General features: G+C 46.5%; 2 protein-coding genes across 2 annotated transcripts; one reads left to right on the plus strand and one right to left on the minus strand.

Annotated features, from left to right (window-relative positions):
• Nucleotides 1–42,463: 42,463 nt before the first annotated feature.
• LOC125546664 (pyruvate decarboxylase 2-like) lies at nucleotides 42,464–53,192 on the plus strand. Its single transcript, XM_048710837.1, has 11 exons — nucleotides 42,464–42,701; nucleotides 43,104–43,192; nucleotides 43,271–43,507; nucleotides 43,631–43,684; nucleotides 49,102–49,251; nucleotides 49,444–49,629; nucleotides 50,951–51,114; nucleotides 51,206–51,856; nucleotides 52,240–52,357; nucleotides 52,463–52,651; nucleotides 52,813–53,192. The coding sequence occupies exons 1-11, from the start codon at nucleotides 42,464–42,466 to the stop codon at nucleotides 52,981–52,983; spliced, it is 2,247 nt and encodes a 748-aa protein (XP_048566794.1). The 3' UTR covers nucleotides 52,984–53,192.
• A 146-nt stretch (nucleotides 53,193–53,338) lies between these two features.
• On the minus strand, nucleotides 53,339–56,787 carry LOC125542879 (GABA transporter 1-like). Its single transcript, XM_048706102.1, has 6 exons — nucleotides 56,370–56,787; nucleotides 56,126–56,248; nucleotides 55,602–55,889; nucleotides 55,376–55,506; nucleotides 55,076–55,291; nucleotides 53,339–54,987 (listed from the first exon to the last, which is right to left on the minus strand). Exons 1-6 carry the CDS (start codon nucleotides 56,560–56,562, stop codon nucleotides 54,604–54,606), a joined length of 1,335 nt encoding a protein of 444 aa, XP_048562059.1. The 5' UTR covers nucleotides 56,563–56,787; the 3' UTR covers nucleotides 53,339–54,603.
• Between the last annotated feature and the right edge of the window lie 4,161 nt (nucleotides 56,788–60,948).

A 60,948-nucleotide genomic window follows, 5' to 3' on the forward strand; every position in this document is an offset into this window, starting at 1 on the left:
TTGACCCCACCACAGCTGAAGACATTGATCATGAAGACAATGTTGAAGATGGTGAAGTCCTTCCTCAACTCGAGCATCAAGTGGTATCATCGCTTGTTCTTACAAACAGCGAACTCATCAGCATTGGTCGTCCATTGACGCCAATTGCTTAGGATGATTCATGAGCCGATCGCCCTCAACAAGACACCCCCATTCATGAAGACACACCCCGAACTCCAATACCTCAAGTCACCACTCCGGTGGTTGACGATGATACTTACATGGTACAAACCTCTCCATCACCACAGGCGTCGCCTGCTTTCCGCAGGCTTCGCAAAGGCCCCAGGCCACAGGTCATCATGTCGAGCATTCCAGAAGGGGAAGTGCAACACAGCTCAGTAGCATGTCAAGTGTTTCCTGAAGCCACCCCAACTGTGACTGTCTCCGAGTCTGAAGCCAAAGCTGCTAAAGACACTCCGGCTGCATCAGTCGATGAAGAAAAATAAGAACCAAGAGAAGAAGAAAGAGTTGCTACACCCCCTCCAACTGACCAAGTCATTCTCGAGGAGAATGAGTCTGTGCCCGACCCTCCTCTTGCTGAACAGACGGAGGTTGAAACTACTGAGGCTGCCACAAACAATAATGTTGAAGCCAATGACACTGTCATGGCTGAAGACAATATGGTGCCTGAAGCCAATGTGGAATCTGAAGCTAATGTGATGCCTGAAGCTCAAGTACAACTTGAATCCACTGTGTATGCCGAAGCCACTGTTCCAACTCCAAGGCCTCACACAATTGAACAAGCCTTTGATCATGGACAATTGGTCACTGTGAAATGGCCCGTCATGGTGCCTCCCACTGCTCTCGGACCTCAATATGACTATCATGTGGAGCAGAGGCCACAAGTTCAGAAGCCAAAGCCCAGACTGCCAAGGCTTCCAGGTGCTACCACATCCCCAGGATCGTTCAACGTGAACAGCTTCAGGGCACACAATACCTTCTTTGATAGCACCAAGAATCCATACTCGAAGCCAAAGATCTCATCTGATCGATTCTAGAGCTATCAGCAACGCAGCTACTACTCCTGCATTCTATATAATTAGGGGCGAATCTTTCAACACCTGCGCCTTGATTGTGAAGCCATTGCAGGGCTGCCCTGTCTTGAAGAAGCCCTTGACTGGTTCAGGGAAGTTAGTCTTCTGCCATTCGTTACGGGCAAGGAGCACTAGAATGAAGAACTGCTGCTACAATTCTATGCCATTCTTCACATTCGTGGCTACAACAGGGATCCGAAGACATGGGCCCTTGAGTGGATGTCAGGAGATGTGCATCATGAAGCCAAATCTCAAGACATCATCGAGCTTATATCCCTGCCCACTCCAGGCGAATTCTATGAGCCTAGTTGTTAGCGTCATCGCGATGAACTTCAGAGTGTCTTCCAGAGGCCTCAACCCAATACGAGTCAGATGCTCAGTATGATGAAGCCATTGCCTCAAGATGCTGAATATCCCAAGGAATTCTTTGTCAAGGACCTCGAGTACTTGCCCCGCACAATTTATCATATTTTGAGGCCTACTCTATGGCCAATCAAAGGATATACTGCTCAAGCTAAACTTGAAGGAGCCATGAAGACCTTGGTGTTTTACATCATCAATGGCATCAGATTCAACAACCAGGATTTCATCATCACACAACTTGCTGCATCCAGGATTGATCTGTTTGGCCTGAAGTTTTATGCTCCATGGGTGATGCGCCTGATCAAGCTCCACTCTTCTGTTGACAATCAGCCCTCAGCGTGCAACCATCTTGTCTTTCTGCCTGAGGTTGATCTGTCCGTCAAAGTGATAACCCACAAGTATAGGGGATCGAAACAGTTTTCGAGGATAGAGTATTCAACCCAAATTTATTGATTCGACACAAGGGGAGCTAAAGAATATTCTCAAGTATTAGCAGCTGATTTGTCAATTCAACCACACCTGGAAACTTAATATCTGCAGCAAGGTATTTAGTAGCAAAGTAATATGATAGTAGTGGTAACGGTGGTAAAAGGTAACGGTAGCAAAAGTAATATTTTTGGGTTTTGTAGTGATTGTAACAGTAGCAACGGAAAAGTAAATAAGCAAAGAACAATATATGAAAAGCTCCTAGGCATTGGATCGGTGATGGAGAATTATGCCGGATGCGATCGATCATGTAACAGTCATAACCTAGGGTGACACAGAACTAGCTCCAGTTCATCAATGTAATGTAGGCATGTATTCCGAATATAGTCATAAGTGCTTATGGAAAAGAACTCGTATGGCATCTTTTGTCCTACCCTCCCGTAGCAGCGGGGTCCTGTTGGAAACTAAGGGATATTAAGGCCTCCTTTTAATAGAGTACCGGACCAAAGCATTAACACATAGTGAATACGTGAACTCCTCAAACTACGGTCATCACCGGTAAGTATCCCGATTATTGTCACTTCGGGGTTAACGGATCATACACATAATAGGTGACTATAGACTTGCAAGATAGGATCAAGAACTCTCATATATTGATGAAAACATAATAGGTTCAGATCTGAAATCATGGCACTCGGGCCCTAGTGACAAGCATTAAGCATAGCAAAGTCATAGCAACATCAATCTCAGAACATAGTGGATACTAGGGATCAAACCCTAACAAAACTAACTCGATTACATGATAAATCTCATCCAACCCAGCACCGTCCAACAAGCCTACGATGGAATTACTCACGCACGGAGGTGAGCATCATGAAATTGGTGATGGAGGAAGGTTGATGATGATGATGGCGATGGATTCCCCTCTCCGGAGCCCCAAATGGACTCCAGATCAGCCCTCCCAAGAGACTTTAGGGCTTGGCGGCGGCTCCGTATCGTAAACGCGATGAATCCTTCTCTCTAACTTTTTTCTCCCCGAAAGTGAATATATGGAGTCAAGGTTGAGGTCGGTGGAGCGTTAGGGGGCCCATGAGGCAGGGGCGCGCCTAGGGGGGTAGGGCATGCCCCCCACCCATGTGGATAGGGTGTGGGCCCCCTGACGTGGATCTTCCTTCCAGTATTTTTTATATATATTCCAAAATAATTCTTCGTTGATTTTCAGGTCATTCCGAGAACTTTTATTTCTGCACAAAAATAACACCATGGCAATTCTACTGAAAACAGCGTCAGTCCGGGTTAGTTCCATTCAAATCATGCAAGTTAGAAGACAAAACAAGGGCAAAAGTGTTTGGAAAAGTAGATACGACAGAGACATATCAACTCCCCCAAGCTTAAACCTTTGCTTGTCCTCAAGCAATTCAGTTGATAAACTGAAAGTGATAAAGAAAAACTTTTACAAACTCGGTTTGCTCTTGTTGTCGTAAATATGTAAAGCCAGCATTCAAGTTTTCAGCAAAGATTATGAACTAACCATAATCGCAATAACATTTAGGTCTCATGTTTACTCATATCAATGGCATAATCAACTAGCAAGCAATAATAATAAATCTCGGATGACAACACTTTCTCAAAACAATCATGATATGATATAACAAGATGGTATCTCGCTAGCCCTTTCTGAGACCGTAAAACATAAATGCAGAGCACCTTTGAAGATCAAGGACTGACTAGACATTGTAATTCATAGTAAAAGAGATCCAGTCAAGTCATACTCAATGTAAACTAACAGTAATGGATGCAAATGACAGCGGTGCTCTTCAACTGGTGCTTTTTAATAAGAGGATGATGACTCAACATAAAAGTAAATAGGTAGGCCCTTCGCAGAGGGAAGCAGGGATTTGTAGAGGTGCCAGAGCTCGGTTTTTAAATAGATATGAATAATATTTTGAGAGGTATACTTTCATTGTCAACATAACAACCGAGAGATCTCAATATCTTCCATGCTACACACATTACAGGCGGTTCCCAAACAGAATGGTGAAGTTTATACTCCCCGTCCACCAACAAGCATCAATCCATGGCTTGCTCGAAACAACGAGTGCCTCCAACTAACAAGAGTCCCTGGGGAGTTTTGTTTGCAGTTATTTTGATTTGATTTGCATAAAGCATGGGACTGGGCATCCCGGTGACCAGCCATTTTCTCGTGAGTGAGGAGCGGAGTCCACTCCTCTTGAGAATAACCCGCCTAGCATGGAAGGTACAGACAACCCTAGTTGATACATGAGCTATTCGAGCATACAAAACAGAATGTTTATTTGAAGGTTTAGAGTTTGGCACATACAAATTTACTTGGAACGACAGATAGATACCGTATATAGGTAGGTATGGTGGACTCATATGGAACAACTTTGGGGTTTATGGAATTGGATGCACAAGCAGTATTCCCGCTTAGTACAAGTGAAGGCTAGAAAAAGACTGGGAAGCGACCAGATAGAGAGCGACAATAGTCATGAACATGCATTAAAATTAATCGACACCGAATGCAAGCATGAGTAGGATATAATGCACCATGAACATAAATATCGTAGAGGCTATGTTGATTTTGTTTCAACTACATGCGTGAACATGTGCCAAGTCAAGCCACTCGAATTGTTCAAAAGTGGATACCACCCTATCATACGACATCACAACCATTTTAATAGCATGTTGGCACGCAAGGTAAACCATTATAAGCTCCTAGATAATTAAGCACGTCATAAGCAACTACAATCTCTAATTGTCATTGCAAATATGTTTCTTTCATAATAGGCTGACCAGGAACGGCGAACTAATCATATTTACAAAAACAAGAGAGGGAGAGTTCATACCAGCTTTTCTCATCTCAATAAGTTCATCATATAATCATCATTATTGCCTTTCACTTGCATGAACGAATAGTGTGGATACTAATAATAGTGCACGTGCATTGGACTAAGCTAGAATCTGCAAGCATTCAAGTCTAGAGAGAAGACAAGATAATATGTGCTCTTTGTTAGATCAACACTAATGCATATGAGAGCCACTCAACATTTTCATTATGGTCTTCTCCTCTCGACCCCCAAAGAACAAGAAAATAAATAAAACTATATACACGGGAAAGCTCCCAACAAGCAAAAGAAGAACGAGAAATCTTTTTGGGTTTTCTTTTTAACTACTACTACATCATGAAAAGTAAACTAGCTAAAAGCTACAACTAATTTTTTGTTTTTTCTTAAGGTTTATCAAACACACAAGAAGAAAGAAATAAAAAGGAAAATAAACTAGCATGGATATTACAATGAAAAAGTATGAGCACCGACAACTAGCATGAGTGTGTGAGCAGGAATGTAATGTCGGTGAGAAATACGTACTCCCCCAAGCTTAGGCTTTTGGCCTAAGTTGCTCTATGGCCACAGCTGGCCTGGCGGATATCCAAAGTTATAGCTGGGGTCATACTGAGAAGGATCCCCCCGGTGCCACTGGTTGGCGATCTCTTCCGGATTCCACTGATAAACAGACTGCCGGTGAGGATCAAATTGTGGTTCCGGCTCTAGCTCTGTAGATGGTGTGGGGTTTCGGTAGGCGTGAATGGCCTCCGACGGAACAAGGTACTTGCCTGCAAATAAGTCAAACAAGGAAGGAGTAGGCAAAGTAATAGTCTCAGGGTGATTTTTTATCAAATATCAGCTTGTACTTAAGCATCTTTTCCTTGTTCTTAACGATAAAATCATGTGCTACCATACTCTTATAGTCTAGAAAAACAGGAGGCAGCAACTTCTCTTACTTCTCATAATGCCTAATAGGTATATTAAAATGTGCAACGAGGCGCGAGGAAAAGATACCTCCCAAGATGGGGCCCTTAGTATGGTTAAGATTTAACCGCTTTGCAACAATAGCGCCCATACTAAATGTGTCATCACGGAACAAGGCATGGCACAAAATAACAATGTTAGGGGCACTAAGGTTGCCACAGTTTCCGCGACCAATTAAGCATCTACTAGCAAATATTGCAAAGTATCATAAAACAGGAAAATGTATGCTAGTAATTCTTGCATCGGAAACCTTCCTCGTTTCCCCTACAGCAATTGTATCAACAAACCCTTCCACATCGTCATGATGTGGTTCCTCTACACTGCCCTCAAAAGGGATCAAACAAATCCGACAGAAATCACGAAGTGACATTTCCTTATGCTCATCATATAAATAAAATTCCACCAAAGGTGGTGAGCTCCTAGCATGGAAATGAAAGTTTTGCACAAAGATATTGGTGATTAAGAGATAATTTTCGTGTTAGTCGTGGAGGAAGGCAGTGAGGCCTGCATTCTCAGCCAATTCATAGAAATCGTCATAAATCTCGGCTGCTCTCAAGAAATTATCACAAGGCCATTCACACGGCCGGACCTCCGCGGTGCGAGGGAGATTATACTTAGGCTTCTTGTTCTCTTCACTTTGTTTATCCTTCGAGCTTCGGCTCGATGAGCCCCTCAAAAATCTCTTCATCTTTTTCTGAAATTTTTAGTAACTCAAAATAAAAGTGAACCAAACTCAACAAAATTGACAGCAACTACTCCTACAAGTGCCTAGAGGCAATATCATGCATTAAAACTACTTTTGGCCACATAAATTTGACATGCAAGCTCAAGAACAGGGTCACCTAAGAAGCAAAAAAATTGCAATAGATAAAGCACTAGAACAAAAACTAATTGGACCATTGGAGGAGTCACATACCAAAGAACAATCCACCAAAGCAGTTTTGTGAATGGAGCTTTGAGCTAGGAGATCGAAAATGGCAGCAAGATGAGCTTAAACTCAGGTTTGAGCTGGCTAGTGATTTTTTTGGGAGGAAGGAGTGTGTGGTAGCTGGAATAAGTGGAGGGGAGCCAGCATGGGCCCACGAGGCAGGGGGCGCGCCCTGGACCCTTGTGGCCAGGTGCTTGCTCCCCTTGCTGTGTTCTCAGTGCCAGATATTCTCAAATATTCTAGGAAAATCATATATAAATTTCAGGGCATTTGGAGAACTTTTATTTTTGGGGTATTTTTTATTGCATGGATAATTCAGAAAACAGATAGAAAAATAATATTTTTTCTTTATTTAATATAAATAACAGAAAGTAAAAAGAGGGTACAGAGAGTCGTGTTTTCTAAATACATCCATCTCATTCTCATCAAAAGGAATCCACTAACAAGGTTGATCAGGTCTTGTTAACAAACTCATCTCGAATAACATGAAACCAGAGAATTTTTGAATAACACTAGGTTACCTCAATGGGGATATGCACATCCCCAACTATAAGAATATCATATTTCTTCTTGACAGCAGGAAGAGGAAATTCAAAACCTCCAATAGTAATTGTTGAAATTTTTCCAATAAAATTGATACTGTGGACTTGAGGTTGTTATCCTCAGAAAGTGTACATGCTCATTACCTAACCATGATGAAAGCTATACCTGTAGGTCATGGATCGTCCAAGATACCCTCCCCAAGGACATCTCTAAAAGAACCAGAAGTTCGAAGAAAAATCATCATCCACTCGACCATGAAGCTATGTTCCACTCGACAGTCTCGAAGACACTCGACCGTATGGACAATCACTCGACTACCAGAAGATCTAGAGCCACTCCACTCTGCAACGGTCGGGAATTAAGTCATAGCTTTAATGGTCATTATGTATCTTTATTGCAGGCGTTACCAGTAACGTCTCCATCTTTATGTACCTTAAACCCTTTGTAACTGAGGGCGGGAGGGGTCTGGCGAACTCTATATAAGCCACCCCCTCCTCAGGGACAAGGGTTCGCACCCCCTGTAACACACACGCATATAATCCAGTCGACCGCCTCCGGGCTCCGAGACGTAGGGCTGTTACTTGAGAAGGGCCTGAACTCGTAAAACTCGTGTGTACAACTCCTCCATAGCTAGGATCTTGCCTCTACACTACCCCCCCATTCTACTGTCAGACTTAGAACCACGACAGTTGGCGCCCACCGTGGGGCAGGTGTCTTAGCGACTTGTTGGAGAAGTTGCGATTTTTCCGATCCCCATCAACATGGTTTCAGGCGGAGGTTTGGCCGAGGGCCGCGAGATCCGTCTCGGTGCACTCGTATTCGTCCGACGACTCCGCTTGGCTCCAAGAAGCGCCACTCGACGTCGAGGCGCTCCCCGTCCGCGGGGCAACGCACTTTCGCGCGTGCGTCCGTGGCGTCCTCCTACGCCAGCCGTCGACTCAATATCGGTCGGCTCCTGTGCTGACCTCCCTCCCTGCAGCCCTCCGGAGCATAACATTCCGGTCGATCGAGGCTTCAGGTGGGTGAGCATGCTGTGGCTCGCCATTCGCCACTCACCCCCAGTGGTTTTTTTTTGTTTTTTTTTTTTGTTCATTTTTTTATTTTTCGAATTTTTTTCTCTCTTTTTTGTACGTATAATAATCTCTCTGTATCTATCTCTCCGTAGAGACGGCATCCGAGTGCGACAGCAGTGACCCCACGGCGGAAGTTTTGATGGTCAATGGACCACGTAGTCCTCCTGGCTTCACCCGTGAGGACGGAGGCGATGGTGGCGGCAATCCGTCGCATGACCATGAAGAGTATCGACCCGAACCCCTCTCTTCACAAAGGAGAGAGGAACTTCGCCGCCGGAACATGGATGCACTGCACACTCCTATCGTTGGAGAAACCCCTGAGGCCCTGGCCTTGGAGGAGGCGCGCCTGGCCAACTTGGATAAGTGCACTCGACTAGAGAACCTCCAGCACGCACTTGATGAGCGTGCTCGGCAGCGTGCTCCCGAATCGAGTCGACGTCAACTTTTTCCACCTCCGACTCAAGTATACCGAACTCCAATCCAGAATCTCGCAGCTGCGGCTCGAATAGCAGAGTCAATCCAACCTTCCCAGTCGGAAGCTGGTCGAGGTTTGGTGCAGATCCGGGCTTTGCTCCGAGCCGCGGGTGAGGATAATACAGTAGTATCTCATTCACGGAATAGGATTCACAGCAGAACCGTGGTTGCAGACACAGTCCAGTCGGCTCACAGCCCAAGATCGCCCCCGAGGCGTGAGGGACATGGAGACCGACGAGATCAGTACAGAAACCATGAGCAGTATGATCACCGACTCAATCACGATGATCATCGTCGAGGGCCCACGCCTCCCCCAAGGAGTGGATCATACATGCCTCGGTAGCAGGATGACAGACGCCCTCACAGTGGTGGGCGAAGGATTCCAGTCGACCCCAGGGAACTGGGCTTTGATGCGAGATCTATTCTCGTTCAGGGTCTGGTCGACAGGAACAGAGCTCACAGAGAAGGCCCCGACAGAGATTTTCCAACTGGCAGCAGAGTGCATGTCTCAGGCCCAGAGTGCTTCAGCAGAGCCATCAGGTCTGCGGTGATTCCTCCCAACTTTAGATTGGCGACTGGAGTCAGTAAGTTCACTGGTGAGTCCAAGCCCGACACTTGCTTGAGGATTACCGAGTGGCTGTATAGATCGGTGGCGGCAATGATGAAGTGGCCATGAAGCACCTTCCTTTGATGTTAGAGGGCTCGGCGAGGGCATGGCTGAATCAGTTAGGTCCTGGTAGTATTTATACTTGGGAAGATCTTGCTCGAGTATTCATCAGAACATTTGAAGGTACTTGCAAGCGGCCAGCAGGGTTGACAGAATTACAGTGTTGCCGTTCAGAAACGACAGCTTAGGTTTCTTCCCATACCACAATTCATATGGTGTCGTCTCAACGGATTTCGACGGAGCCCTATTTAAAGTGAATGCGGCAGTCTCTATAGCATAAGCCCAAAATGATAGTGGTAGATCGGTAAGAGACATATATCGCACCATATCCAATAGAGTGCGATTACGATGTTCGGACACACCATTGCGCTGAGGTGTTCCAGGCGGCGTGAGTTGTGAAACAATTCCACATTTCCTTAAGTGTGTGTCAAATTCGTGACTCAAATATTCCCCTCCACGATCTGATCGTAAGAACTTTATTTTCCTGTCACGTTGATTCTCAACCTCACTCTGAAATTCCTTGAACTTTTCAAAGGTCTCAGACTTGTGTTTCATAAAGTAGACATACCCATATCTACTTAAGTCATCAGTGAGGGTGAGGACATAACGATAACCACCACGAGCCTCAACACTCATTGGACCGCACACGTCAGTATGTATGATTTCCAATAAGTTGGTTGCTCGCTCCATTGTTCTGGAGAACGGAGTCTTGGTCATTTTGCCCATGAGGCATGGTTCACAGGTGTCAAATGATTCATAATCAAGAGACTCCAAAAGTCCATCTGCATGGAGTTTCTTCATGCGTTTGTGTTGGAAATATGCCCTAGAGGCAATAATAAAATGATTATTATATTTCCTTGTTCATGATAATTGTCTATTATTCATGCTATAATTGTATTATCCGGAAATCATAATACATGTGTGAATACATAGACCACAATGTGTCCCTAGTGAGCCTCTAGTTGACTAGCTCGTTGATCAACAGATAGTCATGGTTTCCTGGCTATGGACATGGGGATGTCATTGATAACGGGATCACATCATTAGGATAATGATGTGATGGACAAGACCCAAACCTAAGCATAGCACAAAGATCGTGTAGTTCGTTTGCTGTAGCTTTTCTAGATGTCAAGTATCATTTCCTTAGACCATGAGATTGTGCAACTCCCGGATACCGTAGGAGTGCCTTGGGTGTGCCAAACATCACAACGTAACTGGGTGACTATAAAGGTACATTACAGGTATCTCCGAAAGTGTCTGTTGGGTTGGCACGAATCGAGACTGGGATTTGTCACTCCGTATGACAGAGAGGTATCTCTGGGCCCACTCGGTAATGCATCATCATAATGAGCTCAATGTGATCAAGTGGTTGATCACGGGATCATGCATTACGGTACGAGTAAAGTGACTTGCCGGTAACGAGACTGAACAAGGTATTGGGATACCGACGATCGAGTCTCGGGCAAGTAACGTACCGATTGACAAAGGGAATTGAGTACGGGATTGATTAGGTCCTTGACATCGTGGTTCATCCGATGAGATCATCGAGGAGCATGTGGGATCCAACATGGGTATCCAGATCCCGTTGTTGGTTATTGACCAGAGAGTCGTCTCGGTCATGTCTGCTTGTCTCCCGAACCCGTAGGGTCTACACACTTAAGGTTCGGTGACGCTAGGGTTGTATAGATATGAGTATGCAGTAATCCAAAAGTTGTTCGGAGTCTCGGATGAGATCCTGGACGTCACGAGGAGTTCCGGAATTGTCCGGAGGTGAATAATTATATATAGGAAGTGTAGTTTCGGCCATCGGGAAAGTTTCGGGTTCACCGGTATTGTACCGGGACCACCGGATGGGTCCCAGGGGTCCACCGGGTGGGGCCACCCACCCCGGAGGGCCCCATGGGCTGAAGTGGGGAGGGGAACCAGCCCATAGTGGGCTGGTGCGCCCCCCCTTGGGCCCCCCATGCGCCTAGGGTTGGGAACCCTAGGGGAGGGGGCGCCACCACTTGCCTTGGGGGGTACTCCACCCCCTTGGCCGCCGCCTCCCTAGGAGATCCCATCTCCTAGGGCCGGCGCACCCCCCTAGGGGGCCTATATAAAAAGGGGGGAGGGAGGGCAGCTACACCTCAAGTCTTGGCGCCTCCCTCTCCCCTGCTACACCTCTCCCTCTCGCAGAAGCTCGGCGAAGCCCTGCTGCGATCACTGCTGCATCCACCACCACGCCGTCGTGCTGCTGGATCTTCATCAACCTCTCCTTTCCCCTTGCTGGATCAATAAGGAGGAGACGTCATCCGCTCCGTACGTGTGTTGAACGCAGAGGTGCCGTCCGTTCGGCACTTGGTCATCGGTGATTTGGATCACGGCGAGTACGACTCCATCATCCCCGTTCTCTTGAACGCTTCCGCTCACGATCTACAAGGGTATGTAGATGCACTCTCCTCTCGTTGCTAGTTGACTCCATAGATTGATCTTGGTGAAACGTAGGAAATTTTTTTGTTTTCTGCAACGTTCCCCAACAGTGGCATCATGAGCTAGGTCTATGCGTAGTTACTATGCACGAGTAGAACACAAAGTAGTTGTGGGCGTCGATATTGTCAATTTGCTTGCCGTTACTAGTCTTATCTTGATTCGGCGGCATCGTGGGATGAAGCAGCCCGGACCAACCTTACACGTACGCTTACGTGAGACCGGTTCCACCGATTGACATGCACTAGTTGCATAAGGTGGCTGGCGGGTGTCTGTCTCTCCCACTTTAGTCGGATCGGATTCGATGAACAGGGTCCTTATGAAGGGTAAATAGAAATTGGCAATTCACGTTGTGGTTTTGGCGTAGGTAAGAAACGTTCTTGCTAGAAACCTATAGCAGCCACGTAAAAACTTGCAACAACAATTAGAGGATGTCTAACTTGTTTTTGCATCAAGTGTTTTGTGATGTGATATGGCCAAAAGTTGTGATGAATGATATATGTGATGTATGAGATTGATCATGTTCTTGTAATAGGGATCACGACTTGCATGTCGATGAGTATGACAACCGGCAGGAGCCATAGGAGTTGTCTTTATTTATTTATGACTTGTGTGTCAACATAAACGTCATGTAATTACTTTACTTTATTGCTAAAGCGTTAGCCATAGTAGTAGAAGTAATAGATGACGAGACAACTTCAAGAAGACACGATGATGGAGATCATGGTGTCATGCCGGTGACAAGATGATCATGGAGCCCCAAGATGGAGATAAAAGGAGCTATATGATATTGGCCATATCATGTCACTATTATTTGATTGCATGTGATGTTTATCATGTTTTTACATCTTGTTTACTTAGAACGACGGTAGTAAATAAGATGATCCCTCATAATAATTTCAAGAAAGTGTTCCCCCTAACTGTGCGCCGTTGCGACAGTTCATTGTTTCGAAGCACCACGTGATGATCGGGTGTGATAGATTCCAATGTTCACATACAACGGGTGTAAGACAGATTTACACATGCAATACACTTAGGTTGACTTGACGAGCCTAGCATGTACAGACATGGCCTCGGAACACAGAAGACCGAAAGGTCGAGCATGAGTCGTATAGAAGATACGATCAACATGAAGATGTTCACCGATGTTGACTAGTCCGTCTCATGTGATGATCGGACACGGCCTAGTCAACTCGGATCATGTTATACTCAGATGACTAGAGGGATGTCTATCTAAGTGGGAGTTCATTGAATAATTTGATTAGATGAACTTAATTATCATGAACTTAGTCTAAAATCTTTACAATATGTCTTGTAGATCAAATGGCCAACGTTGTCCTCAACTTCAACGCGTTCCTAGAGAAAACCAAGCTGAAAGACGATGGCAGCAACTATACGGACTGGGTCCGGAACCTGAGGATCATCCTCATAGCTGCCAAGAAAGATTATGTCCTAGAAGCACCGCTAGGTGACGCACCCTCCCACAGAACCAAGACGTTATGAACGCTTGGCGGACACGTGCTGATGATTACTCCCTCGTTCAGTGCGGCATGCTTTACAGCTTAGAACCGGGGCTCCAAAAGCGTTTTGAGCGACACGGAGCATATGAGATGTTCGAAGAGCTGAAAATGGTTTTTCAAGCTCATGCCCGGGTCGAGAGATATGAAGTCTCCGACAAATTCTTCAGCTGTAAGATGGAGGAAAAAATTTCTGTCAGTGAGCACATACTCACTATGTCTGGGTTGCATAACCGCTTGACTCAGCTGGGAGTTAATCTCCCGGATGACGCGGTCATTGACAGAATCCTTCAGTCGCTTCCACCGAGCTACAAGAGCTTTGTGATGAACTTCAATATGCAGGGGATGGAAAAAACCATTCCTGAAGTATTTGCTATGCTGAAATCAGCAGAGGTAGAAGTCAAAAAGGAACATCAAGTGTTGATGGTCAATAAAACCACTAAGTTCAAGAAGGGCAAAGAACTTCAAGAAGGACGGCAAGGGAGTTGCCGCGCCCGGCAAGCAAGCTGCCGGGAAGAAGCCAAAGGATGGACCCAAGCCCGAGACTGAGTGCTTTTATTGCAAGGGAAGTGGTCACTGGAAGCGGAACTGCCCCAAATACTTAGCAGACAAGAAGGCCGGCATCACAAAAGGTATATGTGATATACATGTAATTGATGTGTACCTTACCAGTACTCGTAGTAGCTCCTGGGTATTTGATACCGGTGCGGTTGCTCACATTTGTAACTCAAAGCAGGACCTGCGGAATAAGCGGAGACTGGCAAAGGACGAGGTGACGATGCGTGTCGGGAATGGTTCCAAGGTCGATGTGAACGCCGTCGGCACGCTACCTCTACATTTACCTACAGGATTAGTTTTAAACCTCAATAATTGTTATTTAGTGCCAGCTTTGAGCATGAACATTGTATCAGGATCTCGTTTAATACGAGATGGCTACTCATTTAAATCCGAGAATAATGGTTGTTCTATTTATATGAGAGATATGTTTTATGGTCATGCTCCGATGGTGAATGGTTTATTCTTAATGAATCTCGAGCGTAATGCTACACATATTCATAGTGTGAATACCAAAAGATGTAAGGTTGATAATGATAGTCCCACATACTTGTGGCACTGCCGCCTTGGTCACATAGGTGTCAAACGCATGAAGAAACTCCATGCAGATGGACTTTTAGAGTCTCTTGATTACGAATCATTTGACACGTGCGAACCATGCCTCATGGGTAAAATGACCAAGACTCCGTTCTCAGGAACAATGGAGCGAGCAACCAACTTATTGGAAATCATACATACTGATGTGTGTGGTCCAATGAGTGTTGAGGCTCGCGGTGGTTATCGTTATGTTCTCACCCTCACTAATGACTTCAGTAGATATGGGTATGTCTACTTAATGAAACACAAGTCTGAGACCTTTGAAAAGTTCAAGGAATTTCAGAGTGAGGTTGAGAATCAACGTGACAAGAAAATCAAGTTCTTGAGATCAGATCGTGGGGGAGAATACTTGAGTCACGAATTTGGCACACACTTAAGAAAATGTGGAATAGTTTCACAACTCACGCCGCCTGGAACACCTCAGCGTAATGGTGTGTCTGAATGTCGTAATCGCACTCTATTAGATATGGTGCGATCTATGATGTCTCTTACCGATTTACCGCTATCATTTTGGGGCTATGCTTTAGAGACTGCCGCATTCACTTTAAATAGGGCTCCGTCGAAATCCGTTGAGACGACACCGTATGAATTATGGTTTGGGAAGAAATCTAAGCTGTCGTTTCTAAAAGTTTGGGGATGTGATGCTTATGTCAAGAAACTTCAACCTGAAAAGCTCGAACCCAAGTCGGAAAAATGCGTCTTCATAGGATACCCTAAAGAAACTGTTGGGTATACCTTCTACCTCAGATCCGAAGGCAAGATCTTTGTTGCCAAGAATGGGTCCTTTCTAGAGAAGGAGTTTCTCTCGAAAGAAATAAGTGGGAGGAAGGTAGAACTTGATGAAGTATTACCTCTTGAACCGGTAAGTGGCGCAGCTCAAGAAAATGTTCCTGAGGTGCCTGCACCGACTAGAGAGGAAGTTGATGATGGTGATCATGAAACTTCAGATCAAGTTGCTACTGAACTTCGTAGGTCCACAAGGACACGTTCCGCACCAGAGTGGTACGGCAACCCTGTCTTGGAAATCATGTTGTTAGACAACGATGAACCTTCGAACTATGAAGAAGCGATGGCGGGCCCGGATTCCGACAAATGGCTGGAAGCCATGAAATCCGAGATAGGATCCATGTATGAAAACGAAGTATGGACTTTGACTGACTTGCCCGTTGATCGGCGAGCCATAGAAAATAAATGGATCTTTAAGAAGAAGACAGACGCGGGTGGTAATGTGACCATCTATAAGGCTCGGCTTATCGCTAAGGGTTATCGACAAGTTCAAGGGGTTGACTACGATGAGACTTTCTCACTCGTAGCGAAGCTGAAGTCCGTCCGAATCATGTTAGCAATTGCCGCATTCTATGATTATGAGATATGGCAAATGGACGTCAAAACGGCATTCCTTAATGGTTTCCTTAAGGAAGAATTGTATATGATGCAGCCGGAAGGTTTTGTCGATCCTAAGAATGCTGACAAGGTGTGCAAGCTCCAACGCTCGATTTATGGGTTGGTGCAAGCATCTCGGAGTTGGAACATTCGCTTTGATGAGATGATCAAAGCGTTTGGGTTTATGCAGACTTATGGAGAAGCCTGCATTTACAAGAAAGTGAGTGGGAGCTCTGTAGCATTTCTCATATTGTATGTGGATGACATACTGTTGATGGGAAATGATATAGAATTCTTGGAAAGCATAAAGGCCTATTTGAACAAGTGTTTTTCAATGAAGGACCTTGGAGAAGCTGCTTATATATTAGGCATCAAGATCTATAGAGATAGATCGAGACGCCTCATTGGTCTTTCACAGAGTACGTACCTTGACAAGATTTTGAAGAAGTTCAAAATGGATCAGTCAAAGAAGGGGTTCTTGCCTGTATTGCAAGGTACGAGATTGAGCTTGGCTCAATGCCCTACCACGGCAGAAGATAGAGAAAAGATGAGTGTCGTCCCCTATGCCTCGGCCATAGGGTCTATCATGTATGCTATGTTGTGTACCAGACCTGATGTAAACCTTGCCGTGAGTTTGGTAGGTAGGTACCAAAGTAATCCCGGCATGGAACACTGGACAGCGGTCAAAAATATCCTAAAGTACCCGAAAAGGACTAAGGAAATGTTTCTCGTTTATGGAGGTGACGAAGAGCTCGTCGTAAAGGGTTACGTCGATGCTAGCTTCGACACAGATATGGATGACTCTAAGTCACAAACCGGATACGTGTATATTTTGAATGGTGGGGCAGTAAGCTGGTGCAGTTGCAAGCAAAGCGTTGTGGCGGGATCTACATGTGAAGCGGAGTACATGGCAGCCTCAGAGGCAGCACACGAAGCAGTCTGGGTGAAGGAGTTCCTTACCGACCTAGGAGTCATACCCAATGCGTCGGGCCCGATGACTCTCTTCTGTGACAAAACTGGAGCTATTACCCTTGCCAAGGAGCCCAGGTTTCACAGGAAGACCAGGCATATCAAGCGTCGCTTCAACTCCATTCGTGAAAGTGTTCAAAATGGAGACATAGAGATTTGTAAAGTACATACGGACCTGAATGTAGCAGATCCGTTGACTAAACCTCTCCCTAGAGCAAAACATGATCAACACCAGAATTCCATGGGTGTTCGATTCATCACAATGTAACTAGATGGTTGACTCTAGTGCAAGTGGGAGACTGTTGGAAATATGCCCTAGAGGCAATAATAAAATGATTATTATATTTCCTTGTTCATGATAATTGTCTATTATTCATGCTATAATTGTATTATCCAGAAATCGTAATACATGTGTGAATACATAGACCACAATGTGTCCCTAGTGAGCCTCTAGTTGACTAGCTCGTTGATCAACAGATAGTCATGGTTTCCTGGCTATGGACATGGGGATGTCATTGATAACGGGATCACATCATTAGGAGAATGATGTGATGGACAAGACCCAAACCTAAGCATAGCACAAAGATCGTGTAATTCGTTTGTTGTAGCTTTTCTAGATGTCAAGTATCATTTCCTTAGACCATGAGATTGTGCAACTCCCGGATACCGTAGGAGTGCCTTGGGTGTGCCAAACGTCACAACGTAACTGGGTGACTATAAAGGTACATTACAGGTATCTCCGAAAGTGTCTGTTGGGTTGCCACGAATCGAGACTGGGATTTGTCACTCCGTATGACGGTGAGGTATCTCTGGGCCCACTCAGTAATGCATCATCATAATGAGCTCAATGTGATCAAGTGGTTGATCACGGGATCATGCATTATGGTACGAGTAAAGTGACTTGCCGGTAACGAGACTAAACAAGGTATTGGGATACCGACGATCGAGTCTCGGGCAAGTAACGTACCGATTGACAAAGGGATTTGAGTACGGGATTGATTAGGTCCTCGACATCGTGGTTCATCCGATGAGATCATCGAGGAGCATATGGGAGCCAACATGGGTAACCAGATCCCGCTGTTGGTTATTGACCAGAGAGTCGTCTCGGTCATGTCTGCTTGTCTCCCGAACCCGTAGGGTCTACACACTTAAGGTTCGGTGACGCTAGGGTTGTATAGATATGAGTATGCAGTAATCCGAAAGTTGTTCGGAGTCCCGGATGAGATCCTGGACGTCACGAGGAGTTCCGGAATTGTCCGGAGGTGAAGAATTATATATAGGAAGTGTAGTTTCGGCCATCGGGAAAGTTTCGGGTTCACCGGTATTGTACCGGGACCACCGGGTGGGGCCACCCATCCCGGAGGGCCCCATGGGCTGAAGTGGGGAGGGGAACCAGCCCATAGTGGGCTGGTGCATCCCCCCTTGGGCCCCCCATGCGCTTAGGGTTGGGAACCCTAGGGGAGGGGGCGCCTCCACTTGCCTTGGGAGGTACTCCACCCCCTTGGCCGCCGCCCCCCTAGGAGATCCCATCTCCTAGGGCCGGCGCACCCCCCTAGGGGGCCTATATAAAAAGGGGGGAGGGAGGGCAGCTACACCTCAAGTCTTGGCGCCTCCCTCTCCTTTCCCCTTGCTGGATCTTCATCAACCTCTCCTTTCCCCTTGCTGGATCAATAAGGAGGAGACGTCATCCGCTCCGTACGTGTGTTGAACGCGGAGGTGCCGTCCGTTCGGCACTTGGTCATTGGTGATTTGGATCACGGCGAGTACGACTCCATCATCCCCGTTCTCTTGAACGCTTCCGCTCGCGATCTACAAGGGTATGTAGATGCACTCTCCTCTCGTTGCTAGTTGACTCCATAGATTGATCTTAGTGAAACGTAGGAATTTTTTTTGTTTTCTGCAACGTTCCCCAACAGTTTGACACCAATGTGACCAAGGCGGCAGTGCCACAAGTATGTGGGACTATCATTATCAACCTTACATCTTTTGGCATTCACACTATGAATATGTGTAACATCACGCTCGAGATTAAATAAGAATAAACCATTAACCAGTGGGGCATGACCATAAAACATGCCTCTCATATAAATAGAACAACCATTATTCTTAGATTTAAATGGGTAGCCATCTCGCATTAAACGAGATCCACATACAATGTTCATGCTCAAAGCTGGTACTAAATAACAATTATTGAGGTTTAAAACTAATATCGTAGGTAAATGTAGAGGTAGCGTGCCGACGGCGATCACATCGACCTTGGAACCATTCCCGACGCGCATCGTCACCTCGTCCTTCGCCAGTCTCCGCTTATTCTGCAGCTCCTATTTTGAGTTACAAATATGAGCAACTACACCGGTATCAAATACCCAGGAGCTACTACGAGTGATGGTTAGGTACACATCAATAACATGTATATCACATATACCTTTGGTATTGCCGGCCTTCTTATCCGCTAAGTACTTGGGGCAGTTCCGCTTCCAGTGACCGTTTCCCTTGCAATAAAAGCACTTAGTCTCAGGCTTGGGTCCATGCTTTGGCTTCTTCCCGGCAACTGGCTTACCGGGCGCGGCAACTCCCTTGTCGTCCTTCTTGAAGTTCTTCTTACCCTTGCCTTTCTTGAACTTAGTGGTTTTATTCACCATCAACACTTGATGTTCCTTTTTAATCTCCACCTCCGCTGATTTCAGCATTGAATATACCTCAGGAATGGTCTTTTCCATCCCCTGCATATTGAAGTTCATCACAAAGCTCTTGTAGCTAGGTGGGAGCGACTGAAGGATTCTGTCAACGACCGCATCATCCAGGAGATTAACTCCCAGCTGAGATAAGCGGTTGTGCAACCCAGACATTTTGAGTATGTGCTTGCTGACAGAACTATTCTCCTCCATCTTACAATTGTAGAACTTGTCGGAGACTTCATATCTCTCGACCCGGGCATGAGCTTGGAAAACCATTTTCAGCTCTTGGAACATTTCATATGCTCTGTGCTGCTCAAAACGCTTTTGGAGCCCCGGTTTTAAGCTGTAAAGCATGTCGCACTGAACCAGGGAGTAATCATCACTACGCGACTGCCAGGCGTTCATAACGTCTTGAGTTGCTGGGAAAACAGGTGCATCACCTAGCGGTGCTTCAAGGACATATGCTTTCTTAGCAGCTATCTATCTATACTTATAATAATTATGGACTCCCCAGAAATTCCCATGTTAATTAGAATTTACGAGCCGTTTATCTGGTGAGACCGAATTATAACGGTGTAGATCTGTCCTATTTTTTATTCCTATTTTTTCTATATTCTATACTTACTTATAATAATTATGGACTCCCTAGAAATTCCCACGTTAATTAGAATTTACGAGCCGTTTATCTGGTGGGACCGAATTATAACGGTGTAGATCTGTCCTATTTTTTATTCCTATTTTTTCTATATTAATAAAGAAAATATAGAAAATGTAAAAAAAAAGTTCATCTGGTGGGACCAAATTATGATGGTTGAGATTATTCAGAAATAAAAAAGTTAACAAGGAAAATTACTCTCCCACGTATAATGTTTATAAAGATTCCTCACAAGGCAACCACGTGATTCCCCTTACAAAGTCCTAGCCTGTTCCTTTTGTATCCGTGAAGAGTTTTTTCCTATACATGAGCCAATCTGGACTCTGGACGCATATCTTTGAAGTAATTTTTTTAAATAAGTTAACAGCGAAGATTACCTCCACAGCAAAGAAAAGGCAGGATGTAAGAAAAATCAAAGAAAAGGCAATCACGTACGTTAAAGGGATTTCTCACAAAAAAGGCAATCACGTTAAAAAGGAATCCTGAAAAATCTTCTCCCCATTCGTTTTGTATTGTTCCGTCAAGCTGGACTCTTCGATGCATATCTGCTTACATTTTATAAGCATGGTGGAGGAAATCAAGTCGTAGAATAAAGCAGTACCCTGGCCGCTGCCGCAACACAACGACAAGGTGATCTCCGAAGAAGAAACATAGGTGATTTGGGATTAAGATTGTATTCAAAGCAGCGGCAGCATAGACCAACAGCACAATGAAGCATATATCAATATCGTTAATGAGATTGAGTCGCTTTCATATCTATCCTCAGCGCACCACCGAGAGTCATGCTGCGATGGAACTCTAGCTGGCGGGAATCTCCGTCCTGGCCACAATAGGCTTCGCTTCCAACGGAGGCCCGATCGTTCCTGCCGTACGTCTTGGCAGAAACAGGTGACGCTGCCCGATTCCTAATAGCTACGTCGAGGCCGGGACAGGAGCCGATGAAGCCACCAACACCCTTCCTTCACAAGTCATCAGAACCAGCCGTGCCACTGAACATGGGTTAAGCAGGAATCGCAGTTCCGTCCGCAGCGCGCGTTTGTCACAGCAAGATCGATGAAAGGCAATCCGAGTGTGTGGCATACTGGCATGTACTGTACGTGCGTATGGCTCTCTCATCTCCAGGTTCTACTCAGATGTGAGTTTCGGGAGATGATTGGAGCATGCATGCTAGGTGCTCATGATGAGGTGGAGTTGCTTCCATCTCTACCATGGCTCTTCAAACCCACACCCCCTGTTTTTTAGGGCAGCTATCACCAGTGAGCTGTGTTTGCATGCGTTAGGTTGAGAAAAGCTCATATAGTCGATGTGAGATGCTTGCCGATGTGTTGATATTTGACTGCACTCCTACCATGTATGTGTTCTTTGTCATAATACAGAACATCTACCAACTGACAAAAAAAGGATCTACCATCCAAGAGAGGATTAGTCACCCTTATTTTCTATCATATATGTGGATTGTAGGGTAAACATTATTTTTCAATCTAAATATCTAATTGTACAATGCAGGTCGTTTCGCTTTAACGTTTATAATTGTTCTCCTGCACTTTGAAAACTACTAATATTAATGTGAGAAATATCATGTCGCTTCGAATTTGATAGTGAACCTTGGATTCAATTAGATTTTTTTATATTTGCTGTTTGGATTTGGATTCCAACATCCAAGGGAAGCTAATATAGTGTTTTGTTGATGCAAAGGGTAGCAGGTTGAACAGACTTGCTGTCCTAATTCATTGAGCGCTTTGCATGTTTGAATCATTTTGCTCATTACTGTATGTTGTAAGATGGAATATCAAAGAACTGCCAACAACAAAATATGTGTTATCAAAGAGAGGATGTTGCCTCCGTTGTTGGCCTTCATATATAAAGGTTACAAGTGTACTTTGTTTTCTATCTAATTTTCTAATTGTACAATACAGATTGTTGCACTTTGAGGCTTGCCATATATATAATATATTCAATTGTTGTTGTACTCAACCTTTTCAATTCGATGAACCTAGCTAATCTTTCAGTGCAAATATTTACGGCGACCACGATCAATGATGACACCATGTATCTTACATGGGTTTTAGTCTAGAAGCTAATATTTCTAGGAGAAATTTCCGATTGCTTTGAATCTGATAATCCATTTCCACACATTTAGATAAAAGATATTGATGTTCAGATTTCCATTATGAGGGAAGCTAATATAGTTTGCGTTGGTGCAAATGATAATAAATTATACAGGGTTGCAATCCTGTTAGATTTCATGATTGCATACCAATTTTGTTCTTTACATCCTAAGATGGATTATCCAAAAGATGCCCAAAAAGATGGTTATACAGCAGAGGATGTTCTCATAGTTATTCGCCTTTATTTATCTGGGTTGTAAGTGCACTCTTTATCCCATCTAATTTTTAATTGTATGATGTAAGATTTTGCCTTTAGACAGTTCCTATATATCTTGCCAGTTTTATTCACTGAGATTTCTAATAACTCTTGCAAGAAACTTTTGATGTAAAATATATGACCTCGAGGACTCCATGGTAAGGCTACTAATATCAAACAAATTGATTGTGCTGGAATTGCTTCATAACAAGTTATAATGATAAGTTGGCAGACCTTATATAAAGAAAATGTAATGCACGACAGGCATGGTGGAGATTAACCTACTTTCAAAAGAGACATGTATCATGAGATAAGACCGTGAGAAAACCATTGTTTATGTCAAAAAATAAGAAAGTGTGCATGAAATTCGTACATACTTGCAAACTTAAATTAGTTGGTTAAGATTAGGAAGAAAATTAATTGTGTGAATATGTCTCGATATCCATTCATATAAGAATATATAAGTTCTCCGTTACCAACATATTGGCAATTTAAAAGTGGTTTTTAATTAGCTGATATACAAACTGATCTGACAGGTCATATCAAACAGGGCCGGTCCTGACATTTCAGGGGCCCGGGGCGAAAGTAAAACCCGGGGCCTTTTAATATAAACATAAAAATACTAGTGTACAATTTGGCCTCGGCTCTTGAACATCCTAATACATATGTGTAAATATCTCCTGCAGCTAGCCCATTAATTATCATTAGGTAAATATGAAAGCATAGCTTAGATTCTCCCTGTAATTTGAACTCCAAAGCACGTCATATACAAATTTCTAGGCTACAGATCGGTGATCCATTTTATGAAATGATAAAAAGAAGCAAATCAGGATTAACATGAAGCTATGTCCGTATTTCATGTTGTAATCAAAAACTGATCATACCTGGATATTGACTAGTTCTTGTGAAATAGAAATATGCTAAAAGTCACGAAAACAGTATCCGCTAAACTTCGAAAATACTTGTAAAACAACACCGTTCTGGTGATACCTCGGCAACCATTAATCCAAACTGAGCAAACTGGTTTCGATTGAAATACAATCAACGAACATTAGACAGTTGATTTTTGTGTCATCTCGAGATTAAGCACGGATAGTGCAGTTTTCAGCACACTAACCTTATCCAATGATTGGATTATCAAAAAGCAATTCTCGGCATCGACTTCAATTAACAAAAAGCAAATTCGGGAACCAGGGACTAGGGACTACCAGAGGGCCGAGGGGTTACCTTTGAGCTGTAGATAATGGATTTAAAAATCAACTGAGATTCTGACGATCTGATCCAATGCAAGCAGACCTTGTTCGCTCTTGTCCTTTGCTCCTGCCTGCTGCTGTGCGGTGACAAGGCGAGGCGAGGGCGCTAGATCAGGCGATGATCAGGAGATGGCAAGGGCGCTCGGCGCGAGGGGAAATTCATCCTTCGCCAGCGTCGTGCATGATACATCGCCCCTCCTTGAGATCTTATCTTTTTTTTCTGAGAAGACCTTGAGATCTTTTTTTTTTTTGAAAGTAGGTTGATCAGGCCGTGCGGTTTTTTTTCCGAGAAATCGTGCGTGTATTTTTTAGGCACAAATCGTGCGTGCATGCATGGTTGCCATATCAAGTTGTATACACGCAAAAGGACTGAAGCCATGCTACGATCCAGATTCGTTTTCTTTCCTAGAAAAAGTCGAATTTTTTTCAGCCGAAGCCATGGGCTACTTGCAAACCTGAGAGGGGCCCCTGCATCTTGGGGGCCCGGGGCGGCCGCCCCCCCTGCCCCCCTCAGGGCCGGCCCTGATATCAAAGCTTGGTGTTTGCATAATATATCATGGAATAACCTCAAAATCCTTGCAAGTAGTATTTACTCATCAACGCATGCACCTACATGGGCTACTATTGTACATATTCCACATCAATATTAAATATTGTTATGAAGTTTTTAGGCACACTAGATTCATATTCACCAAATTTTTCTCATCATGTTTGTTCACAAGTTGTAGACTTCCGCATTATTAAAGAGACTGGTAATATTTTATGTTTTTACTAAGTACTATATAATTAATTGTGTTATTAATTAGTACTACATAATTAGCTCTGTAGCAAGTAAAATGTTAAGTATTTGAGCCAACCGCAAAAAATATGAACAATTAATAGTTATTATCTTCAAAATATATGTAAAATAACTAAAATTAGGTGATTTATGTCATATATATCTTAAGTATGGGTTACTACTTTGGTACTATTTTCAGCAAGCAAATATAACCATTTTTGGAGTATACATTACACACACACACACGCACACACACACACAAATACACACTAGCCCGTGCGAATGCACGGGTTGACGACTAGTGAGGATAATCCTCAGGTTACGGACCCAGTCCATGTAGTTGCTATCATCGTCTTTCAACTTGGTTTTCTCTAGGAACACGTTGAAGTTGAGGGCAACATTAGCGTGGGTCATTTGATCTACAAGACATATTGCAAAGTTTTAGACTATGTTCATGATAATTAAGTTCATCTAATCAAATTATTTAATGAACTCCCACTCAGATAGACATCCCTCTAGTCCTCTAAGTGATACATGATCCGAGTCAACTAGGTCGTGTCCGATCATCACATGAGACGGACTAGTCATCATCGGTGAACATCTTCATGTTGATCGTATCTTGTATACGACTCATGTTCGACCTTTCGGTCTTCCGTGTTCCGAGGCCATGTCTGTACATGCTAGGCTCGTCAAGTCAACCTAAGTGTATTGCGTGTGTAAATTTGTGTCGGTGTCAAAACCGGCGGATCTCGGGTAGGGGGTCCCGAACTGTGCGTCTAGGCCGGATGGTAACAGGAGGCAGGGGACACGATGTTTTACGCAGGTTCGAGCCCTCTTGATGAAGGTAAAACCCTACGTCCTGCTTGATTAATATTGATGATATGGGTAGTACAAGAGTAGATCTACCACGAGATCGGAGAGGCTAAACCCTAGAAGCTAGCCTATGGTATGATTGTATGTTGTGGTTGTTGTCCTACGGACTAAAACCCTTCGGTTTATATAGACACCGGAGAGGGTTAGGGTTACACAAGGTCGGTTACAAATTAGGAGATATCCATATCCGTACTGCCTAGCTTGCCTTCCACGCCAAGTAGAGTCCCATCCGGACACGAGACGAAGTCTTCAAGCTTGTATCTTCATAGTCTAACAGTCCGGCCAACGGAGATAGTCCGGCTGTCCGGAGACCCCCTAATCCAGGACTCCCTCAGTAGCCCCTAAACCAGGCTTCAATGACGATGAGTCCGGCGCGCAGTATTGTCTTCAGCATTGCAAGGCGGGTTCTTTCTCCAAATACACCGCAGAAGAATTTGAATAAGAGGATAGTGTCCGACCCTGCAAAATAAGTTCCACATTCCACCGTAGAGAGAATAATATTTTCGCAGATCTAATTTGCTGGCTTGTTTTGGCAGCATGACGTTGCGTCATGGCCCGGTGATTATTCGAACCGTTTCTTTTAACCAGCCCCGCACATAACGCGAGGCAGTCTTTTGATACGTCTTGTCAAAGCAGAGATCGTGTCCCCTTATTACGTGATTCTCATCAATACGGGCGTGGGTAACCCAACCGCGCCATCAATTGCGGCGCTTGGGGGATAAGCGAGTTTTACCAGGCAAGTGGGGACGCTTAGTTTCGTCCACCCATATAAAGGGATAAGGATTCACCTTTCCACGCCTTCTTCCTTCCTTACCCATCCGTTTTCGCACACTCGAGCTCTAGCGCCCAAGTCTGCACTTCCCACCTTGACCTTCTCCAATCATGTCCGGAGCGGGAGGCAAGTGGATGGTCTCCTTCGTCACGGAGGGAGACATCAAGAAACTGAGGAGAGCCGGATACCTGCCCGACGACATCGCGCACCGGCTCCCAGGTGAGGGGCAGCTCATCCCCACCCCCAGGCCCCATCAGAGGGTGGTATTCCTCACCCATTTCCTCCACGGACTGGGATTCCCTCTCCATCCCTTCGTCCGGGGGCTCATGTTTTATTACGGCCTGGATTTCCACGATCTGGCCCCGAACTTCATCCTCAACATCTCGGCGTTTATCGTCGTGTGCGAGGCCTTCCTCCGCATCAAGCCCCACTTTGGCTTATCACCGAGCCGCGTGACCCCGCATGGGTAGCGGCCCCCGAGTTCCGATCTGGCATCCCCATGCGGCTCACCTCCTGGAAAGAGAAGGGCCTGTCCTGGGGTAGTTCGAAAGAGCTGAACGGACTCCAAACATGTATTCAAAACATGGTGGACAAGAAGCTCAAACTTGTCAACATAGTCCAGGTTATGCTCATCCGCCGGATACTCCCGTGCCAACAACGGGAGTTCACCTTGTGGGAGTTCAATCCGGCGCAGCATCGAACTCTGAACAGGCTCTTCGACACGACTCATGAAGACGCCTGGAGGGTGTTGTTCAAAAGTGCCGAGGTCCCTCCCACTATTACTGAGGATCGCGAATTCAGCGCGAAGCGCCAAGCCAGTGCGGTAAGCTGCTTTACCTTTCACATGATACTTATTTTTTATATAGATTGACTCTATGCGGGATCTAAACTCCCGTACCTTTGACAAGACTGGCAGAAGATGGCCGGACAGATCGACTGTCCGACTCCTTTGCCCGAAGGCCCCGCAGACGCTCTTCTGGCGAAGATGCTGACTCCGGCCCCTTATAAGGTGCCGGAGAAGACCAAGAAGGCCAAGGGAACCCGAAAGAGTTCCTGACGCCAAGCGTCGTCGGACTCACCGTCCAATGGCTCTGCGGCGCACTCTTCCCCCGAAGACGAGGAAGAAGAAGAAGAAGATGCTCCCCCACCGACTGGGGGAGACAAGAAAAGGAAGGCCGCCCCAACTGGGGAGGCCGGAGGGTCCAAGAAGGGAAGGACTCTCCTTCCGGACAGTTCCACCGCCGCCGATGAAGGCGAAGGCGAGTGGTTGCCCAGGGTCAAGCCCCCGGGGAGATCGTAAGTATTCGGATACCAGAGTAACTCCTAGGATTCCTTTGTCGCACTGCTTTCTCTAACGCCGAACGCAATTATGCAGGCCGCCACGAGCCAGTATCGATGTATCATCGGACGGCTCCTTGGGCTTGTCGGACATGGATAGCGATCCAGTCCCGACCGCCACCTCCCCTCATCCTGCCGACGACGCCGAGGTGCTGTCTCAAGAGGCACCGGATCGAGGGGAGACAGTCCTGGAGGCGCCTCAAGGCGACCTTCCGGACGGACTCCGGGAGCCGCGGGGACGGGGCCCCCGAGAGCTCCGAGTTCGGCCCTTAGCCGAACACCGTTCCGGACCCTCCAGCGGTTCCGGGCTCGGGCAGGCGGCCTCCTTCTAAGAGGGGCAAGACGCCTGTGCCGGTGGCCTCTGTCCATCCAGAGGCACCGGACAATCTGTTGGAAGCGCTTCGCAGCGCTTCCATCGACGAGGAGCACCGCACTATCATGAGTGCGGTGATCCAGAAGGTTCAGTCCGCCAAGAGCGGATTGACTGAAGCCTGTGCCAGCCTTCTAACAGGCTTCGAGGTTAGTGTTAAAATGTAGTAGAAATATTACCGCATAGACAGTAGCCCCTGATGCTTTGTTCGGTGTTCATAAAGAAAAGCCGAACAAAGGATTAAATAATATCGCAGGAGTCTAATATAAGTATGTCAATATGCATATGCAGGCTTTGCTGCTGGCGTCCGCCGCACTAGCTGTGGAGGTCGCCGTACTGAAGCTGGACCTCGAGGGTTCCCAGAAAGAGCTCGGCCTTGCCAAGAGGCAGCTCGAGGAGAACAAGGGTAAGTAATACCCCGTCTATAGATATGTATATATAAAAAAGGACGCGATTGCAAAATGACAGGATCATTGTATGTTTGCCAGGGGCCACGACTGAGGTGGTGACCCTGAAGCAAGCGCTGACCAAGGCCGAAGATACAGCGGCCAAGGAGCGCACCGAGCGAGAGAAGCACGAGGCTCAGGTGGGCGAGGTGCAGCAAGAGCTCCAGGCTCTTGTGGCGAAGCACGAGGCGTTGTAGCTTGACTCCAAGGCGCGGGAGTCTGAGCTTGCCGCGGCCCTCGAGAGTGTAAAAAGTGCCAAGGCTGAAGCCCAAAAGGCCCTCCAAGAGATCGACGCGACGAAGAAGATAGCGGCGGGTAAGGCTTTCTATATGCAAAGCAAGCATGTAAAAGTAAATTACCGATTACTTACCCGGATCCGGAGCTCTTCAGGAGCATTCACAGATTTGCCCCGCAGTGTGTCTGATGCCACACAATTTTACCAGGCCGAGGACGGAAGCTTGACGGAGAAGCTGTTCTGGTCTCAGTATGCTGAGGCTGTGTTGGGGAACGTAGCAGAAATTCAAAATTTTCCTACGTGTCACCAAGATCTATCTATGGAGAAACCAGCAACGAGGGGAAGGAGAGTGCATCTACATACCCTTGTAGATTGCTAAGCGGAAGCGTTCAAGAGAACGGGGTTGATGGAGTCGTACTCGTCGTGATCCAAATCACCGATGATCCTAGTGGTGAACGGACGGCACCTCCGTGTTCAACACACGTACAGCCCGGTGACGTCTCCCATGCCTTGATCCAGCAAGGAGAGAGGGAGAGGTTGAGGAAGACTCCGTCCAGCAGCAGCACGACGGTGTGGTGGTGATGGAGGAGCGTGGCAATCGTGCAGGGCTTCACCAAGCACCGCAATAGACGAGGAGGGAGAGGGGTAGGGCTGCGCCAAGAAGGAGAGGAACTCGTGTGTATTGGGCAGCCCAAACCTCAACTATATATAGGGGGAGGGGAGGGGCTGCGCCCCCACCTAGGGTTCCCTCCCTAGGGGTGGCGGCAGCCCCCTAGATCCCATCTAGGGGCGGCCAAGGGGAGGGGAGAGGGGGAGGCGCACCAGGGTGGGCCTTAGGGCCCATCTGCCCTAGGGTTTGCCCCCTTCCCCTCTTCCTTGCGCCTTGGGCCTTGGTGGGGGGCGCACCAGCCCGCCTGGGGCTGGTCCCCTCCCACACTTGGCCCATGCAGCCCTCCGGGGCTTGTAGCCCCACTTGGTGGACCCCCGGGACCCTCCCGGTGGTCCCGGTACGTTACCGATAAAACCCGAAACTTTTCCGGTGACCAAAACAGGACTTCCCATATATAAATCTTTACCTCCGGACCATTCCGGAAATCCTCGTGATGTCCGGGATCTCATCCGGGACTCAGAACAACATTCGTTAACCACATACAAACTTCCTTTATAACCCTAGCGTCATCGAACCTTAAGTGTGTAGACCCTACGGGTTCGGGAACCATGCAGACATGACCGAGACGTTCTTCGGTCAATAACCAACAGCGGGATCTGGATACCCATGTTGGCTCCCACATGCTCCACGATGATCTCATCGGATGAACCACGATGTCAAGGACTTAATCAATCCCGTATGCAATTCCCTTTGTCCATCGGTACGATACTTGCCCGAGATTCGATCGTCGGTATCCCGATACCTTGTTCAATCTCGTTACCGGCAAGTCTCTTTACTCGTTCTGTAACACATCATCCCATGATCAACTCCTTGGTCACATTGTGCATGTTATAATGATGTCCTACTGAGTGGGCCCAGAGATACCTCTCCGTTTACACGGAGTGACAAATCCCAGTCTCGATTCATGCCAACCCAACAGACACTTTCGGAGATACCCGTAGTGCACCTTTATAGTCACCCAGTTATGTTGTGACGTTTGGCACACCCAAAGTATTCCTACGGTATCCGGGAGTTGCACAATCTCATGGTCTAAGGAAATGATACTTGACATTAGAAAAGCTTTAGCATACGAACTACATGATCTTGTGCTAGGCTTAGGATTGGGTCTTGTCCATCGCATCATTCTCCTAATGATGTGATCCCGTTATCAACGACATCCAATGTCCATGGTCAGGAAACCATAACCATTTATTGATCAACGAGCTAGTCAATTAGAGGCTTACTAGGGACATGGTGTTGTCTATGTATCCACACATGTATCTGAGTTTCCTATCAATACAATTCTAGCATGGATAATAAACGATTATCATGAACAAGGAAATATAATAATAACCAATTTATTATTGCCTCTAGGGCATATTTCCAACAGGCCGAACATTCGGTGCCAGTGAGCGACCAGCTGAAGCAAATGGTCAAGCTACATAAGGCGGCCGATCAGGCCATGAAGAGCTTTATAGTCCGGCTGTGGCCTGGCGACGCCCTTCCGAACAGCTTCTTCGGCCTGGTGAGGCGGCTTGTGGATGCCTGCCCACGGCTGGAGGTCGTCAAGCGATCCATCTGCATTGAAGGTGCACGCCGGGCTTTCGCCCGTGTGAAACTGCAGTAGGTCAAGCTAGACGCCATGAAGCTGATCAAGGAGGGGCCACCGGAGGGCAAGGAGCACCGCCACCCCGAGATGTACTACGAAGGTGTTCTGCTGGGTGCCCGTCTTATCGTGGATGAGTGCTCAAAAGATGTAATATTTGAATGAGACTTGCTCGTTTTATCCTGTATGTATGAAAACTTGTTTCATATGCGCTATGCAACGCTTGTTGGAATTTAAAATATTACCTTTTGTTTGGCTGTTTATCCAATCTGAGAGACGGCTAGTCCTCGGCTTCTGCCCCCATGCCACGAGTGCTGGGGTGTTCGGGATAAACCCGAGCACTCTTGTTCCCATATTTGGGTCCTTCGAGGGAGGTGCTCAGCACAACGAACAAGGCAACCGGACTAATAATGCTTTATCACTCTCACTTAGCCATAGAATTCTATAATTTTAAATTTCGGCGAAGCCCCTGGTATTCAGAAGACCGAATTCGGGGCGCGATACACGCCTGTAAGCCGGACAGGGCCGGCCCCTCGCCCTAAGCGGCATAAGTCTTTAGGGACTCGAAAAAACCTCACCGAACAGCGACCAGTCTCTCGCCTTATCATGACAGTCAATTTTAGCTTTCTCTACTGAGGTGCTCAGCCCGGCAGAACCGGGGCACAATCGTAGTAGTTCTCCTAGCGCTACCTTAGCCTATAGAGCGGAACGTAAGGTACCAAAACATAGGAGCCGGGCAAACCCAACATTTGACCAAAGACATGATTCGGAGCTGGTGCATATAATGCTATAAGTTTGGGGTGCCGCACTTGTGAAAGTGTTCGGACTTTTCACACCACATTGTGGGGTACGTAAGCCCCTGGTGTATTGGCCGTACCAGAGTGTACGGTTGCAAGGCGCCATTAATGAACACATATATATAACAAGAATGCAATAATAGTCGTAATATCGTGCATTGTTTATTGAAAAATTGCGTTAAAGAAGAGTGATACAGATAGTGCGATAAGCAAAGAGTAGGACTATGTCCCTTCCAAGGGCAAGCTGAGGAATGATATGAAATCGAATATTTTGCTCGGTATTGTAATCAACCTGGGAATTCCGTCGTATAATGTAGCTGTCTGCCTCCTTGGTTGCTGCATCATGTGTTCGGCAATAGTGCTGCCGGACAGTGTTTCCAGAGATTAAGGTCCTGAAAGAAAAAGAAAAATAACCAAATGGGAAGCCCCTAGTGCGGTTTAGGCCGCGTTTTGGGGCGTGCCGCGGTTGTGTCCCCCTCCCCACCTGTGCCCATGGTATTTTTAATGCGTAATTATGTACGCGCGGCACGAATATCGCCGTTAGGCTGGGATTGGGGTGGCCGCCGTATTGCTACGCGAGCTCAGATCACGCCAGGCGGTCTATTTGCTGATTGCTCTGAGCGGGCTTGAAGGTGTCCGGGCTTTGAAGCGCCGAACTGGTTGATTGCCTTGAGAGGCTGCTTTGCGCTTTTGCTGCGAGGGCCGCAGTGTGCTCCTCTGTTCGGAGAGAGCGCTCTGTGTTTCCATTGACTATAATAACTCCGCGAGGTCCTGGCATCTTGAGCTTGAGGTATGCATAATGCGATACCGCATTAAATCTAGCGAATGCGGTTCGCCCGAGCAGCGCGTGATAACCACTGCGGAACGGGACTATATCGAAGATTAACTCTTCGCTTCGGAAGTTATTCAGGGATCCGAAGACCACTTCCAGTGTAATTGAGCCTGTGCAATGGGCCTCTACGCCTGGAATGACGCCCTTAAAGGTCGTTTTTGTGGGTTTGATCCTTGAGGGGTCTATACCCATTTTGCGCATTGTGTCCTGATAAAGCAGGTTCAGGCTGCTGTCGTCGTCCATAAGGACTCGAGTGAGGTGAAATCCGTCGATGATTGGGTCTAGGACCAGTGCGGCGAATCTGCCATGACGGATACTAGTGGGGTGGTCCCTGCGATCGAAGGTGATCGGACAGGAGGACCAAGGGTTGAACTTTGGGGCGACTGGCTCCAACGCATATACGTCCCTGAGCGCATGCTTCCGCTCCCTCTTGGGGATGTGGGTTGCGTATATCATGTTCACCGTCCGCACTTGCGGGGGAAACATCTTCTGTCCTCCAGTGTGCGGCTGTCGGGGCTCCTCCTCGTCATCGCTATGCGGCCCCTTTGTCCTTGTTTTCGGCAATTAACTTGCCGGCCTGCTTGAACACCCAACAATCCCTGTTGGTGTGATTGGCTGGCTTGTCTGGGGTGTCGTGTATTTGACACGAGCGATCGAGTATACGGTCCAAGCTGGACGGACCCGGCGTACTTTGTTTGACTGGTTTTTTCGCTGACCGGGTTTAGAGCCTTTGAATCCGGCATTGACTGCCGTATCCTCAGTATTTTCGCTGTTAATGCGGCGCTTATGCTTGTTGCGACGTGACCTGCTATTTCCGTCCTTGGTATCTGAGGTACCATGGTTCTTTGATATGTTATTACTGCGAGCCAGCCAGCTGTCTTCTCCCGCACAAAAGCGGGTCATGAGCATCATGAGGGCTGCCATAGATTTCGGCTTTTCCTGACCAAGGTGTCGGGCTAGCCACTCGTCTCAGATGTTGTGCTTGAAAGCTGCTAAGGCCTCCGCATCCGGACAGACGACGATTTGATTTTTCTTTGTAAGGAACTGAGTCCAGAATTGCCTGGCCGACTCTTATGGCTGCTGAATTATGTGGCTCAAGACATCGGCGTCTGGTGGTCGCACATAAGTGCCCTGAAAGTTGTCGAGGAATGCGGCTTCCAGATCTTCCGAACAGCTAATGGAGTCTGCTGGCAAGCTGTTAAGCCAATGCCGCGCTGGTCCTTTGAGCTTTAGTGGGAGGTATTTGATGGCGTATAAGTCATCGCCGCGGGCCATGTGGATGTGGAGGAGGAAATCCTCAATCCATACTGCGGGATCTGTTGTGCCGTCGTATGATTCAATATTTACAGGTTTGAAACCTTCTGGGAATTGATGTTCCATTACTTCGTCTGTGAAGCATAAGGGGTGTGCGGCGCCTCTGTATTGGGCTATATCGCGACGCAGCTCGAATGGGTCTTGCACGCTGTGTTCGGCCCGGCCGGATTTGCTTTTACTATATCCGGCATGATGTTTGTCGTCTCGCAGAGTGGCGCACCCTCGTGATCCGTAGATCGATCTTGAATGCTTTGCCTTGTCCTCCAATATGTCTCGCAGGTCTGGCGTATCTCCCCATGCCTTTTTATTTGAATGGCGTTGGGGTGGAGGCTGAGCTTTTGGCTGGAATGCCTCTCTATCGCGGCCACGAGGTGGCCGATCAGCCGTATCATACGCTTCTTCCTCCAGTCGGGGTAGTAACCTGCGCCTTGGGTAACTCTTGGAGGGACGCTCGAGTTTATATTCCTCGGCCGCGAGGACTTTAGTCCATTTGTCAGCTAGCAGATCTTGATCAGCTTGAAGCTGCTGCTGCTTTTTCTTCAGGCTATTTGCCGTGGCCATAAGCCAGCGCTTGAAGCGCTCTTGTTCGACGGGATCCTCTGGGACGGCAAAGTCATTGTCGCCGAGGCTTGCCTCGTCTTCGGAGGGGGGATGTAATTGTCATCCTCCTCCTCTCCGTCTGCCGCTCTCTCAGGAGAGCTGGCTCCTTCATCCTCCTGCTCTAAATCTTGCTGGAGGGGATTGTTGTTGTCTTCGGCGCTATCCAGAGTGTTATTATCTCCTGTGCCAATATCACCACTTTTGCTTTGGCTGGACTTAGAGCGGCGCTACTGACGTCGGTGCTTGGGTTGCTTCTTGGAGGGGTCATCCTCCGCTATCTCGTCGCCATTGCCTTCGTTGGGTGTATCCACCATGTATATGTCATATGACGAGGTGGCTTTCCAATGCCCTATAGGCGCTGGTTCATGTTTGTCTCCTACATCGTCGTCCATACCGTTGATGTCTTCGGAGTCGAAGTCGAGCATGTCGGTTAAATCATCGATAGTGGCTACGAAGTGGGTGGTGGGTGGGCATCGAATTTCCTCGTCTTCCGCATCCCAATCCTGTTGGCCATAGTCCGGCCAGGGCTCTCCTGACAAAGAGAGAGACTTTAGTGAATTCAGAATGTCGCCGAAGGGCGAGTGCTGAAAGATATCCGCGGCGGTGAATTCCATGATCGGCGCCCAATCGGATTCGATTGGCAGGGGCGCGGATGGTTCGCAGTCTGGAAAAGAGTCTGACACCTTGGAGTCACGGGCCGTGCAGAGGATTATGCTGGTGTTTGGCTCGATCGCCGTTGAGACTGCAGCCCCTGAGGCGGTGTCTAACCACCCGACCTCGACTGGCACAGTTGGCTCCGAGCTACAGGTCGGAGCTGATGCAGGCGCAGCCTCTGGGGTACTGTTCGGTGGCAGAGCTAGGTCATACACATCGTGACAGGACGGCGCGCCCGGCTGTGGCTCGAACCCGTCGAAGATCAAGTCTTCGTGGATGTCGGCTGTGTAGTTCAAACTTCCAAATCTGACCTGATGGCCAGGGGCGTAGATTTCAATCTGCTCCAGATGGCCAAGCGAATTAGCCCGTAGTGCAAAGCCGCCGAATACAAAGATCTGTCCGGGGAGAAAAGTCTCGCCCTGGACCGCATCGCTATCGATGATAGTAGGAGCCATCAAGCCTAACGGCGACGACACAGAGGAACTCTCAATGAAAGCACCAATGTCGGTGTCAAAACCGGCGGATCTCGGGTAGGGGGTCCCGAACTGTGCGTCTAGACCGGATGGTAACAGGAGGCAAGGGACACGATGTTTTACCCAGGTTCGGGCCCTCTTGATGGAGGTAAAACCCTACGTCCTTCTTGATTAATATTGATGATATGGGTAGTACAAGAGTAGATCTACCACGAGATCGGAGAGGCTAAACCCTAGAAGCTAGCCTATGGTATGATTGTATGTTGTGGTTGTTGTCCTATGGACTAAAACCCTTCGGTTTATATAGACACCGGAGAGGGTTAGGGTTACACAAGGTCGGTTACAAAGGAGATATCCATATCCGTACTGCCTAGCTTGCCTTCCACGCCAAGTAGAGTCTCATCCGGACACGAGACGAAGTCTTCAATCTTGTATCTTCATAGTCTAACAGTCCGGCCAACGGAGATAGTCTGGCTGTCCGGAGACCCCCTAATCCAGGACTCCCTCAATTTGGCTTACACCTGTTGTATGCGAACATTAGAACCTATCACACCCGATCATCATGTGATGCTTCGGAACAACGGACCTTAGCAACGGTGCACAGTTAGGGGGAACACAATTCTTGATATTTTAATGAGGGATCATCTTATTTATGCTACCGTCGTTCTAAGCAAATAAGATGTAAAAACATGATAAACATCACATGCAATCAAATAGTGACATGATATGGCCAATATCATTTTGCTCCTTTTGATCTCCATCTTCGGCGCGCCATGATCATCATCGTCACCGGCATGACACCATGATCTCCATCATCGTGTCTTCATGAAGTTGTCTCGCCAACTATTACTTCTACTACTATAGCTAACGGTTAGCAATAAAGTAAAGTAATTACATGGCATTTTCATTGACACGCAGGTCATACAATAAATTAAGACAACTCCTATGGCTCCTGCCGGTTGTCATACTCATCGACATGCAAGTCGTGATTCTTATTACAAGAACATGATCAATCTCATACATCACATATATCATTCATCACATCCTTTTGGCCATATCACATCACACGGCATATGCTGCAAGAACAAGTTAGACGTCCTCTAATTGTTGTTGCAAATTTTTACGTGACTGCTATAGGTTTCTAGCAAGAACGTTTCTTACCTACGCCAAAACCACAACGTGATATGCCAATTTCTATTTACCCTTCAAAAGGACCCTTTTCATCGAATCCGATCCGACTAAAGTGGGAGAGACAGACACTCGCTAGCCACCTTATGCAACTAGTGCATGTCAGTCGGTGGAACCTGTCTCGCGTAAGTGTACGTGTAAGGTCGGTCCGGGCCGCTTCATCCCACGATGCCGCCGAATCAAGATAAGACTAGTAACGGCAAGTAAATTGAAAAAATCGACGCCCACAACAACTTGTGTTCTACTCGTGCATAGAAACTACGCATACACCTAGCTCATGATGCCACTGTTGGGGATCGTAGCAGAAATTTAAAATTTTCTACACATCACCAAGATCAATCTATGGAGTCATCTAGCAACGAGAGAGAGAGGAGTGATCTACATACCCTTGTATATCGCGAGCGGAAGCATTCAAGAGAACGGGATTGATGGAGTCATTCTCGTCGTGATCCAAATCACCGATGATCCTAGCGCCGAACGGATGGCACCTCCGCGTTCAACACACGTACGGAGCGGAGACGTCTCCTCCTTCTTGATCTAGCAAGGGGGGAGGAGAAGTTGATGGAGATCCAGCAGCAGGACGGCGTGGTGGTGGAAGCAGCGGGATTCCAGCAGGGCTTCGTCAAGCGCTACTGGAGGAGGAAGAGGTGTCACGGGAGGGAGAGGGAGGCGCCAGGGCTTAGGGTGCGGCTGCCCTCCCTCCCCTCCACTATATATAGGGGCTAGGGGGGCGCATGCCCCCTTGGAGATCCCATCTAGAGGGGGGCGGCGGCCCCTCGGGGGGCAATGACCCCCTTAGGGTTTCCAACCAGGGGGCGCATGCCCCCTCGGGGGGGCAACGGACCCTTAGGGTTTCCAACCCTAGGCGCCTTGGGCCCTTGGGTGGGGTGCACCAGCCCACCAGGGGCTGGTTCCCACGCCACTTCAGCCCATGGGGCCCTCCGGGATAGGTGACCCCACCCGGTGGACCCCGCGGACCCTTCCGGTGGCCCCGGTACAATACTGGTGACCCCCGAAACTCTCCCGGTGACCGAAACTAGACTTCCTATATATAAATCTTTACCTCCGGACCATTCTGGAACTCCTTGTGACGCCCGGGATCTCATCCGGGACTCCGAACAACTTTCGGTTAACCGCATACTAATATCTCTACAACTCTAGCGTCACCGAACCTTAAGTGTGTAGACCCTACGGGTTCGGGAGACATGTAGACATGATCGAGACAACTCTCCGGTCAATAACCAACAGCGGGATCGGGATACCCATGTTGGCTCCCACATGCTCCACGATAATCTCATCGGATGAACCACGATGTCGAGGATTCAATCAATCCCGTATACAATTCCCTTTGTCTATCGGTACGATACTTGCCCGGGATTCGATCGTCGATATACCGATACCTTGTTCAATATCGTTACGGCAAGTCTCTTTACTCGTTCCCGTAACACATCATCCCGTGAACAACTGCTTGATCACATTGAGCTCATTATGATGATGTACTACCGAGTGGGCCCAGAGATACCTCTCCGTCATACGGAGTGACAAATCCCAGTATCGATTCGTGCCAACCCAACAAATACTTTCGGGGATACCCGTAGTGTACCTTTATAGCCACCCAGTTACGTTGTGACGTTTGGCACACCCAAAGTACCCTTACGGTATCCGGGAGTTGCACAATCTCATGGTCTAAGGAAAGAATACTCAACATTAGAAAAGCTTTAGCAGACGAACTACACGATCTTGTGCTATGCTTAGGATTGGATCTTGTCCATCACATCATTATCCTAATGATGTGATCCCGTTATCAATGACATCCTATGTCCAGGGTTAGGAAACCGTAACCATCTATTGATCAACGAGCTAGTCAACTAGAGGCTCACTAGGGACATGTTGTGGTCTATGTATTCACACATGTATTACGATTTCCGGATAACACAATTATAGCATGAACAATAGACAATTATCATGAACAAGGAAATATAATAATAACCATTTTATTATTGCCTCTAGGGCATATTTCCAACATAGCTTTGGGTTCAATCTTGCGGTGTCCTTTCCCAGCGATAGTAGGGGCAGCAAGGCACGTATTGTATTGTTGCCATCGAGGATAAGAAGATGGGGTTTTCATCATATTGCATGAGTTTATCCCTCTACATCATGCCATCTTGCTTAAAGCGTTACTCTGTTCTCTTGAACTTAATACTCTAGATGCATGCTGGATAGCGGTCGATGTGTGGAGTAATAGTAGTAGATGCAGGCAGGAGTCGGTCTACTTGTCTCGGACGTGATGCCTATATACATGATCATACCTAGATATTCTCATAACTATGCTCAGTTCTGTCAATTGCTCAGTAATTTGTTTACCCACCGTGAATACTTATGCTCTCGAGAGAAGCCACTAGTGAAACCTATGGCCCCCGGGTCTATCTTCTATCATATTAATCTTCCAATACTTATTTATTTACTTTGCCTTTTATTTTACTTTGCATCTTTATCATAAAAATACCAAAAAAATTATCTTATCATATCTATCAGATCTCACTCTCGTATGTGGCCGTGTAGGGATTGACAACCCCTTATCGCATTGGTTGCGAGGATTTATTTGTTTGCGTAGGTGCGAGGGACTCGTGCATGACCTCCTACTAGATTGATACCTTGGTTCTCAAAAACTGAGGGAAATACTTACGGTACTTTGCTGCACCACCCTTTCCTCTTCAAGGGAAAACCAATGCAAGTGCTCAAGAGGTAGCAGTGAGTCTCCCTCAAAAGGTGTGTACAGCAAGGATGATTGTGGTAAACTAAAAATCAAAGACTCAAATCATACAAGACACTCCAATCAATACACATATCATGTGGTGAATAAAAATATAGCTCCAAGTAAAGTTACCGATAGACGAAGACGAAAGAGGGGATGCCTTCCGGGGCATCCCCAAGCTTAGGCTTTTCGGTGTCCTTGAATTTTACCTTGGGGTGCCATGGGCATCCCCAATCTTAGGCTCTTGCCACTCCTTGTTCCATACTCCATCAAAACTTAACCCAAAACTTGAAAACTTCACAACACAAAACTCAAAATAGAAAATCTCGTGAGCTCCGTTAGCGAAAGAAAACAAAGCACCACTTCAAGGTACTGTAATGAAATCATTCTTTATTTATATTGGTGTTAAACCTACTGTATTCCAACTTCTCTATGGTTTATAAACTATTTTACTAGCCATAGATTCATCAAAATAAGCAAACAACACACGAAAAACAGAATCTGTCAAAAACAGAACAGTCTGTAGTAATCTGTAGCTAACGCAAAATCTGGAACCCAAAAAATTCTAAAATAAATTGCTGGACGTGAGGAATTTATCTATTAATCATCTGCAAAAATAATTAACTAAATAGCACTTTAAAAATAAAAATGGCAGCAGTTCTCGTGAGCGCTAAAGTTTCTGTTTTTTACAGCAAGATTAACAAGACTTTCCCCAAGTCTTCCCAACGGTTCTACTTGGCACAAACACTAATTAAACACAAAAAACACAACCAAAACAGAGGCTAGATAAATTATTTATTACTAAACAGGATCAAAAATCAAGGAATAAAAATAAAATTGGGTTGCCTCCCAACAAGCGCTATCGTTTAACGCCCCTAGCTAGGCATAAAAAGCAAGGATAGATCTAGGTATTGCCATCTTTGGTAGGTAGTTCTTTAATGAGACATCTATCACCTTTAGGAGTTTCTTCCCTTTTATCAATAATCAATATGATGGAAAATAGACCCGGGGGCCATAGATTTCACTAGTGGCTTCTCTCGAGAGCATAAGTATTACGGTGGGTAAACAAATTATTGTTGAGCAATTGACAGAATTGAGCATAATTATGAGAATATCTAGGTATGATCATGTATATAGGCATCATGTCCGAGAAAAGTAGACCGACTCCTGCCTGCATCTACTACTATTACTCCACATATCGCCCGCTATCCAACATGCATCTAGAGTATTAAGTTCAAAAGAATAGAGTAACGCTTTAAGTAAGATGACATGATGTAGAGGGATAAACTCATGCAATATGATATAAACCCCATCTTGTTATCCTTGATGGCAACAATACAATACGTGCCTTGCTGCCCCTACTGTCACTGGGAAATGACACCGCAAGATTGAACCCAAAGCTAAGCACTTCTCCCATTGCAAGAAAGATCAATCTAGTAGGCCAAACCAAACTGATAATTCGAAGAGACTTGCAAAGATAAACAATCATACATAAAAGAATTCAGAGAAGATTCAAATATTGTTCATAGATAAATTTGATCATAAACCCACAATTCATCGGTCTCAACAAACACACCGCAAAAGAAGATTACATCGAATAGATCTCCACAATAGAGGGGAAGAACATTGTATTGAGACCCGAAAAGAGAGAAGAAGCCATCTAGCTAATAACTATGGACCCGAAGGTCTGAGGTAAACTACTCACACATCATCGGAGAGGCTATGGTGTTGATGTAGAAGCCCTCCGTGATCGATGCCCCCTCCGGTGGAGCTCCGAAAAAGGCCCCAAGATGCCTTCTCACGGGTACAAAGTTGTGGCGGTGGAATTAGGGTTTTGGCTCCGTATCTGGTAGTTTGGGGGTACGTAGGTATATATAGGAGGAAGAAGTACGTTGGTGGAGCAACGTGGGCCCCACGATGGTGGAGGGCGCGCCTGTGTGGGTAGGCGCGCCCCCCTACCTCGTGCCTTCCTGATTGCTTTCTTGACGTAGGGTCCAAGTCCTCTGGATCACGTTCGTTCCAAAAATCATGTTCCCGAAGGTTTCATTCCGTTTGGACTCCGTTTGATATTCTTTTTCTGCTAAACTCTGAAATACGCAAGAACATCAATTCTGGGCTGGGCCTCCGGTTAATAGGTTAGTCCCAAAAATAATATAAAAGTGTATAATAAAGCCCAATAATGTCCAAAACAGAATATAATATAGCATGGAACAATCAAAAATTAATGTGTTGGAGATGTATCAGTCTTCCTGTGTGAAACTAGGCAAGCGACTGTGAAAATAGAGAAGTTGTGATGGAGACTCAGTCTGAAAGGTTTTCATGGAGTGAGTAGTGACGGGAGGAGTGGGGGCTTAGCACTTTTCTGGGATGAGTCCCTCTCTGTCACGGTGATTGATTACTACAATCGTTTTATTGATGTCAGTGTGGTTGATGGAGGGTCGGGCACATCTTGGCGGTGCACCTTTGTCTATGGAGAGCCTCGGGTGGAAAATCTTCATCGCATGTGGGAGCACCTTTGCAGGCTACGAGCTCATTCGCGTGAGCCGTGGATGGTGTGTGGCGACTTCAATGAAGCTTTGTGGCAACATGAGCATTTGTCAAGGACCGAACGCTCGAAGGCTCAGATGGTGGCCTTCAGAGATTGTTTGGAGATGTGCGAGCTCGAGGACCTGGGTTTCTCGGGTTTTCCGTTCACATATAACAATGGCCAGGATTCAGACCGCAATGTTCATGTCCGTTTGGACCGTGCTTGTGCTGACGAAGCTTGGCGGGAGACGTTTCCGTTTGTGAGGGTGGTACACTTGGCCACCTCATGTTCGGATCATTGCCCTGTGTTGATACATTTGGAGGGGATGCAAGACCAGCAGTGTCAGCCTCCCTGCTTGCGTTATGAAATCATGTGGGAACGTGACATTGCCCTTCCCAACGTGATTGATGAAGCATGGAATAAACACAAATCCCCTGGCGGCATGGGATCGGTGGCCAGGTCCCTGCGAGAGGTCCTAAAGGATTTGAAAGAATGGAGTAAAAGGCAGTTTGGCAACATGTTGAAAGCTATTGAGAGGCTCCGCTCGCAACTGACAGACCTGCAGCTGGCTGGAGCGGATCATGCTCAAGTCCGGGAGAAAATGAACCAGCTCGACGAGCTTTTATACAGGGAGGAGATGCTATGGCTCCAGCGTTCACGCATCACCTGGCTAAAGGAAGGTGAGCGCAACACCAAATATTTGCACCGGAGAGCGGTTTGGCAGGCCTGTAGGAACCTTATACAACGCCTACGGAAACAAGATGGAACGTGGTGTAGTGTTCCATCTGATATGGAGAGAATGGCTCATTCCTACTTCAAGGAAATCTTCACAAAAGATCCAACCCCATCTTCAGACGCGGTGTTGGACTGCATTGTCCCAAAAGTTACAGAGGAGATGAATGTTTCGTTATGCAGGCCTTACTCAGATGAGGAGATCTCTAATGCTTTATTTCAAATTGGGCCACTGAAAGCAGCGGGATGTGATGGGTTACCTGCTAGGTTCTTTCAACGGAATTAGGCTTTGCTTAAAACTGAGATTGTTGTTGCGGTCCATGAGTTCTTTGCGTTTGGGGTTATGCCAGATGGAGTTAATGACACGGCTATTGTGCTCATTCCCAAGGTTCCTCATCTGAAGGACCTGAAAGATTATAGGCCAATAAGCTTGTGCAACGTTATATACAAGATCATCTCAAAATGCATGGTCAACCGACTGCGGCCCATTCTGACTGACCTCATTTTTTAAAATCAGAGCGCCTTCATCCCGGGGAGGCTGATCTCTGATAACTCTATAATTGCGTTCGAATGCATCCACCATATTCAGTCGGTAAGAAACAATGCAACTGGCCTATGTGCTTACAAGCTTGATCTCTCTAAAGCCTACGATGGGGTGGATTGGTTATTTTTGGAAAAGGCCTTAGCTAAATGGGGCTTCTCGCCCATCTGGATTGCTCGTGTTATGGCTTGTGTCTCGTCGGTGAAGTACTCGGTAAAATTTAATGGGAAGATGTTGGAGTCCTTCTCTGCTTCGAGGGGACTCCGTCAAGGTGACCCACTGTCTCCATTCCTCTTCTTATTTGTAGCTGATGCTTTTTCTGCGTTGATTGAAAAGGCTGCAAGGGAAGATGGTCTTAGTGGAGTCAAGATAAGTAGAGGTGCTCCGGAGGTTACACACCTCTTATTTGCGGATGATTCACTCCTATTTTTTCATGCAACAAATCAGCAGGCATTGCTAGTGAACGGGGTGTTGAACACATTTACGACAGCGACTGGATAACTTATAAACCCGTTGAAGTGTTCCATTCCTTTCTCAAACCAATGTCAACCTGACGTGGTTCAAGAGGTAAAAAACACGCTGGATATCACCCAGGAAGCGTTCGAGCCAAAGCACTTGGGCTTGCCGGTTCCGGAGGGGAGGATGCATAAGGGAAACTTTGAGACTCTCCAAGAGTGTTTGAGGAAAGTTCTTATGGATTGGAGTGAGCAGTACATGTCGTCGAGGAATAAGGAGATACTTATTAAATTAGTGGCACATGCCATACCAGCATATGTTATGAGTGTTTTCAAAATCTCGGCTTCGGTCTGTGATGGTCTAACAAGGATTATACGCCAGTATTGGTGGGGGTGGAGAACGGAAAGAAGAAGATGGCCTGGATGAGCTGGGATAAACTGCGATTGCCTAAAGCCATGGGAGGCATGGGTTTTAGGGACATGAGGGCGTTTAATCAGGTGCTGCTAGCTAAACAGGCCTGGAGGCTCTTGGATAGGCCGGATAGCCTATGTGCGCGTCTGCTGAAGGCAAAATACTATCCTTCTGGTCAACTTTTGGATACGGTGTTCCCGGGCTCCGGATCCGAGGTGTGGAAAGGAATCCTGCATGGCCTAGAGTTGGTCAAGAAGGGCGTCATTTGGCGAGTTGGTAATGGCTTGAAGATTCGTACTTGGCGAGACCCTTGGCTGCCTCGGCCTTATTCCTTCTGTCCGATCACTCCGAAGGGAAACTGACGCTTCAACAGGGTCTCTGACTTTTTGGATGGTAATGGAGCATGGAATCACGACCGGTTGAGGGAGTTTTTTTGGCCGATGGATGTTGATCACATCCTGAAAATCAGAACTTCGCCTCGCCAAAGAGATGATTTCTTGGCCTGGTATCCGGAAAAAAGTGGTGGGTTCACGGTGAGAAGTGCCTACAAGTTGGCTACACATGATCATAATGTTCTCACTACTAATGGTGCGTCGAGTACTGCCCCGGAGGGGAACCAAGCAGGGTGGAACTACATTTGGAAGTCCGGGGTACCTCAAAAAATGAAGATCAATGCATGGAGATGTGTGACAGGAACTATGGCAACACAGAGTTATAAGGCCTTCAGACACTTGGCGACACGCTCAACCTGTCAGCTATGTGGGGTGGAGTAGGAGGACTCATTTCATGCTTTGATAACTTGTTCACATGCAAGAACGCTCTGGATAAATATGCGTCGCCGTTGGCCACTTCCTGGCGATGATCTCCTTATCCATGATGGGAAGGAATGGCTAACTTCTTTGCTGGCAAAGTGTTCGATCGACGTCCAAGATATGTTGATTATGTTCATTTGGCGGATTTGGCAACTCTGCAATGACTTGACCCATGGAAAGGAGGTACCTCCTGTCCCAGCCACCGTCGAATTTTTGGACAGTTACTACAAGTCCATTAAGCTCGCTGCGTGTTACACTATGGAGGAAATTATTAAAGGGAAAATGTCAACCTTGGCGGTGTCATTGCCAGCCCAAGGAGTCAAGGCCATGGCGGCTCCCTGGCCGACACCGCTACTTGGCAGGGTGGCGCTGTCAGTTGATGGTTCGTTCCTACAGGCGGATGGCTCTGCAGCCGTCGATATGGTGCTTCGGAACGACAAAGGAGAGGTCCTAATGGCAGCCTACCGCTTCATCTTCTACTGCAATGACCCACTTGAGGCAGAATTGCATGCGATCATGCAGGGTATTGTTGGAAATATGCCCTAGAGGCAATAATAAAAGGATTATTATTATATTTCCTTGTTCATGATAATTGTCTTTTATTCATGCTATAATTGTGTTATCCGGAAATCGTAATACATGTGTGAATGCATAGACACCAACATGTCCCTAGTAAGCCTCTAGTTGACTAGCTTGTTGATCAACAGATAGTCATGGTTTCCTGACTATGGACATTGGATGTCATTGATAACAAGATCACATCATTAGGAGAATGATGTGATGGACAAGACCCAATCCTAAACATAGCACAAGATCGTATAGTTCATTTGCTAGAGTTTTTCCAATGTCAAGTATCTTTTCCTTAGACCATGAGATCGTGTAACTCCCGGATACCGTAGGAGTGCTTTGGGTGTACCAAACGTCACAACGTAACTGGGTGACTATAAAAGTATACTACGGGTATCTCCGAAAGTGTCTGTTGGGTTGACACGGATCAAGACTGGGATTTGTCACTCCATATGACGGAGAGGTATCTCTGGGCCCACTCGGTAATGCATCATCATAATGAGCTTAAAGTGAACAAGTGTCTGGTCACGGGATCATGCATTACCGTACGAGTAAAGTGACTTGCCGGTAACGAGATTGAACGAGGTATTGGGATACCGACGATCGAATCTCGGGCAAGTAATGTACCGATTAACAAAGGGAATTGTATACGAGGTTGCTTGAATCCTCGACATCGTGGTTCATCCGATGAGATCATCGAGGAGCATGTGGGAGCCAACATGGGTATCCAGATCCCGCTGTTGGTTATTGACCGGAGAGTCGTCTCGGTCATGTCTACATGTCTCCCGAACCCGTAGGGTCTACACACTTAAGGTTCGGTGACGCTAGGGTTGTAGATATATGAGTATGCAGTAACCCAAAAGTTGTTCGGAGTCCCGGATGAGATCCCGGACGTCACGAGGAGTTCCGGAATGGTTCGGAGGTGAAGAATTATATATAGGAAGTGCAGTTTCGGCCATCGGGAGAGTTTCGGGGGTCAACGGTATTGAACTGGGACCACCGGAAGGGTCCTGGGGGTCCACCGGGTGGGGCCACCCATCCCGGAGGGCCCCATGGGCTGAAGTGGGGAGGTAACCAGCCCATAGTGGGCTGGTGCGCCCCCCCCCCCTTGGGCCCCCCCATGCGCCTAGGGTTGGGAACCCTAGGGGAGGGGGCGCCTCCACTTGCCTTGGGGGGCACTCCTCCCCCTTGGCCGCCGCCCCCCCTAGGAGATCCCATCTCCTAGGGCCGGCGCACCCCCCTAGGGGGCCTATATAAAGGAGGGAGGGAGGGCAGCCGCACCCTGAAGTCTTGGAGCCTCCCTCTCCCCTGCTACACCTCTCCCTCTGCAGAAGCTCGGCGAAGCCCTGCTGCGGTGACTGCTGCATCCACCACCATCGCCGTCGTGCTGCTGGATCTTCATCAACCTCTCCTTCCCCCTTGCTGGATCAAGAAGGAGGAGACGTCACGCTGACCGTACGTGTGTTGAACGCGGAGGTGCCGTCCGTTCGGCGCTAGGATCTCCGGTGATTTGGATCACGACGAGTACGACTCCCTCATCCCCGTTCTTTGAACGCTTCCGCTCGCGATCTACAAAGGTATGTAGATGCATCCGATCACTCGTTGCTAGATGAACTCATAGATGGATCTTGGTGAAAACGTAGGAATTTTTTTTGTTTTCTGCAACGTTCCCCAACAGGTATGGCCCTAGCACTACAACATTCTGACCTACCAGTGGTGGTTCAAACGGACTCCTCTGAAGCATTATCTAGCTTGACAAATGATGCACTTACTCATTCGGCTTATGGACAGATCGTCCTGGAGATCAAAGCACTTTTAGGTACTAGGGAGTTTTTTCCTCAAAAGATTAGTAGACTTTAAAATAGAGTTGCCGATCGGTTGGCTAAGTATAGCCGCACCAAGCGTGCCACGGCTGTTTGGCTTGGCTCGGTTCCACCTTGTATCGAGGACTTGTGGCCTCTCGACTGTAACTCTATAGCTTTGCAATAAACTCCCTTTACCCCCGCAAAAAAAATAAGAGTACACACTTGTCGTCGCCCCTCCCCTCCCCTCCGTCGCCTCCCATGCCGGCGACCGAGGGGCCCCAGCCACATCCGCCAATTCTCCCCGCCTTCCCCTCCCTCCCTCCTCCACCGCTCGTGGTCGGCGTCGGCAGAGGTACTGCCCCCCTTCTCGGGTCTTTGGGTGGCGCGGGACGCCCCATCTCGAGGGTGTGATCCCGATCAGGATCATGGCAGCGCTGATCTGGACCCAGGCGCCTTGACGGACAACGACGGTGTGGCGGCCAGACGGCGTCCCAGCGATGGCCTTGGCGGCAGGGTTGGCGCAACCCTTCCCGATATGGGGCGGAGGGCCCTGGGATGGCCTCCCTGTCCGGTGGCGCGGTGGGGCGGGTGGGCTGCCAGGGATCAGATCGGATGGCCGGCGATTCACCGGCAGGTTGGTGCCACGGCTTGCTACCCCGGCGGCCAAGGACGCTGAGCTGCTTCTTCCTCCAACCCATGTTGCGTGCACTCTGTCTTACCGAACATTGCCATGCTGCTAGCCGGTTACCGGGTTGGGACAGAGCGGGAGGTGGGAATCCGAATTGGGATAATTCCCAGGTCGGTTCATGCCGGCCGCGACGGCGACAACACCCTAGGATGCCATTTTTCTTCCTGAAAACGTCGTGCGGGTCCGCCCTACCTTTTCCCATCTCATGGTCGTCAGGGATCTAATTTCGAAGATCTCAATACGAAAAATCCAAGCAGTTTGGTATTTGACAGACGATTCAAAAGATAAAAACATTTTGACAAACAAATCTAAAAAAATGAGAAACTTTCATGCTGCGAAAAGTGAACCATATGCAATGCATGGGTCGTTTGTTGTCAAATCAGAGAAGGCGGAGATGTGATTTTTGCAAGGAGTAACGCTTGACTGGTGATTTCATAAATTAGTCCATTGTTTAGCCGCCGTGACCATGATGTGAAGGTTTGGTTCTTTAATTTCTAAGAGCATCTCCAACAGAAACGTTATATAAGCGACGCACGGTATAAAAATTGCTTTTAGCACGCGCGGACCTGATTTGAAGTCTCCAGCAGCCGCATAAAAAGTGTGAGCGCGCTATAACTAATGTAGCGCGCGCATTAAAAAGACATCGCGCGAAATATATTTAGTGCGCCCGGTCGCGCGCGCTGCAAACTCTGGGCTGCTGCAGATGGGACCGCTTGATTGGGACCGCTAGACTCGCGCGCTGCATATTTTACACTGCTTGTTGAAGCAAACGTTTTCTAACGTCTTAAAAAAACTACTTACACGGTGTAAACTCATTTTTTAAGCGCCACGTATTTGGCAGCTGTTGAAGATGGTCTAAAAGTTGGGCCTTTGCCCTTTTCTCGAATGAAAGGAATAAAATGGAGCCACGCGCCACTTGTTCCCTTCGTCTAGAAGCCGCCCGCCTGCGCTGCCCGGCGACGTGTCGCCTCGCCACTAGCCTCCAACTGTCCGACGCCCACATCACGAGCGCCAAGCAGCCGACTTTTCCAAGCACGAAGCACGAACTCCCATCTCCACCGCGAGCAGAAGGACCTCCGCGCACCGCCGCCTCACCTGCTCGCATGGACATTCGGCGTCCGATTCTTCCCCGCGGACGCGGGCGGGCCGCCTCAGCGTGCCGCCGTGCCGCGGGAGGCCACGCTGTGGGCGCCCACCTGGATGCGCACGCCGGCGAAGGTTCGGCGCGCGTGCAGAGGTCTCACGGCTGGGGGGACTTCAACCTGAGCTCCTCGATCGAGCTGGAGGCGAGGCAGCCGGTCCGCGGCGGGGTGCGGTCGTGGGTCGTGCTGCACGTTAGCATAGGCCGCCGCCTACGCCGCGAAGGTACCCTGGGCTACGCGTACGGACCGGGGTCGGCGCGCTGGTCAGCCGTCGCGCGCTCAGCCTTGCATCAACGCCGTCGCCGGAGCCTTCAGCGAGAACCTCCCCGTCATCTGCATCGTCGGGGGCCCCAACAGCAACGACTACGGCAGCAACCGGATCCTCCACCACACCATCGGCATCCCCGATTTCACGCAGGAGCTCCGCTGCTTCCAGAACGTCACCTGCTATCAGGCACGTCTCCTTGCGTAGTTGTTCAGTTTTACTGTCATTTCTCAAGAGGAAATGCTCTGATTTTGTTAGGGATTTTGGCACTGCTTAGATTTTAGGGGAAAGTTTATTTTATACTGTATTCAGTTTGGTCGATAGACTGGATATGTAGTCTAATTCGCAATTCCCTTTGTGACATGTTCAGTTTGTGAGATGTTCTCCATGTCCAGTAGTCTGGGTTTTGGGTTTTAGTTGATTGTCAGGGAATGGCTCTGCTGCAGTTCTAGCACTGTCTGTCTGTCACGACGATTCTAAAATTTGTAGAGACTGATAGAATCGGTTCATGCTTTCTTGAACTTAGGGATTGATAATTTTGTTTATACTGCAACTACGAAAAATCTCTTTTTCTGAGATAAAATTGTTCTCTGAATATTGAGTTATTTACTAGGGGGTGCATGTAATCCTTGACTGGAGATCACCGGATTCATTGTTGGACATGTTGTTTGCTCCAAACTAAAAACAGGCTTTCCAGACCAATATACAGTACTGCCTCCGTTCCGAGTTATAAGATGTTTTGGATATTTCAATATTAACAACATACGGATTGAAATGAGTGAACGAACACACTAAAACGTGTCTATATACATCCGATTCAGGAAAAAGTTAGAACACCTTATAATTTGGAACAGAGGGAGTAGCTGTTAGCCTGTTACACTTATTGGCTTATTGGTTTAGAAATAGGATTCTCCAATATAGAAACAGGGACAGTACCCCATTTTCGAAGGATAAGTCCTTCTGTCTTCTGACTTGGACTATGCTTAACAACTTCATGCATAACTTTTAGTCCATTACAGTGCTTGGTGCATCAGTTGTATCTCTCGCTTGATTATCCATTACTCCCTCCGTTCCAAATTACTCGTCGCAGAAATGGATGTATCTAGAACTAAAATACATCTAGATACATCCATACCTGTGACAAGTAATTCGGAACGGAGGGAGTACGGAGTACTTTTGTACTTCTAAGTTAGTTTGGATGGCGTATATGAATAATATGATAATTGATAATTCTGTAAGACAATTAAACTCCAAGAATGATTTCACTGTACACGCATAAATTTGTATATTAACAGAATGAGGAAATAAAGCGTTCATATACGGGAAATTAAATGAACATGTCTGACTACACAGAAGGTTAAGAGGAGACTAAACCTTCACCTTCCGCAGATGATATGTATGCTTGGTAATGTGAATTTAATTTAAAAGTGAAAAGGCAAGATATCTATATGAGCATGGCGATTTTTATTTTATTTTTTGCTATGATATGACCTCATTTCATAAATTGCAGGCTGTGGTGAACAACTTGGAGGATGCACATGAACAGATTGACACTGCCATTTCCACTGCACTGAAGGAGAGCAAGCCTGTTTACATCAGCATCAGCTGCAACCTCCCATCGATCCCGCATCCTACCTTTAGCCGCCATCCTGTCCCTTTCTTTCTCTCCCCAAAGTAAGTTGGCATGCTCCCTGTATGCGCATAATGACGATGAGATGGCAGTTGGCTCGGTATTACTGATGTTGATGAACTGTTCATTTGTCAGACTGTCAAACCAGATGACCTTGGAAGCAGCAGTGGAGACAGCTGCGGCTTTTCTGAACAAATCAGTCAAGCCGGTCCTTGTTGGCGGACCAAAGATGAGGGTGGCCAAAGCATGCGAGGCCTTCGTAGAGCTGGCTGATGCATGCGGTTATCCGGTTGCAGCGATGCCTTCTGCAAAGGGGCTTGTGCCAGAGCACCATTCTAGATTTATCGGCACATACTGGGGTGCTGTCAGCACTCCGTTCTGTGCTGAGATTGTGGAGTCAGCTGATGCCTATTTGTTTGCCGGCCCGATATTTAACGACTACAGCTCGGTTGGGTACTCACTTCTTCTCAAGAAGGAGAAGGCCATCATTGTCCAGCCGGACCGAGTGGTGATTGGGAACGGGCCTGCATTTGGGTGTGTTCTGATGAAGGACTTCCTGCATGCACTTGGAACCCGGCTGAAGAAGAACACAGCTGCCTACGACAACTACAGTCGGATTTTTGTGCCTCAGGGCGAACCCCTTTCCTCTGCGCCTGGAGAGCCCTTGAGAGTGAATGTACTTTTCAAGCATGTTCAGAAAATGTTGTCTGGCAACTCAGCTGTTATAGCAGAGACCGGGGACTCATGGTTTAACTGCCAGAAGCTGAAACTACCAGAAGGCTGTGGGTAAGCTCCCCTGAAATGTTCCAGAGCTCAAACTTCTGTATTGGTTGTTGGTCACATCCGTTCTTTTAGTATTTTTAATTTAGGTATAGTTGGATTATATCCAGATATTTTGTTCTGATTTTCTTTTTGCAAATTGATTATTTATCCGGGAGAATTTGATAAAATGCCCCATAGTAGTTAGAACTTTGATAAAATAACCCGTGATGTGTCACCGATTAGTGAGGCCATATTATCAACTGGTTTCCTGCAAGAATCTCGAAAATGAATGATAGAAGTCTAGACTAATTTTACATTGGTAACAATTGACAAGCCTTGTTTGTGTCAGTAAGTAGGATGTATACTGTTCAGTTTATGTTTAATTAAACACCATTTTCTTTTGGTAGGTATGAATTTCAGATGCAATATGGATCAATTGGTTGGTCTGTGGGTGCAACTCTGGGATATGCCCAGGCTGCTAAGGATAAGCGAGTCATTTCCTTCATTGGAGATGGCAGCTTTCAGGTATAAAAAAAAATCAGAATCACCAATCGTTCTATCCTATACTATTAAATGTAAAGCTCTATAAAAATATGCGGCTAAGAAAGATTTAATTGAGCTGGTATATAGGTGACGGCACAAGAAGTGTCGACGATGCTCCGGTGGGAACAGAACAACATCATCTTTCTCATAAACAACGGGGGTTATACCATTGAGGTGGAGATCCATGACGGCCCTTACAACATCATCAAGAACTGGAACTACACCGGCGTGGTGGAAGCATTCCATAATGGCGAGGGCAAGTGCTATACGGCCAAGGTTGGTGTTACACTTGTAATCTATATTTACTTATACGGCTAAAAAAAATTTAGAAAGGTTTTTTGAAACTGCCAGCCGGGGGAAAGACTCCCCACCTGAATATATTTCAAAATGTTTAAAAAGTACTGCATTGCAATGACATTTCACCCTTGTGTCTGTAGGTCCGAACAGAGGAGGAACTGAAGAAAGCAATCGAGGCATCCCTAGGACCCAACAAGGACAGCCTGTGCTTTATAGAGGTAATTGTGCACAAGGATGACACTAGTAAAGAGCTTCTTGAGTGGGGTTCTAGGGTTTCCGCCGCGAATAGCCGCCCACCAAATCCCCAGTGACACATCAGGTCTCCACAAGATCCTCATCCAGCTTAATGATGTCATGTGGAAGTTCTGAATAGATGTTACTGTTCTCTGAATAAATCATCCATTTGAGTCCATTGCTGTTGCAAGTGCTCATGGTTACTGTACATAGATGGTCTTAGTTCAGGAACCTGTGCTTGTATATTACTTCAATAAATCTGAAATCGATGTCGTAGCCAGCTAAAGACGCTCTTGATTTTGGCATCTTTCTTGATTTTGACAACAGTTTCAAGCTGGTTGTGTTTCTCAAAAGCATTAGTAAGACGAAACAAGTTGCGTTTCTAGAATGCGAAGAAGATTCAGTTATGTGGTGAAGTAGCAGAGTAATTCAATGGTGCACTCTTGGGTGAAAACAATTTCTGAATGTCAAAATATTACAGAAAGAACACTGTCTGTTTTGCGTTTGTAAACTTTCATGGGAGATGGTTATTTTGCACCCTGTGCACAAAAAAAAGTTTCAGTGCTCTTTTGCTATGAAAATTTACATGGGTGTAAAGAACTTGAATTTATACCTAACAAAAGTAAAAGATGTGTTTCACATCTCTACCTAACCTAATATTAAAGTGAGGTGTCTCTCTCGACACTTTCACATCTCTAACTTAATATCTGTCTCTACCTAATATTAAAGGGAGGTGTCTGTCTCGACACTTGACCATGATATTTAGACCAAATTTAGCAGTAGTGACATTTGGGACCAGGAAAGTGGCAGTTTTCAAAATGTTTTCCAGCTGGTATGATTTAATTTAATTTATTTCAAACCATTTGCAGCAGCCCAATTTTATATGAGTAAGACACAAATTCACATGAAACCTTTCTCCTCATTCACCTCACAAACCTTGGCCAATTCTAAGATTGATGAATTTAGGCTGTTGTTGACCAGCATCAATTGAACAGCAGAGGAAACTCCAGAACATGCACATGGCTACATGAATGAAGTTCTCATCTACTACCTTGGCATGGTAGTAAGTACCGACCGCACAGCCGATTTTGCCAAGAGAGGCCCTCTTCAAGGTTGTTTCTGGTGCACCCAGCCATATCTCAGACTCTATAATAACAGTTCTTCTCAGTGACAGGGTGAAAAGGTTTAGTGTCAATGCTGTTGCAGGCATTGACCTGAAATTGTCAGAGGAGTTTGCAGAAGACAGATTTCACACCACTAGGTTGTCGGACCTTAGAATGCTCAGTTCAATATGAGAATCAATTCTTGACGAAATTTAATGTGTCCTAGTCCTACACTTTGTGTTTAGAAGGGAATGCACTATTGTTATGTATGATGTCATGATTTATATGACAGCATCCATCATGTATGCTTTGCTCTAGGTTCTTCTATTACAGTGGTATGCTTATTCGTTGCTTTCTTGATATCTTTTTTCATGAATTGTAAGTCGATTTCTGTGGTCATCGAAGTCTGAGATGTCTGTGTTTTGATTCTGATCCTATATATGTTTCAAAAATGTGACTCAACTTACAAAATGAGTCCCCATGTACTATTGTATATGACATTGCATATTACTACCTGGCATCTAACACTGGCACAAACAAACCTACATCTAAATGAACTGATGCACAGAGCAACCTGATATAACTTAACTATGATCACATGTCATGGAAGAACTTGTAGGTCTTGACATCGAGCGCAATTGCTCTGATGGCGCCAGTGCACGCAAGAACTCCGATGACAGAGAACAAGACGGCGCCGGAGCAGCAAAGGGCCTTGACAGTACGCCGCAGGCCCAGGTTTTTGGGCAGCTTCCCGGCCTTGAGAAATGCCAATGCAGGCAGCACAAAGTCCAGTGGGGTGAACCCAACCGCTCCACAAACTGATACAAAGTCCCCAAAGAATGGCATTGCGGCGGCAACAAGGGTGATCGTCGCCATGTATGCAGAGGTGTACATCAGTCGCCACAGCCATGCTCTGTACGCCGTGTTCTTCGCCTGAATGCGCTCTTCAAAGTGCGCGTATGTCGGCCTGCAGTATATCTTTGTGAAGAAGAGGTACAGTTAGTTACTGGATGGTTGCCAAGAAACTTCTGATGGAAGTAGCACGTTTGCCATAAGTTACAGTTACCTGAAAGCAACCTGTGATCTGAATGACTGCAAATATGTTTGCCATTACAATTGCCCATCTTGGGACAGTCAGGGAGGACAAGATGTATGGCTGGACTTCAGAGCCAAATGCCCAATAGCCACTGAATGCCAGTGTCCAGTAGGACTCGACGATCAATGTGTACGCCGTCGAGACACCCTTGTACATGTTTGTCGTCGCCGGTTCTCGCACGGTGCTCTGCATTTCAGCCAGTTTTACACAAGGAATGATTGATTGTACACTTAATTCATCGATACATCAACTGAATTTTCAGGTGGGCACCTGGATTTCTGGCAGCATTGCATCACCAAATGAGAAGGCTATTGTGCCCAGTGCATTGAAACCTCTGAAGACCTTAGTTCCGGTGCTTCCTTGCAGGCTGTAGCCAACATCATTTCGGTCAACCCGATATCCTGCGGTAGTGCGGTAGCCAGCAGAGGATGCTGTCAGATTGTTTCATATCTTCAGCAATTTCAGTACTTTATGATGAAAATTTACTGAATTTTACCATCGTATATCGTGACACCGATGGCTGTCCCGGCAAACCCAATGGTGGACGCAGTGCAGGTAGCATTCACCCACCGGAGCGAATGGATGTCGGGAAGCTGCGAGAGAAACAGCTCGAACGCGCCGAAGAGGAGGATGAGGTGCTGCAGCGTCATCGCGCCATGGTCGGCGGCGTAGTAGTGCTTGTAGACGGCCTTGAGGCTGCTGCCGGCCGCAATCTGGATCGCAATGTTGTTGCCAACCGACGCCACTTGCTGGAAGAACGACACATACCAGTAGCCCCATGGACCTGATCAACAAAGTACAGAGTCACTCTCAAGGTAAATTTTCACCAACTATTGTGCTGTTAACACTTAACAGTCGATGTTGAATCATAAGTGCACCATTGACGAGAATTGCAGTTAAATGATCAAAAGAGCATTTCTCTCAGCAACTTTCTTTTGCAACAATAAAAAAGGTTTCTGCAGTTACAGTATTCGTCAGATGGTAAGAACTACTATTTGTTGGAAGGAAAATTGCACTGACCAAATATGCTTTGTGCGAGCAGCCGGTAGCTGGTGTGCTTCTCCCCGTTCCACTGCCACAGCGAGGCAACGGCCAGGCTAGAACACCAGGTGACCAGCGTCCCTATCACCAAGCTGCAAACACCTGTGGGAAAAACAGAGCCGCTAATCACCCGATCAAAAAATAACCAACCAGAGAATTTACACCATACGGTAAATAAACAGTATGGCGATTGTTAATAGCACATCGGTTTGTGAAAATTTACCCAGAGGCCAGCCCAAGGATGCGAGGGCAAAGGGCAAGGGAGCGTAGGCTGCCGGCGTGGCGATCGTCGTCGCCACGTGGACCGCCGCGTGCCTCCACGTGCCCTTCCCTCCCTCGGCGGCGCCGTCCTTGTCCACGCCGGCTTCGCCGGCCTGGTCCTCCTGGGCACCGCCTCTCGCCGTCGCCGGTGACATGCCCACTGCTGCTGCTCCTCTTCACTGGACTTCAGTAAGAACTAAGAAGAGCTTGAGGGCGAGTGATCCGCTGGCTTATGTCACGCCTCTTATCTGGTGTTGACCCAGGCGGTTTCTGCACTGAAGAACGGAAGCGGAGAAAGATGGACTCATCTCATATTGGAGTAGCGTGGAAATGGAATACATGCTTTGGCATGGAACAACGAAAACCAACCGCTTCTTTCCAAGTACACCCTCTGTCCCCAAATAAATGTCTCAATCTTAGTATAATTTTATATCAAAGCTAATACAAAGTTAAGACACTTATTTTGAGACAAAGAAAATAGTATATGCTACTGTTTTGTGAGGAAAGTTAGATCCATATATTATTACCAAGGACTAAGCAAAGATACAGTAAAAACATCTCCAACAAGGCGCGCAACGCTTGGCACGCTAAAAAAGCGTTTACAACGTCTATGTAGCCAGTTTTTACGCGCCGCTGTGCGCTGGCTCCAACGTCCGCTATAAAAAATTGCGCGCGCGCCGCTCTAGCAGACGCGTTATATTTCTTCTTCTTCTACTCCGACCCGATACACATTCAGCATCGTGTGATACTATAGGCATAGATAAATAAACAAGAGATAAAAACGATACATAGATAGTTTATATCCTCCTCCTATGATAGATAAAAAACTACTCCTCGTCGACCTCCTTCTCTGACTTCGACTCCGCCTCGGTGATGTCCTCCTCCGATGTCTCAATGAAGGCGTCAAGGTATCGATTGTCGTTGGAGTCCTAGGACGACCAGGACGAGGCTGCTCCTAGGTCGATGTTGAATTGAGCAGCCGCCTTCCGTGTACGCTTGTCCTTCTTTGTCCTCCTTTGCGCGAGAACCAGCGCTCTTTAATGACGTCCTGTGGGAAGCGTTGGCACCACAACTTCATGGCTTCCTTGTCCATCTCGGCGAGGCTGAGACAGCGCTCCCACCTCCTGTTGTCACAACGATCCTCGTCGGTGATAAACCGCGGGGGAAGGCGCCCGCTCCTACACCAGCCCGCGTCGGCATCTCCGGAAAGTTCATGTCCCTACGAGGCCACCATGTCAACTTATTAACATCCCCATGGAAAAAATAAACATGGCAAAAAAGCCATGGCAACTACGAAAGCAGTCCTTTTATTTATGTAAGAAAATCACAAGTTCATCGCCAAGTTATGGGAAAAAAATTCTATTTTTACCATGACCTGAAGGGATACGGTTATTAAGTTACACTATTAGGGAAAAGACTATACACAAAATCTTACCGGCATCACTCTTTAAAATAAAGCGTTGCTGCTATGTAGCAGTAGCGCGCGCATACAAAACTCGCTGCTAAAATAAATGTAGCAGTATCACGCCTGCTCTGAGACGCGTTACTGCTATAATTGCCACGACGCCGCCACGGGGCTAGTTCTAGCAGCAGCGCGTTAATACGAAGAGCACTACTGCTACGGATCATAGCAGTAGCGCATTTCCACAATAACCTACTGCTAAGTTTACTACAAAAATGTAGTCCCACCTCGCTCCGTGAAGAGAGTTTCTACCACCTTAAATATGTTACTTCTCAAACTTTCACAAGCACTTGGTCTTCATTGAACTCTATGTGTAGCATAAACCGGTGAGGACTCATATTAACAAATCAGATTGTACACAAAAAGATCATTGATGATCAATGTATTTTTATGTCTATTTTTACATGTTGATGATGTCTACTACACAACCTTCTTCTTGTAGAAATTGTTGGGCCTCCAAGTGCAGAGGTTTGTAGGACAGTAGCAAATTTCCCTCAAGTGGATGACCTAAGATTTATCAATCCGTAGGAGGCGTAGGATGAAGATGGTCTCTCTCAAGCAACCCTGCAACAAAATAACAAAGAGTCTCTTGTGTCCCCAACACACCCAATACAATGGTAAATTGTATAGGTGCACTAGTTCGGCGAAAAGATGGTGATACAAGTGCAATATGGATAGTAAATAATAGTTTTTGTAATCTGAAAATATAAAAACAGCAAGGTAACTAATGATAAAAGTGAGCGTAAACGGTATTGCAATGCGTTGAAATAAGGCCTAGGGTTCATACTTTCGCTAGTGTAAATTTCCTCAACAATACTAACATAATTGGATCACATAACTATCCCTCAACATGCAACAAAGAGTCACTCCAAAGTCACTAATAGCGGAGAACGAACGAAGAGATTATGGTAGGGTACGAAACCACCTCAAAGTTATTCTTTCCAATCAATCCATTGGGCTATTCCTATAAGTGTCACAAACAGCCCTAGAGTTCGTACTAGAATAACACCTTAAGACACAAATCAACCAAAACCCTAATGTCACCTAGATACTCCAATGTCACCTCAAGTATCCGTGGTATGATTATACGATATGCATCACACAATCTCAGATTCATCTATTCAACCAACACAAAGGACCTCAAAGAGTGCCCCAAAGTTCTACCGGAGAATCACGACGAAAACGTGTGCCAACCCCTATGCATAGGTTCCCAATGTCACGAAACCCGCAAGTTGATCACCAAGACATACATCAAGTGGCACATGATATCCCATTGTCACCATAGATATTCACGGCAAGACATACATCAAGTGTTCTCAAGTCTTTAAAGACTCAATTCTATAAGATTACTTCAAAGGGGAAACTCAATTCATTACACGAGAGAAGAGGGGGGAAGAAACATCATAGGATCCAAATATAATAGCAAAGCTCGCGATACATCAAGATCGTATCATCTCAAGAACACGAGAGAGAGAGAGAGAGAGAGAAAGAGAGAGATTAAACACATAGCTACTGGTACATACCCTCAGCCCCGAGGGAGAACTACTCCCTCCTCGTCATGGAGAGCACTGGGATGATGAAGGTGGCCACCGGAGAGGGATTGCCCCCTCCGGCAGGGTGCCGGAATGGGTCTAGATTGGCTTTCGGTGGCTGCGGAGACTTCTGGCGGCGGAACTCCTGATCTATTGTGCGTTCTGGAAGTTTTAGGGTATATGGAGTTATATAGGCAGAAGAAGCACGTCAGGGGAGCCACGGGGGTCCCACGAGGCAGGGGGCGCGCCCCCCACCCTCGTGGGAAGCTCCCGTATCTTTTGATGTGGGGTCCAAGTCCATCAGGTGTGTTTCCTTCCAAAAATAACTTCTCCAGTTGATTTCGTTCCGTTTCGACTCCGTCTGATATTCCTTTTCTTCAAAACACTGAAATAGGCATAAAACAGTAAATCTGGGCTGGGCCTCCGGTCAATAGGTTAGTCCCAAAAATAATATAAAAGTGGAAAATAAAGCCCAATATTGCCTAAAACAGTAGATAATATAGCATGGAGCAATCAAAAATTATAGATACGTTGGAGACGTATCAAGCATCCCCAAGCTTAATTCCTGCTCGTCCTCGAGTAGGTAATGATAAAAAAGAATTTTTGATGCGGAGTGCTACTTGGCATAATTTCAATGTAATTCTTCTTAATTGTGGCATGAATATTCAGATCCATAAGATTCAATACAAAAGTTTAATATTGACATAAAAATAATAATACTTCAAGCATACTAACAAAGCAATTATGTCTTCTCAAAATAACATGGCTAAAGAAAGCTATCCCTACAAAATCATATAGTCTGGCTATGCTCCATCTTCACCACACAACATATTTAAATCATGCACAACCCCGATGACAAGCCAAGCAATTGTTTCATACTTTTGATGTTCTCAATTTTTTTCAATCTTCACGCAATACATGAGCATGAACCATGGATATAGCACTATAGGTGGAATAGAATGGTGGTTGTGGAGAGGACAAAAAGGGAGAAGATAGTCTCACATCGACTAGGCGTATCAACGGGCTATGAAGATGTCCATCAATAGATATCAATGTGAGTGAGTAGGGATTGCCATGCAACGGATGCACTAGAGCTATAAGTGTATGAAAGCTCAACAAAGGAAACTAGTGGGTGTGCATCCAACTTGCTTGCTCACGAAGACCTAGGGCACTTTAGGAGGCCCATTGTTGGAATATACAAGCCAAGTTATATAATGAAAAATTCCCACTAGTATATGAAAGTGACAGAACAAGAGACTCTCTATCATAAAGATCATGGTGCTACTTTGAAGCACAAGTGTGGAAAAAGAATAGTAGCATTGTCCCTTTTATTTTTTATTTGGCCTTTCCTTTTTTTATTTGGCCTTTATTTTTTTTTATTTGGCCCCTTTTTTATGGTCTTTCTCTTTTTTTGGGACAATGCTCTATTGAATGATGATCATCACACTTATATTTATTTACAACTCAATGATTACAACTTGATACTAGAACAAGATATGACTCTATATGAATGCCTCTGGCGGTGTACCGGGATGTGCAATGACTCA

Source organism: Triticum urartu, chromosome 3, assembly GCF_003073215.2.
Source record: "Triticum urartu cultivar G1812 chromosome 3, Tu2.1, whole genome shotgun sequence".
Classification (NCBI taxonomy): Eukaryota; Viridiplantae; Streptophyta; class Magnoliopsida; order Poales; family Poaceae; genus Triticum; species Triticum urartu.

Bases quoted from the DNA above. Each gene is read 5' to 3' on its own strand.
- LOC125546664 (XM_048710837.1), top strand. From the start codon at position 42,464: ATGGGATCGGTGGCCAGGTCCCTGCGAGAGGTCCTAAAGGATTTGAAA. The intron at 51,857-52,239 runs GTAAGCTCCCCT...TTCTTTTGGTAG, and splicing joins AAACTACCAGAAGGCTGTGG to GTATGAATTTCAGATGCAAT. The intron at 52,358-52,462 runs GTATAAAAAAAA...GCTGGTATATAG, and splicing joins TTGGAGATGGCAGCTTTCAG to GTGACGGCACAAGAAGTGTC.
- LOC125542879 (XM_048706102.1), bottom strand. From the start codon at position 56,562: ATGTCACCGGCGACGGCGAGAGGCGGTGCCCAGGAGGACCAGGCCGGC. The intron at 55,507-55,601 runs GTAAAATTCAGT...GCACTACCGCAG, and splicing joins CGGTGTCACGATATACGATG to GATATCGGGTTGACCGAAAT. The intron at 54,988-55,075 runs GTAACTGTAACT...TTCTTCACAAAG, and splicing joins AGATCACAGGTTGCTTTCAG to ATATACTGCAGGCCGACATA.